The sequence below is a fragment of the Phocoena sinus genome, chromosome 16 (genome assembly GCF_008692025.1).
Source record: "Phocoena sinus isolate mPhoSin1 chromosome 16, mPhoSin1.pri, whole genome shotgun sequence".
Classification (NCBI taxonomy): Eukaryota; Metazoa; Chordata; class Mammalia; order Artiodactyla; family Phocoenidae; genus Phocoena; species Phocoena sinus.
This window is the reverse complement of record NC_045778.1, coordinates 2,684,746-2,756,834: the sequence shown is the minus strand read 5'-3', so window position 1 is coordinate 2,756,834 and position 72,089 is coordinate 2,684,746.

The window sequence follows — 72,089 nt, the reverse complement described above, 5'->3', positions numbered from 1 at the left end:
AACAACCTTGTGGTCAGGGGTCCCTAAGGCCACCCTCAAATGAGACAGAAGGACCACCCTCGGATAGAAAATTTGCCAGTGATTCACTAGAAAGACGTAGAGAACTCAGAAAAGCTGTTATACTCACAGTTACAGTTTATTACAGTGAAGGGATGCGGATGACAACCAGCAAAGGGAAAAGGAGTGAGGGGATGGAATCCAGGAGAAACCAGGCTCAAGGTCCAGGTGTCCTCTCCCCCTGAAGTTGTGTAGATACCACTTACTTCTCCCAGCAAAGACGTGTGACAACGTGTGTAGGTCACTGACAACTAGGGAAGCTCCCCCAGCCTTGGGGTACAGGGTTCTTATTGGGGTTTTGGCACATAAGGATGGAATGCCCACAGGGCTGAACTTAGTTCTCAGTCTCCAGCTACTTCAGGGCTCAAACGGTGATGGCACGGCCCAAGGACCCCGCCAGAAATCACACTGTTACCATAAACTATATGGCAGGGCCCAAAGCTTCAGGTACACAGTAACGGTCTTATCAGGCAGCCTATTCCAAGGAATTGAAGCTCATCTCCCAGGAGCCGGTCAGGAGCTGGTTTCTTTGGAAGGTGCAGGGTTTGAACAGCCCCAGAGCTGCTGAGTTAGCCCTGTGCTGCACATAAATGGTCAGTATCAAAAAACTGAAGAGGAATGTCCATCGCAAAGGGAGGAAATATGTCCTGGATAATTATCACTAATTCCCAAATTTTGTCTTGTCTCACCCTTGAATACGGGCTCCTTCCGGCCTGCAAAATGCCAATCACAGCTGCCACGTGACCTCTGCCAAGTCCCCTCACCCTCACACCCTCATCTGGCCTGGAACTGGGCTGAGTTGAGGAGGGGCAGGGAGGCATCAAATCAGCTATGATCACACATTTGATCCCCTACTTTGAAGTCACTATGAAACTAGGCTGACTCTGTAATGATGCACATGGAAATCTGTGGGTTGCTTTCAGGGTTCATCCCAGCATTTGCTGTACACAACACACAGATGGTGTGTGCGAGATATTTTATCCCCCGCTTTGTAATCACTGTCTCACCTCCTCTCCCAGCATACACTCCAATCTCCCCTACCACCAAATCATGCTTATTTTAGCATTGAGAAAAATTTCTTTATTAAGTTACGGGCCTCACATTTTACCAAACTGCTTCTACTTGCAACTTCTTTAAGGCAGCTAACCTTAAGAGACCAGTTAAATTTTCCAAAATTTGGTTAATTTTCCAGTTATTAACCAAAGAGACCAGTTATTTTCCCTGCGAATGTTTTAAATATATTTGAACAAAACAAAATGAGTTTTAAATAGAATAAAAAGTAATTTTCACCAACTCTACTTTACTCTTCCTTTCAACCAAATTTTCCATCATGTACCTCATTATTACAGGAAGCCACTTTGCAGTGAGATAATTTTTTGTAACAAAAATGCCTATGACTTTGCCACTTACTTTATCCTTTCTCTTAGGCAAAGCTTTCTAGAAATGCAACACTGTAATTCACGTGCACAACTGCAGTTATAGGAGTTTCTGGGTGAAGGCCTTTTGATATCTGTGAAATCATTTTACCTTTTGAGCCTGAAAGTGAGGCGAGAGGTTAACATTAAGTGGCAGTGACATTTAGCTGGTGCGTACCGGCACGGCGTGCTGGTCCGTGTCTGTATGCTTGGTTACTACTCGCGCCTGCTGATGGTTAACTACTTGGAATGTCACGCTGAGCTCCACGTGGGAAGTGTGAGTTTGGGAGGCCCTGAGTCATACCCTATTCAAGTGAAGCGCATTATAAGTGGATAACAAGATTTTCTTAACCAAAAGTTAGCAGAACGAAAGGCTTCACTCTGGGTGCCATCAGCAGATTCCAGGAGAGTAACAACTCCAGGGAGCTTCATAAAATTAATCTTAGTATTTATGATGGCTTACTTATTTCAGAGTTTTATTTTAGAAACTTTGTTCATCACTCACAAAAATGTGCATATCCACAGCCTATATTGTGTTGATGAGGATGAAACTCTTCTCCAAGGCACATTGCTAATCGGGGCTTTAAGTTGTTAAGGAAAAAAGGCTATGGCTATCTCTCCATCTGTCAAGTGAATAATTTCCTATAGGAGCGTTTCTCTGCAGGATAGGTAGACTGAAAAGAAAATTCACGCTCAAAAGTGTTTGGAATACAGACCCTGGCACCACTGCCAGCTTCCACGTGCCCATGCCCTGGACCTCTGCAGCCACTTTGCACGTCTGTGCCCTAAATCCCAAGACCAAGAGGGGTAGCCTTGGCTGTGACTACCCCTCGTAGAAGAAAAGGGGAGCAGAAGGATGCCAGCAGCCTTCACCACCACTGCAGACACTCCCAGCCTTGGCCGCTGAGGACCCCTGCAGCCTTCACTAATGTGGCTTAGCTGACGGAGCTCCCCAAAGTCTATGCTACTGCAGTCCCCTGGAGCCAGAGCCACCACAGCACCTCCTTTAGCTGGAGCTGCTGCACCCCACCCAGCTGGTGCCCTCACAGCCACCCATGGGTGAAGGTCTTTCCCCCATGGAAGCCCGACCATAGAGTCTGGAAGACATAACCACTGTTTCAAATGTGCAGACAGCAATGCAAGACTACAGATTGAAAAATCAAAGGAACACGACACCACCGAAAGAACACAATAATTTTCCAGTAACCAACCACAGAGAAATGGAGATCTATAAATTGCCTGACAAAGAATTCGAAATAATTGTTTTAAAGAAGCTCAGCAAGCTACAAAGAGAACCCAGACACTCAGAAAAGTCAGGAAAACAGAACATGAGCAAAATGGGAAGTTGAAGAAAGAAATAGTAATCACGAAAAAAAGAACTGGGGGCTTCCCTGGTGGCGCAGTGGTTAAGGGTCCGCCTGCGGATGCAGGAGATGTGGGTTCGTGCCCCCGTCCGGGAAGATCTCACATGCCGCGGAGCGGCTGGGCCCATGAGCCATGACCGCTGAGCCTGCGTGTCCGGAGCCTGTGCTCCACAATGGGAGAGGTCACAACAGTGAGAGGCCCACGTACTGCAAAAAAAAGAGAACTGAACAGAAATTCTGGAGCTAAAGAATTCAGCGAATGAAATGGAAAATGCAGTAGAGGGCATCTGCAGCAGTCTCGGTCAGGCAGAAGAAACGATCGTCGAATTCAAAGAGAAACCATGGAAATTATCCAGTCGGGAGAAAACAAACAAACAAGAAGAGTGAGAAGAGTAAACACAGCCCATGAGATTTATTGGTACAAAAGAACCAAGTGATGCATTTGGGAGCCCCAGAAGGAGGAGAGAGACAGAAAGGGGGCAAGCTTATTTAAAGAAATAATAGCTAAAACTTCCCAAATCTTGGGAGGGAAATGAACATCCAGATTCGTGATGCTGAAAACGTCCCAAACAGCATCAGTCCAAAGGAGACTACACCAAGACACATTATAATCAAATTGTCAAAAGTCAAGGGTGGAGAGAGAAATTTGAAAGCAATATGAGAAAGGTGACTTGTCACAGATAAGGGAACCACCAGAAGACTATCAGCAGATTTCTCAGCCAAAACCTTGCAGGACAGGAGAGAGTAAGATGATATATTCAAGGTACTGAAAGAAAAAAACTGCCCAACAAGAATACTATACGTGGCAAAATTATCCTTCAAAAATGAAGAAGAGATAACAACACGGCAACAGTTAGTCTTCATCTATCAGCAATTACTTTATATGTAAGTCAATTAAACTCCCCAATCAAAAGTGGCTGAACAGATTGAAACAGATTAAAAATAAAAACAAACAAACAAGCAGAGAAACCCAAGATCCAGTGATATGCTGTTTACTATAGACTCGCTTTAAATTTAAAGACACTCGTAGCCTGAAAGACACTCATAGGCTAAATATATAAAACAAATATAGATAGATCCAAAGGCAGAAACTGACAGCAATACAATAATAACAAGGGACTTCGATACTCTATTTACAATACTGGATAGAACACCCAGATAGAAAATCAGTAAAGAAACAGCCGACTTGAGCAACACTATAAACCAGAGGGTCCTAACAGACATATACAAAACTTTCCAAAGAACACACATTCTTCTCAAGCACACATGAAACATTCTCCAGGACAGATCACACGTTAGGTCACCAAACAAATCCTGACAAATTTAGGAAGCTCTGTATCATTCAAAGTACGTTTTCTGACCGCAACAGAATGAAGCTAGAAATCAATAACAGCAAGAACAGGAGAAAATTCACAAATAGGGGAACTAAACAACACACTCTTGAACAATTGCTGAGTCAAAGGGGAAATCAAAAGGGAATTTTAAAAGTATCTCAAAACAAATGAAAGGGAAAAAACATGTCCCCAGAAGTATGAGATGCAACAAAAGCGTTCTCACCACACGCGCGCACACACGCAAAATCACCGCAATCAAGATAAATAAACACTCCTAAGTTTTCTAGTGCTTCTTTGTAATCTCTCCCCTACTCCCCGCTCTGGTCTTCCTCCCCATCCCCAGGCAACTACTGGTCTGCTTTGTATCACTATAGTTCAGTTTGCATTTCATATAATTTTATATAAATGAAATAATACGATATGTAATGTTTATGGCTTCTTGGGAAATCACATCTTCATTATCTCTTTATTCCTAGGGCTAAGCACAGACACCCAATCAGTGAGTCGACAAATATTTTAAAGTGCCTACTATGTGCTAGGTCTTGGCCACACTACTCTAGGAACATAACATGTGTTCAAAAAATGTTTGATGAATGATTCTGCGAATTCAGGTAGCAAAGACTCGTTTTTTTCACTGAGATACAGTCATATACCATAAAATTAATCTTTTTAAAGTGTACAGGTCAATGGGCTTTAGTTTGTTTACAGAGTTGCGCAACCATCCCCACGATCTGATTTGAGAACATTTCCCTCACCCCATACTCATTTGTAGTCATTCCCCATTTCTCCCATTCCCCAGCCCCTGGCGACGACTAATCTACTTTCTCTATACATAGATGTGCTTATTCTGGACACCTCTTGTAAATGGTATTATCACACTATGTAGTCCTTTGCGACTGGCTTCTTTTGCTCAGCAAAATGTTTGCGAGATTCATTCATGTTGCAGCGTATGTCAGGGTTTCCTTCCTTTTTGTGGCTGACTAATGTACCACTTCGTTTATCTAAGGAACAGCTGACAGACATTTGGGTCATTTCCACTTTGGGGCAATTATGAATCATGATCTCATGAACATTCAAGAATACGTTTGTGTGTGAACATATGTTTTCAATTCTTGGGTATATACCTAGGAGTGGAATTCCTGGGCCGTATGTTAACTCTGTGTTTAATTTTTTGAGGAAATTCCAGACCATTTCCCAAAGTGGCTGCATCAGTTTACCTTCTTAGCAGCAATGTTTGAGGGTTCTAATTTCTCCACAACCTTGTCAACACTTGTTATTGTCTGTGTTTTTTATTCCAGCCATCCTAGTGGGTGTGAGGTGGTATCTCATTGTGGTTTTTATCTGCATCTCCCTAATGACTAAGGATGTTGAGCATCTTTTCACTTGCTTATTGGCAGCACAGACTCCTATTAATTCATTAATTTATTCATATATTTGAGCCCCAGCTTTGTCAGTTCTGTGTGATCTTCAAAAAGTTACTTAGCTTCTCTGGACTCGGTTTTCTCATCTATAAAGTGGGAATAGTAATCTCTGTCTGATGGGATTGTTGAGAGGAATTAATATGTGTAAATCTCTTGGCACAAAGTAAGAACTCCATGAAAACAGAACAGATGTGAATCAATATGATGAGTAAGTCAGATGACGTTTGAGTATTTGACTAGGTAGAGATGGCAAGAAAGGAGATTCCAACCAGAAAAATGAGTGTGAGCAAAGGGAAATAGCCAATGGGATGTGTGTGAGGAATTCAAGCGATGCATCCACCTGACTAGGGCAGCAGAGGTCTCGTTCAGGAGGAGAAATGGCAGAGAAAGAAGCAGAAGGATGGATGGGTCCGGACTCTGAGGGCGACAGGGTCAGGGCGAGGAGGGTGCCTCGTTTGATCCCATGACGTGCTGCGCCGCGGCTGTCTGGGCACACTGGGTGAAAGTCAATATTGCCCCGTGCTTGGGACCACGGAGACCTTGTCAGCATCATCCTCGCTTGGATAGCCCTGCAGAGCTTTACCCCCGGTGTCTCACGCTGTCTCGTCTAGGGCAGCACTTCGTAAGCTGGGCTTAGCTGACTCCTCTGAGATGACAGAGCTTCCTCCGGGGCCATGGGCAGGGGGTCCTCACGGGTAGTCCTTCAGGTCTGAGGATGTTTGCAGGAGCCTACTCTGACCCACCTGGTTGGAGGCCAGTGGGGAACAGCAACTTTAGAATTTGACCAAAGGTACCCCTTGGGTCAATCTGCTGGCCGGCCCTGGCTGGACATGGGTTGGGCAGATACAGTCAGGCCCCTTCTGTGTCCTTTGTCTGTTTCCCTCCTAACAGGGACCTGACCAGACAAACCCTGCGGGAAGACCTGGTATCACACCTCAGTATGGGTCTAAGCCAGAGAGCTGTTATTTCTCTAGGGGTACCTTCACCCCAAACAACCCTTCCCATTACAGCTAGTTAGAGAACTCACAGGCCTCGTAGCTTTCCCAGACCCTGTGAAGATGGCTCCAGGAAGACGTCGACCATAAACAGGGCCAGAGACGGGTTTCTCTTCTCCCCACGTGTTTATAAACAGCCTACAACACAAGCACCAATTACTGGCGTGGGTCCGTGTGGACGAGGGGGTCAGGTTAGGGGGCAGGGGCAGCAGATCCCCCCATGACCTCTAACTGTCACCATGGGTGCTCCCCAAGCTTCATTTCAGAAACCACCCAGGACCCACTACTCTCACGTCACAGCAGCAAAGGGCAAGTTCGTGCCCGAGCTTGTCCCTGTGCCCACCTACATTTTTCTGGTTTTAAAACCTGGAGTCCAGACCTGGAATCATACATGTGGCTGCTCTGTTGAAGGGGCTTTTACGGAGTCCACGTCTTCAGAAAATCAAACGTCTTTTTCCACACGGGTGGTAGAAAGTCCAGGACAGGAGATCTGTGGAAACGGAGGACAAAAATGCTCATCTGTCCTGGGCAATGCTGTTGTCAGTGCCAGCTCTATCACGTTTCCCCTGCGGGCCTGGGGGGACTGGGAGACTGTGCCACAGCTCTGGCCCCTGGGGCTGGCTGTCCCCGGGCTCCCCCAAGAAGCAGGCGGGAGGTTGGCATGGACGTGATTGAACGGGACTGACTTCCCTGAGGGCTCGGCCCAACCTCGGGACACGACGTTCCTCTGTCTCCTGGGCTGAGGTCACCTTGGGTTGGAAGCGAGTTCTCCAAAACAAGTTGTTAGCTTCTCACATCATGCAAGAGAGCCCAGGGAGTCCAGAACATGCATGTCCTGATGGTAACAGAAACAGGTGCTCACGCATAGGGGAGAAGCAGGGGCTGCGGAAGTGTTGACATTCCAAGTCAGGATCCCTGGTCATCGAGCCTCAGATAGTCCTATGTTTATCTTTGCCAGGAAGGGGCTCGCCCCTACGGCTCAGAACACTCAGAATCACAACCCCTGATGAAGCCACTGGATGCATGAGGGCACCTTTCCAAGGCGGCCACCGCGCACGCCCAGCCCGGAGGGAGAGAGCCGACACACGTATCCACTGCACGCCGACCCCTCGGGTCAGAGGCGCCGACAGCAGCTCCGGCAGCTGTCACACCCAGGCTGAGTATAGCTACAGCGCCGTCCCTCCACCTGGCGCTTCTCACTCCGGCAGAGGCATCAGAGTCCCAGGCTCCCGTTTGACGTTCCCCCGGGGGGCCCCCTTGGGTTTGGGGAGCTGGGCCTGGGGCGCCCTCTCCTCTCCCCAGGCCCTGTTCACCCCCAGCTACAGTCAGGCTGCCCAGCGCACCTGGCCCTCTCCACGCTCATTCTGCTGCATTATTTATTCAAACTGGGGAGGCCTATTTATAGCTCCTCTGAAAGGCAGCAGCTGCTCAGTTCCAGGGAAACTGGAACACTGAGACATTCGAGAGTGTTTTCATTCATCTGTCCATGGACACTTAGGTTGCGCCCATGTCCTGGCTATTGTAAATAGAGCTGCAGTGAACATCGTGGTACATGACTCTTTACGAATTATGGTTTTCTCAGGGTATATGCCCAGTAAAGAAGATGTAGTACATGCACACAATGGAATATTAGCCATAAAAAGAAACGAAGTTGTTATTTGTAGTGAGGTGAACGGACCTAGAGACTGTCATACAGAGTGAAGTAAGTCAGAAAGAGAAAAACAAATACCGTATGCTAACACATATATGGAATCTAAAAAAAAAAAAAAAAGGTTCTGAAGAACCTAGGGGCAGGACGGGAATAAAGGCGCAGACATAGAGAATGGACTTGAGGACACGGGGAGGGGGAAGGGTAAACTGGGACAAAGTGAGAGAGTGGCATGGACATATATACACTACCAAACGTAAAACAGATAGCTAGTGGGAAGCAGCTGCATAGCACAGGGAGATCAGCTCGGTGCTTTGTGACCACCTAGAGGGGTGGGATAGGGAGGGTGGGAGGGAGGGAGATGCAAGAGGGAGGAGATATGGGAACATATGTATAACTGATTCACTTTGATATAAAGCAGAAACTAACACACCATTGTAAAGCAATTATACCCCAATAAAGATGTAAAAGAAAAAAACCAAAAAGAGTGTTTTCAAAAGAAAAAAAAACATCCTCTCACCTACTCAGGATGTTGCTGTCCGGATGCATCTTCCAAAACTAAGCCTCCCTGGCTGCGCTCCCCAGCCCCTGCTGCTGAGTGAGAAAGCTCAGCCCTTCCCAGCACCTGCCGCCACCCAGAACCCCGCTGGCACTCCCTGAACATGCATCCACCCGCTTGAAATGGATGGGGCAGAGAGAAACGACTACATAACAAATAGCAAATCAATGACAGTGATTCTGGACGCTCTGTAGCTCTGTTCTCCACAGCATCTCCAAAAACCATTTTATTTTGCTCATTTTTTTCTCAACCATCTTTATTACATGTGTTGTTTTGTTTTTCGTTTTTTGTTTTTTTTCTGCGGTACACGGGCCTCTCACTGTTGTGGCCTCTCCCGTTGCGGAGCGCAGGCTCCGGACGCGCAGGCTCAGTGGCCATGGCTCACGGGCCCAGCCGCTCCGCGGCACGTGGGATCTTCCCGGACCGGGGCACGAACCCGTGTCCCCTGCATAGGCAGGCGGACTCTCAACCACTGTGCCACCAGGGAAGCCCCTATTACATGTGTTTTTAAACAGTCCTCCTCAGGCAGCAAAAAGTGGCAATCAGATCCATTCCCTGAAATAACACTCTCCTCAACGGAGCAAGCAAGTAGCCAAACCCATTTTATTTTATTTATTTATTTTTTAAAATATCTATCTATTTGGCTATCTATCTATTGTGTCTCCGTTGTGGCATGCGGGATCTTTTGTTGCAGCACGTGAGATCTAGTTTCCCGATCAGGGATGGAACCCGGGCCCCCTCCATTGGGAACGCAGAGTCTTAGCCACTAGACCACCAGGAAGTCCCCAAACCCATTTTAAATATCGCCTCTTTAATGTTTTAAGTCTCCTGCGAGGAAGTCCAGACACAGTGATTTGCCTGAAATCTCACAAATTTGTCTGATGCTTAATGAGAATGTCGTGACTCCAGACAGGTTCTCAGGCAATCAGGGCATTTGGGAGCTGGGTGGCAGAAACCGTGTGCAGAGTTTGGAGACAGGGCAGCTGAGTGAGTCCAGCTGGAGAACGTAGGACAGTAGAGCTGTCAGTAGACAGTGTGGGCTCGAGGGGCAGGCCATCCAAAACCTCGCCGCAGACTTCGGAGTTACTGGCATGTGATTTCAGGCAAGTTGCATACGTCTCGTAAGCCCAGGCGTCCTCACGACTTCATATCACATTGCTGTGTTACACGAGACAGTCCGGGCCCCGTGCCCGACACATGGGAAGCGTGGATCACATGTTCGTGGTTACTAGTAGTGCTGCAGATGGGGAAACCAAGGTATTGAGGACCCAAGAGACTTGTCCAAGGCCACACAGCCCCAGGACCAGAACCAGGACCCCCGATTCCCAATCCAGGCTTTATTTTTTACAATTGATTGATTGTGGTACCAGGCTGGTAAGAGGGCTAAACAAGGCAGGTGGCCCAAAGTCCCAGACATCTGTGAGCGCTCAGGAACTGACGATAAGAAGATACATGAAAGGGCAAGAACCGTGGAGGGCCTTGGTGACTCAGGCAGCATTTTGGGTCAGCTCAGAATCTCACATCTCTACTGTTGTGAGTAAAGCCCGTCCCCAGCTGGCTAATCTGAGGCCTTCGGGGAGGTGGAAGGGGACACTTCTGACTGCAGGGAAAGGAAGGAGGCAACTCCAGGCCCAGGGGCCCTGAGAAAAGTGGGCCATCGGGCCAGGCCTTGCCCTCAGAGAGCTAACCAGCTAGAGAGGCCAGGCAAGACAAAACATGAAATTGTGAAAGAACAACGCAAGGCAGACCCTAGTGCCAAGGGGTGTGAGCTCACTGCCCTGAGCAACCAGGGAGGGGAATAAATCTTCATTCACGGCTTCATAAAGACAGGAAGACTTAAGCTAGGCTTTTGTATCAGACAGGACCTAATAGTTGACTGCAGCTATCAGAACTTCAGCTCAAACCGGCTGGAGCACCAAAGGGGAATGGTTGTATTTTGGGGGATTTTTTTTTTTTTTTGGTGTGGACCATTTTTAAAGTCTTTATTGAATTCGTTACAGTACTGCTTCTGTTTTAGCTTTTTGGCCACAAGGCATGTGGGATCTTAGCTCCCCAACCAGGGATCAGACCTGCACCCCCTGCATTGGAAGGCAAAGTCTTAACCCCTGGACCCCCAGGAAGTCCCAGGGGTATGTTTTTAAAAGGATAGATAGGACCGTACAGACTTGTTCCATACGTGAGCCAAGGATGCCCTGTGTGTTGGGCCCTAGGCTGTTTATTTCTTCACTGCAGGCTGAGACCTGTTAGCTCAAAGTCCATCGACACCAAACTCAAATTTTTATACATCTGATTATTCAAAAACAGTCCAAAGGAGCACATTTTTAGCTATTTAGAGATGGCCTGCTTTGCATCCCCCGTGGAATCTCATCCCACATCACTGGCCATTGGTCCGATAGAACCTGTCGTTATAAGACAAGCTGCTGGGGGCCTTCATGCTCGCTGAGCCAGAGACACCCCGTTGGGCTGCTGAGCGACATCACCTAGATATGTGAGCCCCCTCTTCCAACCTGCTCTTTCCCAAAATTTCCCTGCCCCACTTCCCTTCTGGGTGGTCCCATGCTTCCTGTCCCACACAACCCCGTCTGTCCAAGCACCACCCAATAAAGCTTGTGCATTACTGCCTCTCCTAATCATACTTTTTCCCTTGATCAACCCCAAAGCCCTCAAGCCCCCTACAAGACTCAGAGAAAACGAAACAAATATATCTAAGGAAGGAAGGAACTAGAGCACTATGGGATACCCCCCAAAGTGACTAAATCAAGACTCTTTTTCTTTTTTTTCTTTTTTTTGCGGTACGCAGGCCTCTCCCATTGCGGAGTACAGGCTCTGGACGCGCAGGCTCAGCGGCCATGGCTCATGGGCCCAGCCGCTCCGCGGCATGTGGGATCCTCCCGGACCGGGGCACGAACCCGCGTCCCCTGCATCGGCAGGCGGACTCTCAACCACTGCGCCACCAGGGAAACCCAAGACTCTTTTTCTTTAATTTTTGCTTCATTTATCGTAGACTGTCTTTCCCCACAAGTGGGAGGGAACGACCTTGCCCTGGGCCAGCAGGGTCAGGGTGCTCTGGCGGCTGGCTCCAGTGAGAGCCATGACTGCAGCTGGCGGGGAGGTCCCTCCCAAGGTCTGGAAACAGACGCTGTGAGGGGAAACTGCATGCAAAGGCTTATTGGACAGCTCCTGGGACACACCTGTAAGGACGAAACAAGGCAGGATTGGGCAGTGGTTCCACCTGAGGCTCAGCTGGTCCTCCGGGCAGCTCTGGAGCTGAGGGTGTAACCAAGCAGGACCCTATGGGGCCTTCCTGGACAGAGCACACTGCCCCCACCATGTCCTCCACCTGCCTCTTGTTTGTAGAAAAACTTTAGCTTCTAAGGCCTTCCCTGAGTCCCAAAGAATAGATTTAATCAGAAAAATGAGAAAATGCAAAAATAAAGGGAAATAGTCAAGCAAGACAAAATAATAATAATAGTTATTTAACAAAGCCAAGAACCTTTAGTTCCTCCTGAGCCATGTCCTTTGAGCTGTTTTGCAGACATTGAAACTCCCACCAGGTGGAAGAAGTTAGTTAACTGCTACCCATGAGCACGTTGGAACCAGAGGGCGATGATGTTGATTCCCTATTTCCTCACCACCAATCAGTCAGTTTAAGATCTCTGCCTGTCTGCACCACGATGGTTCAACCTGCTTCCAACCCAGATGCCAAAGCACCATAAAAGGGCAGAAAAGAGGTGGCACTCCAGTTCCAAGAACCCTGCCTATTCCCAGAAAACCAAGGCATATGCCTCCCCCTCATTAATTTTGCCCTTAAAATCTTGTCTTCATCGTTCCCCAGGTGAGAAGTTGATTTGTGAGCTGAGTTCCCACTGGCCATTGAATAAAGCTCGCACTGCATCAGCTTTGCTTTTTGCTTTTGGTTGCACGAACCGGAAGGGTAAAAGAACCTTCCCCACCGAGGCAGGGGACCTCAACCAGGCTAGGACCCAAGTGGGGGTCCGTATGACCTAATTCGATTACAAGAGTTGTCCCAAGCTGAGACAAGGGGGCCAGGCCCCCGTGTCCCCATTGTTCTGGGCCTTTTCTCTAGGAGAGGGTGTAACCTTCAGATCTCTGAAGCTGAGGGTCATGCCCAGTGAAGGACACAGCCTCTGATATTCCTAGACATCAGGGAAGGGGTTCACTGTCTCTACAGAGGGTACTGGGGCAGGGAACCACAGCACACGGGACTGTCCACCCCTTGCACGGCTCAGACCTACTTGCTTCTTAGGATGAATTTGTCCCTTATGGGAACAGCTGCTCCAGAATTTTCCCAGGTCTTGTTTTGACAGAAATTTACAAGAGAAGGTTGTAGGTTGCTCTTGAGGTTGTAACTGATACTTACATCGTCTCTTTCTTTACCCATTCTAGATTTAACCCACCCTTGCCCGGGGCCTGTCATGATGACCCAGACCCTTATCCTTGAGGGGTTGAGACCCTGGTTACCATAATCTCCTCAGGCCATGTTGCTGATGGCCCTTTACCATTGAAACCAGACGTAGAAGCACCGACAGATTCCTGTTGATCACGCGAATGCCAAACGTGTTCTTCCCTGCTCTCTGGTGCAACATCAGTCCTACCTCTTCCTGACAACTGGGATCAACAATCCCTGCCAGGATGGTGACTATTTCCCTTGCCCTCAGACCCTAAAGTAATGGAGAGGGGAAGCCCAAACTCCCAAAGTGGTCATTGAGAGTATTGGTAAGTGTGGCTACTCCTATTCAGTCCCAAAGGAACACAACACCATACGGTCATCGATTTAGGTTGTATATGCATCCTGGAGGATGATCCCACCCTCACAGGGTGTCATCTACAAGCTGCATCTTTGAGATGCATTCTCTCCCAGGCTGGCGGCTTCTGGGTGATGATGTAACAGGACCAGTGGATTCTTTGTGCCCATGGCCACACTTTCTTTTCTGTAGAGTAAGTCCCTCGGCCTGCAATAACATTTACAGGATCCTTTTGTAAATGGATGAAATAATGGCCAAGGTCCCATGGACAGGAAAGGCAAACCCGGAAGAATGTACGTCCTTCCACTCAAATCAATTGTACCAAGTGGAGAGTTGGTCTCCTCAAGGGATGGTGCTGTGTCAGGGCTCAGTGTTGGCGCCCCCTGCTGGTAGGGCGGACATTTGACAGTAGCGGTATCTAGATGAGACTTGGTGAGTGGAAGCTCCTGCGGTTGAGCCCGTGTATAAACTCCATCTGTGCCGCGGAGCTACTCTGTTCACTTGGCCCTTGTGCCAGCTCTGGAGTGGCTGACTTACACTTGCTGAGTCATTCTGCCTAGCTTGTTGGTTGGAGCCTTTCCCAAGGTGGATACTCTTTAGTGGGCATTAATGGGCGATGTTCTCTTATGGTTCCATCCAGACGTCCCTGTTCTCAACTTTCCAATCCTTCTCTTTCCAGGCCCTGACCAACCAGCCGGGCCACTCACAATTGCCCATGAGTCTCAGTCTATGCTTATTTTGAGCCTCTTTTTTTCCCACAGTTGGGTGACCAGGTATTGCTGCCTGGATCCCTAGCCCTTCAGAAATTCAGTGGCTACTTCAGAGCCACCTCCAAACGGTGCAGCTGCGATCTATTTTTGACAAGCAGACCCGTCCACAACCCAAGCTCAACATTTTCCTTTCCACAGGTCACAAAGGAACCTCCCATCCAGCCATCACTGAGCTGGAGGCAAGGCCAGTGCAAAAGTGATGGATGCCATGGAGGTTGGGGCTCCCTGTGCACACAATTTACATGCACCTTCTGACACTCCCTCTGCTTCGTCTCAGATGTACCATTTCCACATTGTGATGCATTGTTGCTGAGCCACCTGACCTTACGATTGGGTGTGTCTACAGAATCCAGTTCAGGATGGGCGGGTCTGGCCATGTGGCCCCCTTGATGCTCCATTTATCAAGACCTAATAGAGTGCCTACAGCTGTTTTTTCAAATGGTATACCGTTTTCTGTATAGGTGGCATGGCCTTGCTCCAGAATCTTAGAGGTCTGCCTTGTGATTCTCCTACTGGGGTTACCATCAACTCTACAAGGCATCCTTTCCCACCACAGATAGCTTTGGTATCTGGGTCTTTTGAAGCAGCAGAGCTGCATGTATTTCTGCCTGGGCCTGCTGCAGCGCCCTTTTCTGCCCTGGACCCCACTCAGCTCTAGTAACCTTCCATATTACCCAGTAAATTGGTCAGAGCGTCTTTCAAAGTATGGACTATGCTGCCTCCAGCTCAAGAGGCCTACCAGGCATTGTACTTACTTAACAGTGGGAGGTATGAGGTGTAATCACCTGTCTCTCACTTTGGAGGGCACTGCAATGTGGGAGGGGACGGAATCCCCACACAATTTTTCTCCCACTTTTTGGAGTGAATGACTCATCTCGTCTTCCAATGCCACTTTTTGCTCATCTGGTCTATTTTACATTATGCCATTGATATAGTGGACCAGTGTGATACTCTGTAGAATGTCCAGATGGTCCAGATCTGTCTGGACTACGTTCTGACAGACAGCAGGAAAGTTAGGATAGTTCTGGGGCGAGACCATACATGGACGCTATTGCCTGTGCGACATGAGCATGAACTGTTTCTGATCCTTTCCGGATAGATCGGACAAGAACTCACTCAGCAGGTCAGTGGCCACATACCGCATGCTGGAGGTTAATCTAGCAAAGACGTCACATCCAACACAGCAGCTGCAGGTAGCACTGCTACTTGGTTAGGTTTCTGATTACCCACTGTCATTGGCCATGATCCACTGATTTTTGCAGAGGCCAGACTGGTGAGGTTCGTTGGGTTATCACAGAACCATCACTCCTGCGTTCATTATGTTTTTGAACTTAGCTCTGATCCATGGAATGTGGCATTCTTTTTTTACTTATTGCCTTACCATTTGCCAGGGGAGGAGTGGTTTAGAGCTTCTCCTTGGCCTTTCCTACTTTAATACCTTACGGCTTATAGGCCAAAGAACAAATCTGAGGGTGCTGCCACCTACCAAGAATGTCCATTCCAGTTTTTCATTTAGGAACCAAGAAGATGACCTCCCTGATGGACCCCCTGTAAATCATACCAGGGCCAGGACCCCAAATATCAATGGCAATCCAGACCTTTGAAAGGGCTGGGAATTCCCTTTGCCCTCAATGTACAGTATCCAAGTAAATGGCAGTAGATCACACTGGGGGAAGGTCTGGTGTGATGGTTAATCTCATATGTCAGCTTGACCATGCAATGGTGCCCAAATCTTTGGTCAAACACCAGTCCAGATGTTACTGTGAAGGTATTTTTTAGACGTGATTATCATCGAAATCAGTAGACTCTGGGTAAAGCAGATGGCCCTCCGTAATGTGGGTGGGCCTCAGCCAATCAACTGAAGGTCCTAAGAGTAACGACCGAGGTTGCGTGAAGAAGAAGAAATTCTCCTCAAGACTGCAACGTCAACTCTTTCCCGAATTTTCAGGCTGCTGGCCTGCCGTATGGATTTCAGACTTGCCAGCCACCGCAACTGCACGAGTGAAATCCATGCAAATGAATTCAGATCTCTCTCTCCCTCTCCCCGCTATATTACATTGTATTGTATTCTGTTGTATTATTGATGTATTATATTGTACCGTATTATATTATAGGCTCTGTTTTGTTTCAGCACCTTGATGGATACATCTGGGTAATTACTATCCAACACATTTGCTACATAGTTGAAGTGCCCTTCCTCAAAGAGACTTTGTCTCTCCTTCAGTCACTGGGTTCCAGATCTGAGAACTGGCTCAGGCCCCAAAACTGGGCAAAGGATTTTGACTTTCTATCGCAACCGCTGCCTTGGCCTTTCTGATCATCCACGTTGCTTTCTTTCCATTCCGTAAGCTAAGCCACACCCTTGTCAGGTGCCTGTTTATCTCACCTCTGACAAGCCCGTGTTTTATGAACGAGCTCCTTAGTTTGCTGCACGTCAGCTCCCTTGCTGTCATTCAGCCTCGCCTTTCATTGTGATAAGTGTGCCCATCTTGCTTCTGATGGATCATTACTACCCTCTGGCCTCTATTATTTCAGGATCCTATCATTCCTTTTGCTACCATCAACCCTGGCAGACAGAGGATGCCTTCTCTGAGCTTCTCAGCAGTGCTGGAGCCCCTTCCCAAGGACACCCTTGCGGTCTTGATAAACAGGTGTCCTCCGGGCCTCTCACAGGACAGAGTCAGCTCTGGGTTCTCAGCCTTACGTAGTCTGTCCATCTTAGCACGCCCACGTCTCTGAGCCTTTTGATGCCTTCCTCTACGATCTGTCAAAGAAGTCTTGGCATTTGTTTCGATTCATTTGAGCCATCCCTTTTTCCAAACTTTCAAAAATCTAATAGCAACATATTAGCACAGTTTCCCAGGACCTTTTCCAGGGCGCTTAATCCTCTATCACGGGAGAAACTCCCATGCTAATAAACAATCTTTCACTCAACTTTATCTTCTGTCTCCCCTTGACTGAGCACCTTCAAGACACCAGGCCATGCATCCACTCTCCCGCTTCTGCAGGAACACGTCAGCCAGATCCTGCTGCTTCTCTGTCCCCCTCTTCCCTTAACAGGCCCAGCACCCCATCAAGAGGGCCGAGTTGGGATTTGACTCCTGTAATCTGTCTGGCTCCCAGGATGGGAGGTGGAGTAGACCTTAAGGGAGATAAGCAGTGTCTTAGAAGATACCAACTCACTTGAGGGCCCTGCACAACCTCTGAACAAGAGGTAGAGTCATCTTCTGAGAAGGGGAAATGAACCGATTCTACAGGACCAGCTGGCTCAGGGGGGCCTAGGGATTCAAGGCTCTCAAATGTATCTACCCAGAAACCCTCATTCCAAGATTCAGAGGTCTATTCCTTCCCCATTAAGGCCTTGATCTTGGTATAGAAGACCTCCTGGGGGTGGGAACTCAAATGTCTCCGAAGCTCCTCTACTTTTAGGATTCAGTTCTGAGCCCGGCCCTCCACTCCGTCTGCCCTCCCGCTGTAAGAGATTAAGGTTTCCTTAAATGCTGCAAAGAAACTTTTTGACTTTCACGTTTTGACCTGAATTGATGGTTAATCACCCTGGCTGTCATTACCTTTCATCAATGACTCAAGGGCACTTAGCAACAGCCATCCAATTTCGTAGTCCTTATTGCTACCATTGTTTCATCCTGGTGGATCCCGGCCCACTTTGCCACTGGTGAAACTTATAACAGCTGCACCTCTACAGCATGCAGTCCTATCCACATTTCTCCTACCACTGGTGACGGTATCTTTGTGCCAACTCTGCACTCTGAATGATCCAAGTCTACAGTCCCACTGAAATGACTCTAAAGAGTTGACTTCCCAACGACCACTGCTGGTACCAATGGCCATAGATGGGCTTCTCTGGAAACAGACTCAGAACCAGACCCTGTGCTGAAGATTTTCTGTAGGTGCTCTCAGCAAAGATACCTGGGGGGTGAAGAGGGAAGGGTTGGCAGAGGGAGAGACCACCGCCCTGCAGCTGCAACTGAGGCCTCAGGTGACCCTTCGGGGAATTCTGTATCAGTAGGTTATTGCTGCAGGGCAGCCCTGGGAGGGGACACGACCCTGGGCAAAGCTGTTCCCTGTGACTGGGAAGGATGCAGCTGTGAGCTGTCAGCAGCTGACATTCCAGACTCTAAGATATAGATACATGGGCCCTGCAATGGGAGTCTGGAGTGGAAACTACAGTGTCCCCCATACCACTTCCATAGAAAGGTGCTTTGCAGGAAAAACAAATAGATGTCCACTATAACCTTAGAGTGGCCAGGATCTGGACAGGTGTAGTGAATGGTGAGCTCACCTCAGATGGGGAAAGTGCACTGACAAAGGCCTAGAAATGGGAATGAGCATGGAATATTCTAGTAAGCAGATAACCCAGAGGATAAAAAGGACGGGGGACGGGGAGGATCAAAATCTGTTCAGAGTATTTGTAGCAAGAAAAAAGGCATCATCTGGTCAAGGCCTAGGTGGGAAATGTTTCCTCATGCTCTGGATTGTCTTGAAAATCCTGTGAAATTGTAGCTTATGAAACAGTAGGAGTAAAAGAAATAAACCAAGGATTGCCAATTCAGATGTCTACAGGAGCTGACCAGGCAACGTAGGCAAAGCAGGCTGAATCTGACCCTTTCAACACAGGTATACATTGTATATAATATATGCCCTGCCTCAGCTAGCCTATGTGAAGTCTTTGAGCAAATTAGAAAATGATCCCCCTTGGGGTGGGTGCAGCCCAGTGCCCAGGGCACGGTGTGGCAGGCCAAGTGAGGGCCCTTTATCAGCCTGATTCCTGCCCTCTGTGCACGGCACAGACTCCCCAGCCACTAGGCAGCCCTGCTAATATATTCTTCCCCATTCTTCTTCACACAAATGGTTCTTTCCACCTTTAATTCAGAAACAACAGGAGCGACAGGTGAACACCAGCTGACACCAGCCTCAGTGCAGGGTGATAACAGAGAGCACTGAGGACTGAGGCAAACTGGCGACGACATGCCCCTCCATGGGCTTTGTGTTTGTCATGATGTCAAAAATCTAGATTTTTAAAATGTGCTTTTAGTTGTTTGCTAACTTAAAAAAAAAAAACCAAAACACATGGTTCAGTCCAAACGTAGCATCACTGCTGGCTGTCATGTTCTGTCTGCAGACCATCCTTCTGCAACCTGTCAATTAAACAGTCACCCACCCTCCGCCCCTGCCCACCCCAGGCTGCACTCAGGGACCAAGCTCACCCAGGAGCCTGGGTTGCGTGTCCCTGCTCAGTAGAACCACCTTTTTGGTTTGAAACTGGAGCTGACAGTTTTTTCTTCAGTTCAAAATAAATGTGTGTGCGTGTGTGTGTGTGTGTGTGTGTGTGTGTGTGGCAGGGGGGAATCAAATAAGATGAAGATGCTATAGAACGAAGTGTTCATAGCTCAGACATGGAGAGCAGAGTGCCTGAGAGTTAGAGGGAAACTCTTCTCTAGTGATAGGTAAATGGGTCCAGGCATTTTGCTGAGTGTGTTGAACCAAAGCAGAACCTCCTGGGAATAAAAGGATAGGACTTTTTAATTTTTTTTAATCTAAGAAGAGTTCTCCAGTTAGAGGGCCCCACTGACTACCCCTTCAATTTTCTGATATCAGACTGAGAAGAATGGGAAATCAGCACATTCTCTTTTCTGGATGGCAGCGGGCGGGGCTGTGTGTATCTATCAGCTTAGGAATCAAAGGCCAGACTTCTAGAAATGCGTTAATCAGAGTTTTTTATTGCAACCAAGAGATGACAAGTCTGGCTACCTTAAGCAAAAATGGGATTATTGGAAATACAATAGGGGCGCACGGAATCCACAAGACGGCAGAGGACAAGATTTGGGAAACGGTCAGGAAAAAGAGAGCCCTGGAGGGCCGGGTAGCAGAGCCATGGCTCAGCTGACCAGCAAAGGCCTCTAGCCTGCTCTTTAAAGTGATTCCTTATAAGCAGCATATAGTTTTTTCCTAAACCTAACTTGCCAATCTTTTTTTTTTTTTAAAGGTGTTGTTTCTTTTTTTTTTTTTTTTTAATTTATTTATTTATTTGGGGCTGTGTTGGGTCTTCGTTTCTGTGCGAGGGCTTTCTCTAGTTGCGGCGAGCAGGGGCCACTCTTCATCGCGGTGCGCGGGCCTCTCTTGTTGCGGAGCACAGGCTCCAGACGCGCAGGCTCAGTAGTTGTGGCTCACGGGCCTAGTCGCTCCGCGGCATGTGGGATCTTCCCAGACCAGGGCTCGAACCCGTGTCCCCTGCATTGGCAGGCAGATACTCAACTACTGCGCCACCAGGGAAGCCCGCCAAAATCTTCTTTTTTTAATTGAAGTGTCTAGTGTCTAATTGCTGATATGTGTGGGATTAAATTTATTACGTTACAATTTTTGTTACACTTTTTAATATTTCTTTCTCTCTACTTTCTTACCTTCCTTTTCCCCCCCTACCTTTCTAATTTGTATTAATGTGCTGAGTGTAAAGTGAGATCTTACGGTTGTTTCAATTAACATTTCTCTAATTACTATGGTTTACCATCTCTTTACATGTTTCTTTACCTTTCATGTTTCCTTCAGTTAATTGCCGGTTCATATTCTGTGCTGATTCTTCAACCAGGGTTCTCTCTTTTTCCTTCTGATTTGCCAGTCTCTTGTTTAATCTAGGTATCTTCCCTTGTTGGCTTTAGATACTGCATGTATCTTCTCTTAATCTGTTGATTTTTGTCCATGGCATCCCACCTACATTGACTAGGAATCCTTTCTTTTGGTGCAATCAAACCCACCAATCTATTTTGCTTTATGGTTTGTACTTTTGAGCTTTTCCCCTCTTAGGCCACTAACATTGTCTCATATTAATTTTATTTGTAGTTATAATATCAGGTAGCGTTCAGTTTTATTTTCTTCATGTCGCTAGTGAGTTAGTCTGTCCTTTTCCCACTGATTTGTGACAGCGTTTCTGAAATGTATTACGTTCTCAAGAGTCTGTTTCTGAGCGCTCCTTTCTGCTTCATCGATGCCTTTTGTTTGTTCTTGGGCCAGTAACAGACGATTTCTATTACCATAACCTGTGCCTCGATATCTAGCAGGGCAAGTCACCCCTCTCTTCTTTTTCAAAGTCAACTATATTATTCATGGCCCTTTATTCCTCCACGTAAATTTTAGAATAAGTTTATCAAGTATATGAAAAGCGTCAGCTTAAATTTTGATTAGGGTTGCAATGAATTTACTGATTTTGGGGGTAGAATTTATCCTTCGCTTACTCACAAGAGCATAGCAGTTCTGTCTATCTGTGTAGGTTTTGTGAGTTCTTTGTTAAGTGAATCCCCAGACAGTTTATACTTGCTGTGCATGGTCCTTGATTTTTATTATATTCCTTAGCTTCATTTGTTTAAGCATTTTTGTAACTCCATGGATCCTCATCTAGTAGTTTTGGGGTATACATTCTTTTACTATTCCTTTAATGAGTATCTTAAATTAATATGCACCCTTCATCATCAGAAAATCTACAAACAACAAATACTGGAGAGGGTGTGGAGAAAAGGGAACCCTCCTGCACTGTTGGTGGGAATGTAAATTGATACAGCCACTATGAAGAACAGTATGGAGGTTCCTTAAAAAACTAAAAATAGAACTACCATACGACCCAGCAATCCCACTACTGGGCATATTCCCAGAGAAAACCAGAATTCAAAAAGACACATGCACCCCAGTGTTCATTGCAGCACTATTTACAATAGCCAGGTCATGGAAGCAACCTAAATGCCCATCGATAGATGAAAGGATAAGGAAGATGTGGTACATATACACAAGGGAATATTACTCAGCCATAAAAAGGAATGAAATTGGGTCATTTGTAGACACATGGACGGACCTAGAGACTGTCATACAGAGTGAAATAAATCAGAAAGAGAAAAACAAATATCATATATTAACACATATATGTGGAATCTAGAAAAATGGTACAGATGAACTGGTTTGCAAGGCAGAAATAGAGTCACAGATGTAGAGAACAAATGTACGGACACCAAAGGAGCAAAGCAGGGGGGTGGGGGGTGGGATGAATTGGGAGACTGGGATTGACATATATACACTAATATGTATAAAATAGATAACTAATAAGAACCTGCTGTATAAAAATAAAATTAAATTTAAAAAAAAGAAAGAAGACAAAAAAAGTATACGCCCTTGACTCATTAAAATATAAGTCATTAATTTTGTCACTTCCTGGATAATGCAAAGACCTTAAAACACTTTAGCTACATTTATCCCTCTTCTGCTTTTCATGCTATTGTTATTGAGTCTTTTATTTCTATCTCTATATATTGAAATCCTACCAGACATTATTATCGTTAGAGTAGTAGTTCATTTTTCTTTATCTACATTCTTTTTCCATTGTTAGCTTCTACCCGAGATCACTTGCTTTTGGCCTGAAGACTCCCTTTAATATATCCTTTAGTGTAGGACGACAGTTGGTGACAAATTCTTTCAGTATGTGTCTATGTGTGTGTGTCTTAAAATATCTTTATCTTACTTTTATTTTTAAAAGTCAATTTCACCAAGCTTAGAATTTTAGCTTGGCAGTATTTTCTTTCAGCAATTTGACTAATGACACTGTCTTCTAGTTCCATTATTTTGGGGGAAAAATCAACTGTCAGTCTTACTATTGCCTCTTTCAAGGAAACATATCTTGATTCTTCTATGTGCTTTGAAGACTTTGTCTTTTGTTTTCAGTAGTTTGAGTATGATTTGCCTATGTGTGTCTTTCTTTGTATTTATCCTGCTTGGGTTACACAGAGCTTTTTACCTTAGTGGTTTGATGTTATTCTTCAGCTTGAAAAATCCTTGGCTATTATATCTTAAAACATTTTTTATAGGTCCATTTCCCCTTCTTCTCCTTCTTCCTCTTCCTCTCCCCCTCCCCCTTCCCCTTCTCCTCTCCCTCCCACTCTCCTTCTTCTTCCCATTCTTCTTCCTCTTTCTCTTCTTCTTCTTTTTCTAATTCTTCAACTGAATTTACATATATATTATAAACCATATGACTTTTGTTTCCTTTTCTGTATTTCTAAAATCCACTTGTCTTTTCTTACTCCTACCCAGTTATTTTTCTTCCGGTTTGTCTTCCAATTCACTATTTCTCTCTTCAGGTGTGTCTAATCTGCTGTTAAACCTATTCCTTGAATCTTTAATTTTAGTTATTAGAATTTTTAGTTATAAAATTTCCAGTTTATCCTTTGTAGTTTGCATTTCTCTGGACTAAATTTTCCATACTGTTTTTAACTTCTTGAACATATATATCATAGTTATATTAAAGTCTTATTTTAATGTATCTCCTATGTGACTGTTTCTATTGTGTGATTTTTTTTTCTCTTGGCTTTTGGTCTATTCTTATATCTTTTCACGTCAGGTAGTTTTTAACTGAATGTTCACATATTGTATGAAAAATATTTTGAGGTGCACTATGCCAGCTTCCATTTACTTGTGCTTGGAACAAGCAATTGGGCAAGGGGTGGATGATTTTAAAATAATTTTGGACTGAGCTGATTTGAACTTTAGCATTTATGAGAGCTGGTCTATTTCTGATTCACTCTCACTTCTAGTGTCTCACCTGAAAATCTGGGGTGTTCACCATGGTCCCTCTTCCTTGGTGTTGTTAACATCAGATTTTGCCCCAGCCTCAGTCAAAGGCTCTGCTCAGCCTTTCAGTCTCTGAGCGGCAGTTTTACTTGGAGATAATTAATTGCCTCAATGCAAGGTGCAGCACCAAACATAGGGCTCATCTTTCTGGGTTTCCCTTCTCTCTGGGATCTTGACCCCTCAAGTCCTCACTGCTTTGATATCTCTTATTCTGGCAATCAAATCTCTTACAAATATTTTTTCCAGCTTTTCTGCTCTTTCTCAATGAGAAGATTGGTCTGAAACAAGCTCTCTTCTTTTGCCAGAAGTGGAAGTACCCAGCATATTTTTAACATTAAAAAGAATTACCCCCAAATCAGAAAATATTAGAATATATAATGTGTAGAAGTGTTAACATTGCTTCATAAAACTTTTGTTTCAGTTATGTATTTATTTATGTATCGTGTATCAGGCTGAGAAGTAAAATGTAATTCTTAGCATGAGTCATCATCAAAACAAACTGAAAAATTCTGTGTTAAGCCATATCAAAACTTGGGTTCTGTGCTTTATAGTCAGTATAATACAAGCAAATGCAGTAGCTGGCCTTGGAATAAAAGATTTACATCCTGACTCAATGGTGACCGAGTTATGTTAAAACAAACAAGACACTTAAGCTCTCTGACCTGTTGGTTTATCTACAAATTGAAGAATTTGGACAAAATGCTCTGTGATATCTATCTTTCTGTCACCTTCCTTAATTCAAAAGTTGCTTAGACTCTGTTTCTCAATTTTCTCACCTGTAAATGAAAGTAATGGAAATAATAATAACGCATAAAGATGCACATTTCTCACACTTTAATGTCTCTGTAGTGAGATGTGCCTTGCAGCTGACAGCAACTCATAAACACGGCCAGCCAGTTGTGACATTGTTGTCATGACCTGTGCATGTGCAAACTTGGTCACAGCTGTTCATAGTCATCACTGTGGTTGATAATATCTGTATTGGAACTACCCGTGTTGAATTAAATTGCCATTTAAAAAAAATCTTCAGAAAGAGAAAACACTTTCTTTTACCACTGAAACCAAAAGTCATCATGCATGGAGAAAAGCCTAGAAAAGAGCAGTGGAGTGTACATTTGATATTCGTGTATGAGCAGTGGGCTGTATCAAGTTAAGCTGGAAGTATGTTTCTTAGAATCTCTAAACCTGTGAGGTTTCAGGTTAGAAATTACCAAAAGAGGACTCTGCATGACATTTAAAACACAGAAACAAAGAAGCTGCCATCACTGTCAGGCGGCCCTTGTGGTCAGGTGTAGTGAGAGGCAGATGCCGAGGGGGCTGCAGATTCCAGCCCGCTCTTTGCTTTCCCAGCTCCATTCCTGTCTTTTTCTCCCTGCTGCTGACAAGCTGTCCAGTCCAACAGCAGCCCCAGTCCACCACCAGACACTTAGCTCAGCCCTGCAGAAGCATGAGTACACTCAGAGGTGACAGCTTTCCCAGATTCTGCAGCAGCTCCCTTCCGTAGCCAGCCGACAGCTTCAACCTGTCCTCCTGCACCAGTGTTCAGGTGGGCTGTTTAGTGAATCTTCTCTGATTCCTGTTCCCTCTCTGGGCCCTGGCTTCTTCAGTGTCTCCCAGATCCATGCAGGGTCTTATTCCCTGCTCTTTGGTGGTTTTGCTTCCCTGATTGACCCTTGACTGGTACCATGTAGCGATCCCATCCCTGCAGTTATGTTATTCCCTGCTCTTTGGTGGTTTTGCTTCCCTGATTGACCCTTGACTGGTACCATGTAGCAATCCCATCCCTGCAGTTATGTTCACAATTCTATGGCTTCTTGCAAAGCAACAACCAAGTGCTTCACAGATCCTAAGAAATGAAGATGCCCACAGTCAAGAAAGCTGTGCTACATTCTGTGCTGAGATCCATGCGAAAGTCTTGCCTTTCACTCACCAAGCAGTACAATGAGAAGTGGGAGAAATTACCAAATCCCTTCAAGGAGATGAATGATATCTCAGAGCACTGAGAGGCTTGTATGACCCATGTGTGTATCTCCTGAGTCAACCTTTAAGGTAGTGACCATGGCAGCCAGAGAGGGCCAAGCCCTTCGTCCCCGTGTGTGCCTGCTGTTCCCCACATCAGAATGAAGATCTAACTCCTCTTCTTGTCAGTCTGGGGCCCAGCAGCAGGCAGCCAAAGTGTTGTCCTGGGACTTCTGAGGTCACAAGGTAAGAAGCCTCGGACTTCGCCCTGGGTGTTTTCACTCACTCTTGGGATGCCCTCTCTGGGAGCACAGCCGCCATGCTGTGAAGCAGCCCCCTGTGGAGCCATACACAGTGCTCCATTCAAGAGCCCCAGCTGAGTTCCTCACCCACAGTTCACATCAGCTTCCAGGCATGTGAGGGAACCATCTCAAACGCCTTAAGCCCCAGTTGACATCTGAGGGTACCACACGGGACCCCCCGAGGGATAGTCATCCAGGTGAGTGGAGTCAACCCACAGAACTGGGAGAAACCACCAAATGGTGATTGTAGTAAGCCACTAAGTCTTGGGGTAGTTCTCTTGTTTGCTTCGCAGCAATGGATAAGCAGAACAGTGTCACAGTGTAATTGGCAAGCTTTTGTCTTTCTTTATAACACCAAAAATAATGTGCTTTTTCAATAATCGACATCTTACATGTGATGAAATGTCGTAATAGTCTTTTCGCTTCACAAGATTGCTTGGATAATTAAATCTCTTTACTAATATAATCTATCCTTCTTTTCAGAACTTCTAAAAGTAGGACTACAGACCTAAAATCGGTCTCCCGCGTGTTACTCTCTGCCTTTCCCCCCACTCTTTTCCTGCACCTCCCTTCTCTGCTCTCCAGTATGGTTCTAAGGACCCAGTCCCATTCAAGTTTCTGTTCCCCTAATCTCCTCGTCCCTTCACTGTCTCCCTTTTCCGTCTGTAACTTCAGAGGAAAGTCATGGTTCCTTCAAAGAACCAGATTTGCCAGGCTTAGGCACTCCTTGCTCACACAGCATCTTGGACCCCTTCACGAGACCCCAGGGGGTTTCATTCACTCAGGGGTGGGTGCCCCGTGTTCTCCCTTTATGGTTTCTTGTCAAACCACATTAACATCGTCTCTACGGCCAGGGACCTATCTTGCTACTGCCCCCTGCCACTGCCACCAGATCACAACAGTTTTGCCTGTTCCCCAGTTCAATTAAAATTAGGCTGTAATTTCTGTCTATAGGTATGGTTTCTCCTGTCACTTTCTTTTAATTTTATTTATTTATACAGACTATTTCTTACAACAGTTTTAGGTTCACAGTAAAATTGAGCAGAAAGCACAGAGAGTTCCCATAGAACCCCTACCCCCCACCAGCCCCCCAGTACCAACATCTCCCACCAGGGTGGTGCATGTGCTACGGTCAATGAGCTGCAATGACACATCTTCATCACCTATGTTGTATATTCTGCGGGTCTTATAAACGTGTAATGACGTGTGTCCATCATTATAGCATCATACAGAACAGATTCACTGCCCTAAAAGTCCTCTGTGCTATGCATATTCATCCCTCCCTCCCCCCAACACCTGACAACCCCTGATCTTTCTACTGTCTCCATAGTTTTGCCTTTTTCAGAGTGTCATTATAGTTGAAATCATACAGTATGTAGCCTTTTAAGATTGGCTTCTTTCACTCGGTCATACGCATCTAAGCTTTTCCATGTCTTTTCACGGCTTGATGGTTTATTTCTTTTTAGTGCTAAACAGATTCTATTGCCTGGGTATACCAACAGTTTATTAATCCATTCACCTACGGAAGGACATTTGGTTGCTTCCAGGTTTGGGCAATTGTAAATAAAGCTGCTATAAACATGTGTGTGCAGGTTTTTCTGTGGACATAAGTTTTCAACTCATTCAAATAGCAAGGCGCGCGTGACTGCTGGATCATAGCACAGATGTATGTTTGGTTTTGTAGGGTTCCTGTTGTTGCACATCCTCACCACCATCTGGTGTCATCAGTGTTTTGCACTGGGCACAAGCACACAGCTCTTTTTTAAAATTTATTTATTTTATTTATTTATTTTTGGCTGCGTTTGTTCTTCGTTGCTGCGTGCGGGCTTTCTCTAGTTGTGGCGAGCGGGGGCTACTCTTCGCTGCGGTGCACAGGCTTCTCATTGCAGTGGTTTCTCTTGTTGTGGAGCACGGGCTGTAGGTGCGCAGGCTTCAGGCGCCCGGGCTTCAGTAGTTGCTGCACGTGGGCTCGTTAGTTGTGTCTCGCGGGCTCTAGAGCGCAGGCTCAGTAGTTGTGGCGCACAGGCTTAGTTGCTCCGCGGCACACGGGATCTTCCCAGACCAGGGATCGAACCCGTGTTCCCTGTATTGGCAGGCGGATTCTTAACCACTGTGCCACCAGGGAAGTCCCAACACACAACTACTTTTAAAAGACCTTTCTACTCCTTGAGCCCTTACAGAATGCACACACAGGCAGTACAAACATTTTCCTGATGGTCGTATGTGGAGGTATAGATGATTCTGAGTTGTGGGAGTACAGAGGAGAGTGGCATGCTTCACAAGGATCAACTGCGATGCAGAAATTCCCGGTTTTGCAGGGATTTTTACCCTGCCAAAGCCCACCCTAAGTGGGAAGCAAAGGTGATGATGCAGTGCTTCCCAATCACAAGTGGCTGAGCCCAGCAGCAGCCGCTGTGGCTTACTGAGGGGGCAGTGCTGGTGGAGTGACCCCGGGGCAGCATCAGCAGAGGGCGCGGACTGTTTCACAAACCCTCCTGCAGAACTGCAAATTCAGTCTCAAGCACTGGGGTCGTTCATCACCACGTAGGGAACTAAGGCATCAGAGGGAAGATAAGCTTCCCACTTGCTCCTGGCCTCTCTCTCCTTACGAGTCAGGCTCCTTGATGCTCAGCACCTCCAGTGGGAGGGAGTCTGCTTGCCCTTCTCCTCACTGCCTTTTTTTGGGGGGAGGGGGTGCACCCTGCAGCATGTGGGATCTTAATTCTCTGACAAGGGATGGAACCCCTGCCCCTTGCATTGGGAGCACAGAGTTTTAACCACTGGACTGCCAGGGAAGTCCCTGGCTATGCTTAAAGGACTCAAAATTAGGATAAAAATTATATTCGTTGATGCAATTTCTCAAAGGATCTGATGGTGAGGAAAATGCATGCGTTTTGTTTCTTTTTCTTGAATGGAGTTGCATGAAGCATCTTTTGTTTCCTTTAAGCCTAGTTTTTAATCTCCCCACCCACACCTGCTCCGAGCTGCAGGGAGAAGGTTTTCCTACCATTTCACGGCTGTCCTCCCTCTCAGATCCACCCAGAGAGGCTGCCCGGCCTCGCGTCAGTTAGAGCTGCCACTCAGATGAGCACAGCTGGGCCAGCCTGGTCCAGGTAGCAGAGGAAGGAAGAGGTAAGGTGGGGTCGTCGGGGGGGCCTCCAACCAAATGGGGCAGAGGTGGGTGTGGGAGTATGGTCACCCTGCTGCTGCCTATTCCTACACACACACACACACACACACACACACACACACACACACACACGGTGTTGGTGTGCTCCAGCTGCCCTAACAAAGTACCACAGATGCGGGAGCTTAAACAGCACACATTTACCTTCTCACGGTTCTGGAAGCCAGAGTCCCAGATCAAGGCGTGGGCAGGGATGGCTTTTCCTGAGGTCTTTGTCTTTGGCTGGCAGATGGCCTTCTTCTTGTTGTGTCTCTTCACACCGTCCTGCCTCTGTGCTTGTCTGTGTCCTAATCTCCTCATCTTATAAGGGCACCAGTCACATTGGATTAGGGCCACGCTGATGACCTCACTTTAACTTTACTACCTGTTTAAGGACCCTGTTTCCAAATACAGTCAGTCACATTCTGGGGGACGGCAGGTTAGGGCTTCAGCATATGAATGTGGGGAGGACATAATTCACCCATACCACACTCATGCAAGAAACACACATGTTTCTTTCCTCAGGGATTTTGATATTGCTGACTCCATGGGAGAAAAAGTAGTTTGGGGGGAATCCTCTGGCAGTTAAGACTTCACCTTCCAATACAGGGGGGACAGGTTCGATCCTTGGACAGTGAGCTGAGATCTCACATGCCTCGTGGCCAAAAACCAAAACATAGGGACGTCCCTGGTGGTGCAGTGGTTAAGAATCTGCCTGCCAATGCAGGGGACACGGGTTCGAGCCCTGGTCCAGGAAGATCCCACACGCTATGGAGCAACTAAGCCCTCAAGCCACAACTACTGAACCCCGGGAGCCTAGAGCCCGTGATCCGCAGCAAGAGAAGCCACTGCAATGAGAAGCCTGTGCACCGCAAAAAAGAGTAGCCCCCACTCACTGCAGCTGGAGAAAGCCCGCACACAGCAACGAAGACCCAACGCAGTCAAAAAATTTTTTAAATAAATAAAAATAAAACAGAAGCAATATTGTAACAAATTCAATAAAGACTTTAAAAATGGTCCACATCAGAAAAAAATTGTTTTAAAAAAGAAAGAGAAAGTAGTTTTTGAACTGCAGTCTGTCCATGGCACTACTTCAGATGCTATACTCAGGGGGGTCACAAAATTGCTCTTGACCTCAATTAACTTAAAATCTGCACTGGCTCTGGTTTTTGCAGGACTATTTTTGATTTTTCCTGTACTTGTTCCCCTCACTAAAAGTGAGGGGAATGGAATAGGGCCGCTGTGTACCTATGTTGACGGGGTCTGGGGCAGTATTTCTCACAATGAGGCTGGGCACTGCCTGCCTTGCGATCACCAAGGACGCTTGTTTAAAATACACTCTTGGGCTTCCCTGGTGGCGCAGTGGTTGAGAGTCCGCCTGCCGATGCAGGGGACACGGGTTCGTGCCCCGGTCCGGGAGGATCCCACATGCTGCGGAGCGGCTGGGCCCGTGAGCCGTGGCCGCTGAGCCTGCGCTTCCGGAGCCTGTGCTCCGCAACGGGAGAGGCCACAACAGTGAGAGGCCCGTGTACCACAAAATAAATAAATAAATAAAATAAAATATATTAAAATACACTCTTATTCCAGCAATAAATGTGAACAAAATATGGCCACACTTAACAATATGGATGAATCTCACCAGCATAACATTGAGCCAAAAAAAAAAAAAAACCCAGTCACACAAGAATATATTCTGTATGATCCAATTCTTAATTTATAATTTTAAAACAAGGCAAAATTAATCTATGATATTGAAGGATATGGACGGGACTGCAGGGCACGTGAGGGGCTCACGGTGGTAATAGTCAATTTAGGTGGTGGTTACATGAAAATTTCTCAAGACATAGTTGTGACTTGTACACTTTACTGTGTGCACGTTATCCTTGAGCTTTTAAAGGTTTATGTAAGAAAATATCTCCAACATTTTCCCTTTGATTTTTCAAGCCACCATTTCTCTTTGAACCCTATTATCATCAAGCCATGGGTCAATCACTTCTCTTTTCCTTTAGTAAGGTGAAACCTCCTGAAATTTCAAAAAGAATTTTACCATAGACTGTGATATGCCAAACAAATAACAGCAAAAAATATTTTAATAAAAAAAAAAAAAAAACAGGCTTACTTAGAACGATGTTGTTTTAGCACGGTTTGAGGCTCTCCTGCCCCCATTCATTTAGCCAGTTAGGGGAATGGGGGAGCAGAAGGGGGAAGAAAAAGAGGAAAGGGGGGCGGGAGGGGAGAGAAAAGCCAGCCTTCTGTAAAGTGGAAGACACTTCTGTCATGATACATCAGCTTCCCTTTCTAAGTTAGGTTTCTTCACCCAAAGCATGCTTGTGGGACAGCTCTCCAAGTTCATGCCGGATTCCAGGTGATGAGTCACTTCAGGGGTCACCCGTCTTTCTTGTTAGTCTCTGAAATGCCTGGCTTCCCTTAAACTTGATGAAATCTTGCATTTTTGCGGGTCCCTCATGCAGCACCGTTTGCCAAGCGTGAGGCTCCGAAGGGCGTTTCCCAGCCCTGGGGAGGGCCGGCGGGGCAGGAGCGCAGCCACGCAGCCCCCTCCTCTCCCCAGCTGGGCTTCTGCATCCTGGGGCCACAGGGGTGAGAAGGTCAAACGTGACAGCTCTTGTCTCTCCTGAATAACCTGTACTTATCACCCCAAAGCAGCCAGTCTCCTTCAGAAGACATTCCGTGTAACTGCACTGAATGAACTACTAAAGAAAGTCTCCACAGGAGCAAGACGACCATCCTACCCTGAGCTGGATGATACTGGTGGTGAAACCAAGCAGGACACTGCGAGGTCCTCCCAGGTACAAAGGCCCCTCCTTGTCCCCCGTTTCTTGTTCCCAGGAAAAGGCTTTAGTCTCCTAGGCCTCCCCTATAAACCTGGCTCAAGCATTAAGGATTGACAGGATGTAAACATGGAGTGACAGAGGCACGGTTAGGCCTGGAGAACTGGTAACAATTTAAACAGTGAATTGGCCATAGAACAGTCACAGAATCTTTAGTTCCTCCCTGAAGGACATAGATAACAGTGTCTGATGCACGTTCCTGTGTTGTTTTGCAGATACTAAAACCACCACCAGAGGGAAAAAGCTAACTGCATGATGACCAGACTGTAGCCATGGCATAAGCTGCTCCATCTTGGGCAGTGCTGAACCTGGGGCCTGCACAATGCCAGGAACTGGCCTTAAGAAAATGGGAAAAAATTGACCCTGGAATTGAAGATTAAGTGCGTTTAAAACAATCGAGATGGCGCTGACCAGACCCTCACGTGACCAGTTTCCGGATGACGGGCGGAGCTGACGAGCTGCTCTGCACGCAGCACCCCGGCACAGCCTGCAAGCTTTCCTTTAAAAGCTCTTGCCCTCTGATCTGTGACTCAGATGGTAGTCTGCCATCTCCCCAGATTGCCAGCTTCCTGAATAAAACGTCTTTCTTGTCCACCAACTCTTGCCTCTCGAACACTGACTTTTGTTTTTTTTTTTTGCGGTACGCGGGCCTCTCACTGCTGTGGCCTCTCCCGTTGCGGAGCACAGGCTCCGGACACGCAGGCTCAGCGGCCATGGCTCACGGGCCCAGCCGCTCCGCGGCATGTGGGATCTTCCCGGACCGGGGCACGAACCCGTGTCCCCTGCATCGGCAGGTGGACTCTCAACCACTGCGCCACCAGGGAAGCCCTCGAACATTGACTTTTGAGTGATGAGCAGCTGAACCTGAGTTCAGTTCAGGCTCCAACCAGTAACAATAGAGATAATAATAATAACTAAATGATTGTTTAAAACTTTTAAACCATGCTTTCCTTTTAAAAACTTTTTTATTGACTTACAATTGCAATATATATAGAAACGTGCATATATCACACTCGTACAGCTTGATACGTTTTACAACAGAGCCGCCTGCGTAACTGGCACGCACATCGAGAAACAGAAGCCCGTGTGGGCTCGCCCCCTCTCTAGCACCTCTGCCAGCGTGGGTGGCCTCTCATCGTGAGGCCTTCGAACACCTGGCCCACCTCACCCACTTTTGTATGTGATGTGACCGTTAGTGTCTGGCTCCTTCACTCAGACTGTGTTTGTAAAAGTCACCATGTTCTCTGTGGGTGTGGTTTGTTCATCCTGGACACTGTGGGGATTCCGTTATGGGAATAAACCACAAATAATTTATCCGTTCTCTTGCTGATGGGCATTTAAGTTGTTTTCAGGTCTGGGCCATTATGAATCACGCTGCTTAGAACATTCTTATATGGTGCACATTCGTATGTATTTCTGTTAGGTCTGCACCTGTAAATGCGATTTCTGGGTCATGGGGTTGCATCAGTTCGGCTTCAGTAAATGTTATCAGTCTTCCAAGGTGGCTATGCCAGCTGACACTCCACCCAGCAGCACATGGGCGTTTCATACTCCAAATCCTGGCCAATGCTTTGTATTTCCGCTTCTCTCAGTTTAGCCCAGGACAGCTCCCTTGTATTAATCACCTACATGCCAGAAGCCATACTAAGTGTATATTGTCTCATTTGACTTTGCAATAATCCTGTGAAGTCCTCCTCGTTTTCACAGATGCACAAGGGGAGTTCCTCACACGTGTAACCCATGTGGCCAGCGTTTGACCGGTGCCGGCCCACCTCTGGCCTCTGCTCCCATCTGCTGCAATGCTCTGTCTTGGGTGCACAGAAGGCTACTGCTGATGCCCACGGCCGGCAGCAGGCTTTCCAGGAGCGCATCCAGAGTTGTACCTGCATCGCTGGGCTCGTTCAGGTTTTCTCTCCGAGGGCCTCAGCTCTTCATGTAACCTGTGTTCAAGCAGTTTAACCACATGAAGAAATGGGCACTGAGGGGACGAGCCAAGGGTGTAAAGGGGACCAGTGACCAGTCCTGCGGCTCAGTGACGCCTCCTCCAGATGGGCAGGGCAGAGGACTGGAGCCCCTGCGTTGGCTAGGAGGGACCAGGGCACTCTGCTGCTGCAGTTGGAGCGTAAGGAAACTCTGACCACTTTAATAAGCTAAGAATGAACTTCTGTGCTTCACCCAGATGAAAACAGATTTAGAGATAAAATACCTGCAAACTGTACATTTTGAGAACAAAACGAAAAAAAGGAATAAAGAAGGTGAAGAAGCGGGACTTCCCTGGTGGTACAGCGGTTGGGAGTCGGCCTGCCAATGCAGAGGACACGGGTTCAAGCCCTAATCTGGGAAGATCCCACATGCCGCGGAGCAACAAAGCCCATGTGCCAAAACTACTGAGCCTGCGCTCTAGAGCCCACAAGCCACAACTACTGAACCTGCATGCCACAACTACTGAAGCCCACACACCACAACTACTGAAGCCCGCGAGCCGCAAGTACTGAGCCCACACGCCTAGAGCCCATGCTCCACAACAAGAGAAGTCACCGCAGTGAGAAGCCTGCGCACCGCAACGAAGAGCAGCCCCCACTCGCCGCAACTAGAGAAAGCCCGTGTGCAACAATGAAGACCCAACGCAGCCAAAAATAAATAAATAAATAAATTTATTAAAAAAGAAGGTGAAGAAGCATTTATAATGCTACCCTCCCAAAGTGATAGCTTCTTTAACAGATATATTTGGTATACTCTTCCAGATTTTTTTCTGTTTTTCTAAATGTGTATGTATGTGTGTGTATATATATATATATATATGTATATGTACATATATACATACAGCTCTTGACTTACAATGGGGTTACAAGGGTTAGAGTTATGTATATACATACGTGTGTGTGTGTGTATGTGTGTGTGTTTTTTTTAAAAAAGTAATATTATACTATGCACACTGGTTTATGGATGTGATACTTCGCATTTTGCTCCTTATGCCATGAGCTGGGTTCTCCCTGGAGATGACCAGGGGTTCCCAACATTTTTGATGGGAGCTGTCCCTGCCGGTGGCTTCTGTGTGAGGCCCTGAGTGTGGAGGGTAAGGGGCTGAGGCTACAAAGAAAAGGTCCCCTCATAAGGCACTGAATGCTCTTCCAGTTGGGAGCATCTTGACCTCAGAAGTCGGTGAGCTTCTTCAGGCAAGTTCCACCTAAGGTCAATCCAGTTGCACGGGGAACCAGCCAAGGGGAGGCCCAGACCCCCCGCATGATGGGAGAATCAGGTCATATAAGGCTGGCTCTATTGTAAGGACAGTCGTCTTTGCACCACTCATTTAAGCAGCCCCAGGGGAAGCATTCAAGGAGGAGGAGGGGTGAGTCTGGGGGATGCGTCCACACCAGGTTCCCAAAGCATGCGGAAAAGGATGAGATTCACTTTGGTTCCCACAGCGGAAGCCAGAGCCTCCTACTGAGGCACCCACAACAAGGGATTCCCTCGAGACAAGGGGCTTTGGATGGGGGCACCTAAAAACGTGACAAATCCCTACTGCCAGTGGGCAAATCTCTGTCTTCATATATATGGCCTTTTTTGCTAACCTATGGTGGCATACTTAGCCTGTTTTCCTCACCTTAATTTTTTCTATAATTCATCTATATGAATCGTTATACAATGTTTTGTGTGTGAGAGTGCTCATTTATTTTTTTTTAGTTTATTTCTTTTTATTGGAGTATGTTGCTTTACAACGTTGTGTTAGTTTCTGCTGTACCAGGAAGTGAATCAGCTACATGTACACACACATCCCCATATCCCCTCCCTCTGGAGCCTCCCTCCCACACCCCCATCCCACCCATCTAGGTCATCACATAGCACCGAGCTGAGCTCCCCAAACTACACAGCAGGTTCCCACTAGCTATTTTACAATTTTCAAAAGCACTCCTCTTCCAGGTTTATTTTTATTAAATAATGGGAAGAGCAGTTATCTTTACTCATTCCCTGACGATCCCCTCCCCACAACCCTGTAAGGTTTGTCGGATGAGATGGAGCTGGAAGGGGTGTAAGCATCAAGGTTATCTGTTGCAATTGTTAGTAAAAAAAATGTAGTGCATTCCACATGGTATCTCTGAGCCTTAGTTTCCTCATGTAAAAAAGATGGGCTTGGATGATGCAACGAGTAAGGTATTTCTAGCTTTAAAATTTCATGAATTATATTCAGATTCTAGGTTTTAAAAATGTAGAAGTCTTTGCAGCCACACAACCTTAATTCACTTGCACACAAAATATGCCTTAGCCCGAGTTTGAAATCTTACTAACAGCAACCACAAAAATGTGTTTATCTTCTGTTAGGGCCATTTAATCAAAATGGCTACACGAAATGTCCTGCTTCTGCCCATTCTGCTTCCAAACAGCAGTCCCGGACAAACGACAGCCAGCCGGGCTGGATGCTGCACGGAGGGTGCCCAGGCCTTGACACCAGGAGCAGATACAGTGGCTGGGCGGTGATTGCATCCTGGATACACTCCCTCTGTCATTTCCTCTCTGCCTGCTGTCTCCAGGATTTCTCCTTATCCTCCCTAAAAAAAAGTTAGACTCCCACTCTGTTAACATTTTCTTTTATTTTCTGTTTTCTGATGTCTTGTACACCAGGGTCTTGCTGACTCTGTGGGGAACCGACCTTTCCAGGGTCACGCAATTCCAAGCGATGGAAAATGACTAGCCTGTGAACACGCCCTACATACGCAAACCAACCAATCCAGAGGTCACATCCCACCACCTCCTGTATGGGGCTCTCACCTGGGACCACTGTCCCTCTGTCGTAATCACCCAGGCCAGGTACCAGACAACCAGGGGCAGCTCCTATGCCCAGAGCCCTGAAACGATTCAAACTAGCTAATCCTAGCCTGCTGACCCTTCTCACCTGTTCCTTCCCCCAGAAACCACAGTAAAGGCTCTTGCCCACGTTTACCCTCTCCCTCTGCCTCCTGGCCACCCTGGAGCTTCCCCATGTATTCTTCTCTCATGGCATGGTGCGTCCTCTCCTCTCAGGAACCATCAACAACTAACTTTTCAGTGGCAATCGTCTCCTGCTCTGTTGGCCTTACTATCCCTAAATCATAATAAAACCTATATTAAAACGCCCACAGGGCTTCCCTGGTGGCGCAGTGGTTGAGAGTCCGCCTGCCGATGCAGGGGACAGGGGTTCGTGCCCCAGTCCGGGAAGATCCCACATGCCGCGGAGCGGCTGGGCCCGTGAGCCGTGCCCGCTGAACCTGCGCGTCCGGAGCCTGTGCTCCGCAGCGGGAGAGGCCACAACAGTGAGAGGCCTGCGTACCGCAAAAACAAACAAACAAAACAAAACCGCCCACAGTGCATTAATGCCCTGAACGCTCCAGCCAACTTTGGCCTCAGCCCTTCAGACCATCGGTCACAGCATTATGGACCGCTTTTGCGCTCCACTTCCCTGACTGGCCTACACAAGACGGATGCCTAAGGCTTGCTCTGTTCCCACAATCCTAAAGAGCTTTTGACGCTGACCTCTACGCTTGTCATCACGCAGGCAGGCTTGGCCAAAGCAGTGAACTCAGACTGGCTACAGCTTTGCAGCCGTCGTCTGGAGTGGCGGCCATCATCCACAGCACGTCAGTCTCTTCCTGGCATTGAATTCTATCATTTCTGCTTCTGCAATGAGGCCAAAGCCCCTTTTCAAGTCTTGGGTAGAATCGTGCCTCCATATCAGTTTTTGCTTGGAATGATGAGGTGACACTGTCACCCCCCCTTCCTACTTCTGCACTTGGCCCCTTAGGTTTGCAGATCTGGACCCTCCATCAGAGCTGCAAATCCTTACACAGCCCTTCTATTGGGCCCACATTGTTCGTCTTCAAAGGTCCTGAGATCTGCTCAGACAGCACCCAGCATGGTAAAGCAGGGAGTCGCCCCAGGTGGGGTCAGCTCCCTCACACATCTCAAGACCTTCAGGTTGTCAGCAGGACTGAGGACTTACCTTGTTAGGCCATCAATTTGTCCATATCCCTCACAGAAACTCGAAGCACCAGGCACAGACCCTACACACCCAACAATCAGAGGACTTGCTGTCCATTTCTACAGCCAAAGGATTTACACCTACCCTGAGACCTGGGTGATGCCACACTGCAGTGAAGCAGCTTTCTCCTCAGTTTCTGGGCGTCAGTGCACTGAGCCACTAAAATTCCACTTTAATGTGTACAGCCGTATGCAGTTTGCAGACTTCTCCTATATACTGTCTCATTTCATCCATGATTCTACTATCAAAGGTAAGTTTTCTGGCTGAGTTGGGCCAAAAAATGAGAAAGGAAAGGGGGTTTTGATTATTTTTTGAAAAATCAATTAATTCATAATATGAAGGCAGGTTTCTTCATATGTACCCCCGGTTTTTCTCAAGATCAAAAGTAGTGAATTCGGGCTTCCCTGGTGGCGCAGTGGTTGAGAGTCCGCCTGCCGATGCAGGGGACGAGGGTTCGTGCCCCGGTCCGGGAAGATCCCACGTGCCGCGGAGCGGCTGGGCCCGTGAGCCATGGCCGCTGAGCCTGCGCGTCCGGAGCCTGTGCTCCGCAACGGGAGAGGCCGCAACGGTGAGAGGCCCGCGTACCGCAAAAAAACAAAAACAAAAACAAAAGTAGTGAATTCTTTATATAAAATAATTATTAGTATTATTATTTCTACCTGCGTAAGGCTCTAGAGTTTACAAAGTCATTCCCAGCACATTCTCTTATTCTCACCACAAAACTGATGCAAGGTTGGCTCCTTTTTGTGAATGAGGAAACTGAAGCTCCGAGAATTAAAGTAGTTAGCTTTCTCAGTGGAGCATTTATTATCAGATTAATTAAAGTAGCCATTCCATTATAAATCGCTGAAATGAGAAACAAGCTCATTTATGGCTTGACTGCGAAGTTCCAACCTGGCCTCCTTTTCTTTCATTACTCCTCTGACTCTGGTAAGTTCTGCCCCTAGGCCCCCTTCCCCACCGCCGTGGACCACACGCAGTCTGAGACACGACCCCAGATGGGAGGGGAGTGAAGGGGTGCACAGAGAAATACATCTTGGGGGCCGGAGACTGGGGGCGTGGTGCAGGCGGTATCGTTTACAGAGTGTGTTCATTCCTTGAAACACAGAGCTCTGGGGAAAACCACAAAACAAGCTCCAGCTCAGCAGTGAAGCTGGGTGGGAAGGCAAGTCTAGGCTCCCTCCCTGTGGCATCCTTGGAGTGGGCAGGGTGTCACAGGGGTCAGGGCTGTGTGCAGAGGGGCACCATGGTGTGTGCACTCACCCGTTGGCCCGTTCCTCCACTGGTCACCGCTGCCAGTGTCGTGCTGGGGAGACGTGTGGATACGTCACAGTCCCCCTGCCCCAGGCCCTGGAATGCAGGTGGTAAGGGCCCACAGTGGTGCTCGGGAGGGAAAACGCGCTGCCAGGTGACCTTGCCTCCTGAGCCCACCAGGATGGGAGCAGAGGGAAAGGGTCAGGCTGCAGTCATTTCCCGGAGGCCCACTTTTCCTCCCCAGAATCACTCCAATGTCATTTTTGGAAAGATTTGGTGTTTTGGCTTATTTTAATGGAAAATTCCATTTCACGTTGAGACCATTTCGATAGGTAGGTGGACTTTAAGATGTTTTCGCATTAATATTTGTTCTCTCCCCACCATAGGGCCAAGTCCAGTGCCCTCTGCACCTGTGGCCATGCAGGAACCTGGGTGCTCAGAGGGATTGAGGCCAGATTGGAGAGAGGGTAAAACTCAGTGCAAAATTCACATTCCCCCTGGGAGAAGGGGACGTATAACCGGCCAATTTCACACATCACCCACAGCCTGAGGCCGTGGGGAAGGTGATTAGAAGAGGCGGCTGGTGCATTTCCTGCCCCCTCTCCCTGCACTCCACCAGCTAAAGGAGAGCAGCTGAGCCTTTGGAAGGCAGCAACTCCCTAAATAGGGAGGAAATTTCACACATATGCTCTGCAGATTTTCAAAAGAAGAAATAATAAAGGACTTGTGATAGCAGGTAGCCTTCCTTGCATTATTTTTCAAAGCCCGCTAGATTTAACCCCTGTGGCTTCTGGGCTGCTCAGATCAACTCATAAACAATAACGTTATTCAAATGTCTGAAGAGGCATGGACCATCCTTTGCGGTGAGGTCACAAAAAATGCTTTTCACTGAAGCTAAGAGGCTTAGCGATTCCTGGTTCAATTTGAATTTAAACAATTAAAGCCATTCTACAATACTAGCTTTACTAGGGCTGCCATAACAGCACCACAGACCAGGTGGCTTCAGCAATAAAAGAAGGCTGGAATGTAGATGGCTGTCTTCTCCCTCTATCCTCACATGGTCCTCCCTCTGTAGGTCTGTATGTCCTAATCTCTTCTTATAAGGACACTGGTCGTATTGGATAAGGGTCCACGCTAAGGAACCCATTTAACTTAATTACCTCTTTAAAGACCTTATCTCCAAATACAGTCACATTCTGAGGTACTGGGGCCGAGAACTTCAACATACGTATTTCGGGAGACGCATTCCAGCCCATATCACCATACACAGGCCTATCTAGAATTCTGTGTTTCACTGTTTTCATCAACACTCTTTTGTATTATTATTATCATTGTCATTATTAATTATTATTATTGCATCTGCAAGGACTTCAAATTATCTTTGGCAACTTAGCTGTATTTTTTTTTTAAGGAAGTGGTATACCATAACACACTCTTGCACTTTGGGGTTGTTTCCAATTTCTGAAACATAAATATGAGACAAAGCCAACACAGAGCCCACCAAAGACCGGCAGTGTGGCAGCGGGAACGTTGATCACCGCACTGCCAGGCCCGAGGCGAGCCTGGACTCTGCCAGTTGTCACCGTGCAACCCTGGGCAACTAGGACTTGATCTCAGAGTTGGTTTCCCCCTCTGTAAAATCATCCTTTCCTGAGGCCATTAGGAAGACCAGATGAGACATTTGTAAAGCAGTTAAAGCACTCAGGGCAAGGGCTGAAAGTACCTTCCCTCTCGTCTTGCCTACTAACATCTTTGTATGTAGAATTTATCTGTGATTCTTCAACTTGTCAAAATTCCCTCCAGAACTGCTGAGCCAGACTACTCTACTAACTACCCTGCCTAAGGACACTCTAGATCATCCCAACGCACAGCTCCCAGCACTGCTGATGCTGCAGGTCGAGGACACTAACAGAGCCCTCTGGGTGGCTTGTCTCTGCTCTCCAAGGACCAGCCTCAGCAGCGGGGTGGGGGGAGGCTTCAGTAGCTGGGACTGGAATGTGCATAAGTGTCTTCTCTTCCTGAAGGTTTCCCTGCTGGGAACCTACCTCGGCTGGGTAGCCAGGGAAGCTCTCAGCTCAGGGAGTGCTGTTGACAGGGGCACCCGGACAGGGAGTCCCCAAGGGGCCCAGGTTTCCCAGAGCAGAGCAGCCCCTGGGCTCCAAAAGCAAGTCAAAACAGCGAAGTGGAAGCAGCATCGCCTTTCATGATCCGGCCACTCCTGCCATTCTGTAGATGGAAAGTCACAGGCTCGCTCAAATTCACGGGGAGGGGACAGAGACCCCAACTCACATGGGGGGAGAGCCCAAGAATTTGCAGCCATTTTTCATAAACCACCACAGAGCCCTTGGGCAGATGGAGGGAGACTTGGACCGGGACCCGGAGAAAGAAGGGCTGCCGCCATCTTTGCCTTGGGGACTGAGGGGAGGACACTCAGATGTTCATGAGTTCTGACCCCCTTTACTGGGAACTAAATGCATTATTTTATTCCTTCCAAATATATGCAGGATCCTCCACTATTTGGGGCCTTAGTTTCACCATCTGTAAAATGAAGGGGTTGAAATGGACGATCTTTAAAATCCTCTTTGACTTCAGGGCTTCCCTGGTGGCGCAGTGGTTGACAGTCCACCTGCCGATGCTGGGGACACGGGTTCGAGTCCCGGTCCGGGAAGATCCCACGTGCCACGGAGCAGCTGCGGCCCACGTACCGAAAAAAAAAAAAAATCCTCTTTGACTTTAAAAATCTAAGATTGTGTCAAGACCCACCCCTGTGATTTGCCCAGTGAAAATCTCTTCCGGATTATTCTAGCTGAACTGGTGTAGCAGCATGGGGACCGCCACTCACAGCTCTTCTCATCTCTGAAATTCTTTTCGGTGCCACAGAGATCTCCTTCTACAACCCCTCTCCTTACCACCCCCTCATCAAGTCAATCAGACTTAGACCTCCAGGGTCCCCTTCTGAGGTTCTCCATGCAACTACCCAGCTCTGCTAAAAGGCTCTCCATTCTCTGGTCTTCTGGGGCCAGCCCTCCTGGAAGCACAGGGCGGAGAGATGCTGAAGCACCTCCCCGTCCCCCAGGGCAGGTGCGCTACCTGGTGTCCGAAACTCTGGTCCACAGGACCCTGCCCCGCCCCATCTGTTTTTTCTGAGTTTCCCTGGTACCGCTGACCCCGAGGGGGCATACCCAGGAGAGTGGAAGTCTTTGATGTTTTAAAAGCACCCGGAAAAATACACCTATTCCGTAGGTGACATAAAATGCTTAATAATAGCTCATTTCGTTATTAGATTTGAACATTGTATTTTATCCATTGGCGTCATACTGTCAAACACAAGATTCTGAAATGCCATTCTGGCTTACTTTTTCTGAGAAAGAAATTCCAGAAAATGGTTCAGGCATGTTTTCCCTCTGAAATAGCGCTGCCTGCGAGCACTTACTGTCCACGTCGCTAACGTGACAAGTACACAAATCTGCCGAGCGCTGTAAGTGCTGTCATATACAGACCAGTTCCTCCCATACTGGGCGGCGGGGCGTGGTGGCGGTGGGGCATCAAGCACTGTGACTTGTATAGCTTCTCACTCCGGCTTTCTTCCCTCTCGGGGACCCTCCTCTCCCTCCCCATCCCACCATTAGATGTCACGCACAGAAGGAGACAGACAAATACATGCCGGACGATGCTGCAGTGCCTTGCTGCTCTTGGGGGCCTGTGTCCCTGTCACTCTGCTCTTCCTCTCCTTCTCCCTTGAGGCTTTTCCAGCCCCACCTCTGTCTGCTCTCCTGGGCCTCTGGATGCAAAGGCAGGCAGTCCAGTTCCAGGACCTGGAGTCTCACCAACAGTGTGAGGCAGCCAGGACGTGTGTTTATTTCCTCCTCCACCACCCTCAGCATCCCTCAGCCTGTCTCCAGGCTTCCTTCACTCCGCTGGCCACTTCTGTCTGCACAAGATAACACAGTCAAACGTCGTTTGGGCATGATCCCAACACAATCACCACAATTCCCCCAGCTCCCAATACGAAACAACGCTGCCTGGTTAAACTCAGCCGTTGAAAGTAAAAGCCTCATTAATATCCAGGGTTGGAAGCCCATTTCACTTGGATAACTGCTTGCCTTATTCTTTTATTTGATTTATTCCTCTGCCCAGCTCCCATTATAAGGTTTCCTCTCCGCTTCATTTAGCATCCAAACCAAATGTGTCTGTCTCATTGGACCCGTGCAGCCTGGAGGAGAACCAAGCCTGGAGGCTCCTCCAAATCTCATTCCTTCCATCCTTTGAACTTTCTCCATTTCTCTCCTGGGAGGAGGGCACCCAGGATATTTTAACCCTGGAGAGAGGAGGAAAACAAAACAAAAGAACAAATAAAGTCTTGTTTTCTACATGGACCTTGAGGGAAATTGTCCAAGACGCATCAAACTCAAGTTTAATTCTTCTCTGGGCCCAGCCCTCTTCCAGGGAACTTCGCTGACACTCATGGGACAGTTGGGACAATTTTCCCAGGGACAGATGCTGACGCTGCCTCTCATACTCTAGCCGGATCCACACTGTTGAAATCGTCTCTGCAAGGTCACGGCTGACACGGGTCATCCTGGGCCGAGTACGGAGTTCTTCCCACCTCCCCCTGGATGTCAGGTGGTCTTGAACTTCTTTGGAGAACAGCCCTGCACTGGGCACTACCCTGCATGATGTCTCCCACATAATCCTGGGTTTCCCAGTTTTCCAGATACAAACACAGTAAAAAATTTAAAGTCACACTCACACTGCCCCTCTGCTGGTTTGAGAGAGTTATGACTCTCAAAATTATGAGGTGGAGAGGGCAGAGCGCTGCCTCCAATTAAATATGAAGCCCTGGCCCGCCTTCCTTCTAGAAGGTTCTGGTTCTCCTCCCCTGGGGCACCTCCCTCCCCAAATCTCCTTAGAAAATGACTGCTTCTGGCCACTGTTCCAGGGAGGACCCGCATGTCCTTCGGCGTGGTGGGACACAGGAGGACTCTGCAGGTGGTCAGGGATGCATGTGGTGGGGACTTGCTTTTGCCCTCAGCCTCTTACTCTAGGATGCACTGGGGAAAATGTGTAGGCAATCGAAGTCCACACCTCTCGACTCTTCTGATGCAGATGTTGAGATGGGCACCAAAACTCCACCTTCTACGGGAAGGGGTGGGGCAGAAGACTAAACCTCTCTCTCCCTGCAAATCAATGCCCTGCACATCTAGGCAGGTGGGGTGCCTCTCCTCCACGTCTTTGAACAGTGAGAAGCTTACGTGGAGAGAAAGGAGGACAGAGCCGCAAAGTGAAGGATGGCAGGAACGACAAATGGGTCTCAGGGGGTGGCAGCAGCTGACAGTTCAGTGACTCTCAGTTCACTGTAAGATTGTGGATGCTTTAACGTGTTGCAAAAGGAAGTAGAGTTGATTTCAGATTACCGCAAGAGAAATGCACACTGACTCCCCGCATTCAAAATACATCGAGAGTGGGAGGGATGGGGTGGAGGGGCGGAGGGCACCCTGCAGTCCCAGCCCAGAGTCAAGGCGACTGTCCTTTCCAGCGGTACCCAGAACGGCGCTCTTTACTGTGCATCATTGCAGGGCCTTTTTCGTCCATTTTCTTGCTGTTCCATCAAAATCCAAGTGCATCCGTTGAATCCTGTCAAGCATGTGGACTTCATCCATCACGTGTGACGTTGGCAGGGGGGAAAAATGGTGAGACTTGTTGGTCTGGATGATTTCTGAAGGCTCTCTGCTGACCTGCAGTGGGGAGAGGAGGGCCGGCCTGGGAGCAGGGTGGAGACAGAGATGGTGGTGTGCCACCCACTCGCCTTGCACAAACACGTGGAAGGCCAGAAGAAAGGGAAGCCCCTGTATCCCATCACAGAATGGCCCCTGGAAGACACTGACAAGCTGCCTAACATGGCTCTCCAGTGGCGAAGCAGAAAGAACACTGCATTTGGGATTGAAATGGGTCGGGGGTGCTGAGACACAGCCCTGGGCTCTGCCAGGGATGGTCCTGTGTATTTTCAGGGGCCAACTGCCCCGTGCAGCTAGGTGGAGATTATGGGGAAGTTAGAGCCCCAGCTGACGGCTCCAGAGCCTGGGGCAATTTGGGGTTCGTCTCTTACTGCCAGCACGATGTGCTTTTCATCTGACAAACGTGCATTTTCACTTTACTCTGTCCAGGAAACCACTCTAAGCTTTGGTCTAATGCCGAGGGGGTTGTAGGATTTTGCCTGGTAGTAATTACAGGCTGGCACAAATCCTATGTTCCTGTCAGATGACCCTCAGCCCACAACTTCACCCTGTGCCCTGGCACTTCTGTCAGCTATAGGGCACCCCATCTGTTCCAACACCTGCCTGCAGTCCTGAACCGGACTCCCTGGAATGCTTCATCACGCAGCCAGCAAGAGTCCTCCATTAATGACCCAGCGTTGTCCAGCATCGTTGTTGGTGACAACAACGATGGTGACAGTCACCCATGAGTACATTAAGAGAAGAATAGCTCCATTTTAACAGGGATACAGTCCTAGCATGACATACCAGTGCTGGCTTATAAAGCTTTCTACTTTCCCTAAGACTTTTCTTTCCCACAGGACTTTCAAAATTAGGAACCAATATGTAATTGCTAGGAACACAATTTTCCTAGCAACCAGAGAAATGCTACTCCCACCTGTTGAGGGGTTAAAAATAACATTGTATGTACCACTGGAACCAACTAGGATCTCCAGATTACCTTCTGTAACATCCCCCTGGTGGTTGCAGATGCCAAACTCCCTAAATCCCCTCTATCATCAAAGGAACCTTTCTAAGGCACAAAGGGAATTCACCTGTGTAGCATCACTCAGGCTTCCTCTTTGACTACATGAAAAAGAATTCACAGTCAGCTTGGTCCTCACGAGCAGGACCCGGACTCCTCTCCTATCCCTTTCCTTCACAGGACCATTGTTCCAGGCATATGCAGCTACTCAAGATTCTCTGCCCAGACCGCCTGCCAGCCTGCCTGTTTCCCTCCCACCCTCCCTTTCTTCCTTTTGATATATTAGCATACGATAAAATTTAAAAGTCTTAAGTGATCAGTTCAACGAGTTTTAGCAATTATATATGCAAGGCAAGATACAGAACATTTCCATCACTCTGGAAAGCTCTCTTGTGCATCTCTCCAGTCAATCTACTATTCCCCAACCCAAGGCAACCATTTTCTGATGTTACCACAAATGAATTTTGTCTGTTCTGAAACTTCATAAGTGAGATCATACAGGATGCGTTCTTTTGTGCATTCCATTGTGTGAACATGCCACAATTTGAAAGTCTATTTTTCTATTGATGGACAATCTGAGCTGTTTTCAGTTTGAGATTATCATCATGAATAAGTCTATTTTTCTATTGATGGACAATTTGAGCTGTTTTCAGTTTGAGATTATCATGAATAAGTCTATTTTTCTATTGATGGACAATTTGAGCTGTTTTCAGTTTGAGATTATCATGAATAAGCCTCTTAAGAATATTTTTGTGAAGAGATTTTTTAAAAATTTCTTTTGGGCTAATACCTAGGAGTGGAATTGCTGGGTGACGGAGTAGTTATATGTCTAACTTTACTAGGAACTGCTGGACAGTTCTCCAAACTGATTGCACCATTGCACTCTTCCATCATCATATCTGAGAGTTCCTCACTAACATTCGCTATTGTCAGTATTTTTTATTTTACCATTCTAGTGGATATCAGCATCTCATTGTGGTTTTAACTTGCGTTTTTCTGACAACTAATGATGTGAGCATCTTTTCATGTGCTTTTGGCCACTTGCATAGCTTCTTTTGTGAAGTACCTGTACAAGTTTTTTGTTCATTTAAGAATTGGATGGTCTATCTTCCTATTCATGTATTAATTAATAATTTATTCTGAATACAAGTATTTTGTCAGATATATGTTCTACAAATAAAACATAGTTTTTCCCTATCTGTGGTTTGTCTATTCATTTTATTTATTTATGTATTTATTTTTAACATATCTATTGGCGTATAATTGCTTTACAATGGTGTGTTAGTTTCTGCTGTATAACAAAGTGAATCAGTTATATGTATACGTATATCCCCATATCCCCTCCCTCCCACCCTCCCTATCCCATCCCTCTAGGTGGTCACAAAGCACCAAGCTGGTCTCCCTGTGCGATGCAGCTGCTTCCCACTAGCTCTCTATTTTACATTTGGCTGTGTATATATGTCAATGTTACTCTCACTTCGTCCCAGCTTACCCTTCCCCCTCCCCATGTCCACAAGTCTATTCCCTATGTCTGCGTCTTTATTCCCATCCTGCCCCTAGGTTCATCAGAACCTTTTTTTTTTTTTTTAGATTCCATATATATGTGTTAGCATACGGTATTTGTTTTTCCCTTTCTGACTTACTTCACTCTGTATGACAGACTCTAGGTCCACCCACCTCATTACAAATAACTAAGTTTCATTCCTTTTTATGGCTGAGTAATATTCCATTGTATATATGTGCCACATCTTCTTTATCCATTCATCTGTCGATGGATACTCAGGTTGCTTCCATGTCCTGGCTATTGTAAATAGTGCTGCTATGAACATTGTGGTACATGTCTCTTTTTAAAAATATTTATTTATTTTTGGCTGCGTTGGGTCTTTGTTGCTACATGCAGGCTTTCTCTGGTTGCAGCAAGCGGGGGCTATTCTTCATTGTGGAGCACGGGCTCTAGGTGCACGGGCTTCAGTAGTTGTGGTTCGCAGGCACTAGAGTGCAGGCTCAGTAGTTGTGGTGCACGGGCATAGTTGCTCCAGGGCATGTTGGATCTTCCCAGACCAGGGTTCGAGCCCATGTCCCCTGCAGTGGCAGGCAGATTCTTAACATCTGCACCACCAGGGAAGTTCCACGTGTCTCTTTCTGAATTATGGTTTTCTCAGGGTATATGCCCAATATTGGGATTGCTGGGTCATATGGTAGTTCTATTTTTAGTTTTTTAAGGAACCTCTATACTGTTTTCCATAGTGGCTGTATCAGTTTACATTCCAACCAACAGTGCAAGAGGCTTCCCTTTTCTCCACCCTCTCCAGCGTTTATTGTTTCTAGATTTTTTGATGATGGCCATTCTGACCAGTGTGAGGTGATATCTCATTGTAGTTTTGATTTGCATTTCTCTAATGATTAGTGATGTTGAGCATCCTTTCATGTGTTTGTTGGCAGTCTGCATATCTTCTTTGGAGAAATGTCTATTTAGGTCTTCTGACCATTTTTGGATTGGTTTGTTTGTTTTTTTGATATTGAGCTGCATGAGCTGTTTGTATATTTTGGAGATTCATCCTTTGTCAGATGCTTCATCTGCAAATATTTTCTCCCATCCTGAGTGTTGTCTTTTCGTCTTGTTTATGGTTTCCTTTGCTGTGCAAAAGCTTTTAAGTTTCGTTAGGTCCCATTTGTTTATTTTTGTTTTTATTTCCATTTGTCTAGGAGGTGGGTCAAAAAGGATCTTGCTGTGATTTATGTCATAGAGTGTTCTGCCTATGTTTTCCTCTAAGAGTTTTATAGTCCAGCCTTACATTTAGGTCTTTAATCCATTTTGAGTTTAGTTTTGTGTATGGTGTTAGGGAGTGTTCTAATTTCATTCTTTTACATGTAGCTGCCCAGTTTTCCCAGCACCACTTATAGAAGAGACTATCTTTTCTCCATTGTATATCCTCGCCTCCTTTGTCATACATTAGTTAACCATAGGTGCATGGGTTTATCTCTGGGCTTTCTATCCTGTTCCATTGATCTATATTTTTGGTTTTGTGTCAGTACCATATTGTTTTGATTACTGTAGCTTTGTAGTATAGTCTGAAGTCAGGGAGCCTGATTCCTCCAGCTCCGTTTTTCTTTCTCAATATAGCTTTCACTATTCAGGGTCTTTTGGGACTCCATAAAAATTTTAAGACTTTTTGTTCTAGTTCTGTGAAAAATGCCATTGATAATTTGATAGGGATTGCATTGAATCTGTAGATCGCTTTGGGTAGTATAGTCATTTTCACAATGTTGATTCTTCCAATCCAGAAACAAGGTATATCTCTCCATCTGTTTATATTATCTTTAATTTATTTCATCAGTGTCTTATAGTTTTCTGCATACAGGTTTTTTGTCTCCTTAGGAAGGTTTATTTGTAGGTATTCTACTCTTTTTGTTGCAGTGGTAAATAGGATTGTTTCCTTAATTTCTCTTTCAGATTTTTCATCATTAGTGTATAGGAATGCAAGAGATTTCTATGCATTAAGTCTGTATCCTGCTACTTTACCAAATTCATTGATTAGCTCTAGTAGTTTTCTGGTAGCATCTTTAGGATTCTCTATGTATTGTATCATGTCATCTGCAAACAGTGACAGTTTTACTTCTTTTGTGATTTGGATTCCTTTTATTTCTTTTTCTTCTCTAATTGCTGTGGCTAAAACTTCCAAAACTACGTTGAATAATAGTGGTCAGAGTGGGCAACCTTGTCTTTTTCCTGATCTTAGTGGAAATGGTTTCAGTTTTTCACCATTGAGGATGATGTTGGCTGTGGGCTGTGGGCTCTTTCTAACCCCTGAATATGGTATAACTCTTCACTTATTTATATCTTCTTTAATTCCTCTCAACAATGTTTGTAGTTTTCAGGGTAAAACTCTTGCACATTTTTATTAGATTTACTCCTAGATATTTGATTTTTTAATGCTATTGTAAAGAGTACTGTTTTACCATTCAATAAGATAAAATCATTTATTACTTCACCTGTGTACTCTTGCACGTGCAGTTCCAGACACATGGAAGCCTTTCTGTGTGTCTGCATATCTGCCTGCTACTCCTCCTTCCAAGCATCACCCTCTCCGGAAAGCCCCTGTCTTTTCCCAGCCTGAGTTAGTAATCTCATGTCTGTATTGCCATAAAGGTCTGTGTGGTTCTGTGTTAATGCAAAGGTCCTGCCATATTTAATAGTTTTTTTTTTCTCTGTCTCCTAACTAAGCCTTGAGCTCTTTGAGGGTAGTGGTGGTGCCTTCAACCTCTGTTCACAGTAAATGTTGAACTAAGGAGCTGGCGTATAGACTCACAAGCCAAACAAGGGCATCATAAAATTGTGAGGAATGTCAGATGTCCTCTTTTTCAATTCCCTGCATGAAACTCCACTACATTACTGCATGTCCAGTGTGCAATGAACCTGACTGCTTTTGGCCATGACCAGATGTGATGCCCTGGACGCTGCTGTCTGTGTCCATTATCACTAGAGCTTTGAAGGGGCTGCCATCAGAACATTCTGCTTCCTTACTTGAGCAGTAAAGGCCTAGAGTCAAACCCTCGTGGCTAATATTTCCTCCCTTTGTTCTTTAGTTTTAGGCACAATTAAAACACTCTACTTCCTTATTTAGTAAATATGTTGAATGTTTTAGAATGTTTTATCTTTTCAATTAATATATAAGATTTATATGATTTTTGGTATCCACACCCATTATAGGCATTGAATAATTTCATTACACTACTATTAGTAGACCAATATGTGCTAAAAAGCATGCTCCATGGGGAGAGGGGCCTTGTCTATTTTGTTTATCCCAGCATCTCTAGCACTAGAACTGTGCCTGGCACATTACAGGTGAAGAATAAATATTTGTTGAGTGAATGGCAGGCATTGAGATACAGTGATGAGCAAAAGCAGTATTGTTTCTGCCCTCATGGAGCTGACTTTGGAAGGGAGACAAACATCAATTTTAAAAATACAAATAAATATAAAATTGCACTTATTTTTAAGTACAAATGCGCATGGTTCTATGAAAGTCTATAACAGGGAGATTTGAACTGGTTATAGACATCAGAAAAAACTTCCTTGAGCAAGTGATCGCTGAAGCAAGATGAGGAGGAATTAACTAGATAAAAAGAGGAAAATGGTTCCAGACAGGAAATATAGCATGTGCAAAGTCCCTGGGGCAGATGAGAGCTTGGCAAATACAAGAGACTAAAAGAAGGCCAGTTTGCTGGGCCTCAGGGAATGAGGGCACCCAGCTGGGCAGTGAGGCTGGAGCAGGTGGTGGGGCCAGACCATGCAAGTCTTCATCAACCACATCAAGGAACCTGTCTTTATCTTCTGAGCAATGGAAAGTCAATGAAGGGTTTTCAGAGGAGAGACACAAAATCAGATATTCATTTTTAGAAGATCCTTCAGGCATCAGTTTGGAGCCCATCGGAGGTTCCCAGAGTGGATAGTGGAAGGTTAGAGGATGCTGCCACAGGACAGTTCAGAGATCACTGTAGCCGGTGCTGGGCTGGTAGTGGTGAGATGGACAGAAGTGGGTGGATAGTAAATATTGGCTGAAATTATTACCATTTCTTAGCCATTGATATGGGACGAGGGGCAAATCTATTCAATATGGTTGATTCCTAGATGTCAAGAAAAATCTGAATCTATATGGAATAATTTTCTTGCTCATGGGAGGGACTTACGGGTCATAAGATGCCCAAGCCTCACAATGAAATAAAATTTCTGAACAAACTGGGGGAAAGGCCACTCCTCCCATCTCTCCTGATACTATCCCACCACTTGACAACAGGAAGGACTGGAGCTTTAGAAATGTCTTGGTCCACACCTATCCCTTTGACCTAGACGGTGATGGCCCTGGCTTTGTTCATATGCAAATTCATGACATCCATCAACTAACTTTGGGGTCTGGTGCTGCCCGCAGGCCCTGTGGCACCACAGCCTCCGCCTGCCCATCACCAGGGCTTTCTTGCCCGTAGCAGTCCATGTCCACCTGCCAGGAGGAGGGAGAGCACATGCTCTGCAATCCGTCTGTCAGCCACCGCAGAGCCAGGCCAAGGAGCACTCCAAGTCCACTGAGCCCCACACTCCCACAGACATCCCAGCCGGCCCTTCCACACCTACTCCGAGCTGACCTCGGGAGCAAAGCCCAGCTCCACGCTCTCTCAAAGATCAGCTTTGGTGCATCAGCCTGTGTTCTCAGTTTTCCTTAAAGGGTAGCTCACCCTCACCTCCCAAAATTGTACCCAGTGATGAAAGCTATCACTGTGAACCAAGCCAGCGCCCCTCACCAAGCCCCGTAAGTGCTATATAGTTCCTTCTTCTTTTCCTGCAGGGAGACCCTCATCACATGACGCCTCGGTACCACTTCTCACGGAAGCCAACTTAGGATCCCTTCAGACACTTGGAATCAAAATACATATCACATCTCATTCTTTAAAAGACGTTCCAGTGAATGCTGGTAGCAAATAAAAAGTATCAATAATTGGGGGAAGGGTCAGCTGAGTGCTGAATTGTCCATCAGATATTTCCTTTTCTTCTCCTGGCCGTCAGCTGTGGGGTCCAGTATGGAATCCACCTTGCACGTCCACGCATTGACCCCTCCAGGTGGGTCATTTTCCGTAGTCAGTGAATACACCAGCTGTTCAGTCAATCACTTCACAGATTTTCCTAAGCACCTACCGTGCACAAAGCCCCTCCGTGGACACAGAGTTTCTGTGGGCAGGAAAGGATATGCCAGAAAGCAGAAGGATTATCTGTACTTTATGCTCTTTCTGCACCACCTCTACAAATGCAGAGGGAAACACATTCCTACACGTGCAGGATGAGTGCCAGTGAGGCTGACCTTCCGCCCACTCTCCCGGAAGGCCGAGGGGATGCAACAAATGCTCCCTCAGCCATGCAGTCAGGAAGCACCGTCTCCTCCAAGCCAATCGTTGATGTGCTCTGACCCGAGAAGCCCTCTCTCTACACAGAGATGTAACCAGCTCCTGTCCCACTGACATCCACATATACTCCTGTATTTCTCTCCCCTTTATCCTACATTTGTCAATTTAAAAATGTTTAAGGGTCATGGTAGCACTATTCACAATAGCCAAAAGGCAGAAACGATCCAAATGTCCATCAACAGATGAATAGACAAACAAAAATAACAATGGAATATTATTCAGTCTTAAGAAGGAAGAAAACTGTGGCTCATGCAATAACATGGATGAACCTTGAAGGTGTGAAGAAGTGAAATAAGCCCGTCACGAAAGAATAAATGTTGTATGATTCCACCTATATGAGGTACGTAGTGGAATCAAATTCACAAAGACAGAAAGTAGAATGGTGGTTGCCAGGGGCTAAGGGAGGAGGACAGAGGAGTTAGTGTTTAATGGGGACAGAGTTTCAGTTTGGGGAGATGAAAAGTTTCTGTGGATGGATGGCGGTGATGGAGGTCCAACAGTGTGAATATACTTCACGTCACTGAACTGTACACTTACAAATGGTTAAATGCTATGTCTATTTAACCTTTTTTTTTTTTTTTTTTTTTTTTGCGGTACGCGGGCTTCTCACTGTTGTGTCCTCTCCCGTTGCGGAGCACAGGCTCCGGACGTGCAGGCTCAGCGGCCATGGCTCACGGGCCCCGCCGCTCCGCGGCATGTGGGATCCTCCCGGACCGGGGCACGAACCCGTGTCCCCTGCATCGGCAGGCGGACTCTCAACCACTGTGCCACCAGGGAAGCCCACAAAGGGAAGAAAATTTTAGATGAGATCAATAGGAGTTATTATGTTTACTGATCAAAACAAAGTTGGTCACACCGTGGGAGAGCATCTAACTGGCTGACCCAAGTCAGCCTCTGCAAGACGCAGCGTGTGTGGCGGGAACCACTGTCCCACCGGTGATGCAGATGATCTGGTATTGGAAGCATAAGTGGAAACTATAGGATGAACAACTGCTTGGTTATTGAAGCCAGGTCAGGGACAACACTGGATGGAAGGATACCTGGAGATAAGACTTGTCGGAAAGACCAAGGACTGTGGTAGAAGTTTGGTAGTTTTCCAGTAAGAAAGAGGGTAGAAAGGAACTGAGATACTGACCACTCATCAGTAAATACCCGACAGGACACAAATACCAGGCTACTTGCTAGAGAAACCTTGGGAGCCTTTAAGCCCAGCGTTCTCATTAGACAGATGACGCAGCTGAGATACAGGTTAAGGAATTTTCTCAAAGCTCCACAGGGGGCCCCTGACCTCCTGACTCTGTCTACCGTTCTTTCTACTCTTTCATGAAATAAACCCACTCTGAGGGAGGCTGGTCCACTCTGAAATCCTCCTCATGGTGGATAGACGCCTCCAATCTTCACCCCAGAGCCCCCGCAGTTTATCTTTCCTTTCCAGCCTCCCTCTAATTCCAGTTCTTTCTGGCCATGAAGGTTTCCAGCTGCCCCTGCCCAAGTATATCTCAGCCCTGGACAGTGAACTCCTTGTGTGTCACCTGTGTCCCTCTGCTGAGTGGTTGGGCTCTGCGGGAAGACGTCAGGGAGCCGCAGACCAGGGCCACTGAAGAGTGCATGCTCAGTGGGCCCCTTAACTTGTGCTCAGTCCATCTGCCCTCAGCTCCCTTCGGTGACAGCTCCAACCTTCCCCCTCTCCTTAAGCTCCCTGAGAAGCTCTACTTACACGTTCAAACTCTGCCGCCAGCTTGCCCCGGACTTCATCCAGAAAGTTGAGGCCATTGGGTCTAACTTTCCTCTTCGCCCCGCTTCCTGGTGGACAGGATGTGCTCTTCTCTGCCTGTCCTCCCCTGCAGGTCAGCGCACAGGTGTCCTTCCCCCTGCCCAAGACCCTTCTTCCCCCTGAGTTCTGGGTTCCCTTTGGCCTACTTCTAGTGGGCTCTCCAGCCATAAACTCTGCCCCGTCTGCACCTTCAGTCACATCTTCACCAGGTTCTTGTTCTCAAATTAAAGCTTCCTCCAGAGACCTGCCAGATTGATCCTCCAAACCCTTGCCTCCCATTCACAGCTCTAGTCCCTCTGTGGCCAGCATATTCCCCAGTGCAGTGGAAGTGCATGGCTGTGTTTATTCTTTGAATTGTTTCATTTTTCTGCAGAATTAGACTCTCCTGCCCTCTCCATTCTTATGGAAATCCTTTCCTTCTTGCTTCCCCCTACTTACTTTTCTGACTGTCCCTTCTAGGTTTCCTTCAGAACTAGCTTTCTCTCCACCTGCCTCGTAAACACTTGTGTTTAAAGAGAGGTGGCTTGGTCCACCATCTTCATTCTCCCTGGGCTTTGGTACCCATTCACTTGGTCTTGACCCCTCACCTCCTAAGTGTGACCCCAGCTCTGACCTCTCCCTCGAGCTTTAGACCAGCCTACACAGCTGCCTTCTAGACCTCTCCACCTGGGAGTCCCAAACCACCTCCCACGAAGCCTGTCCAAAATGGCACTCATCACCTGCCCCACCCCAAGACACTCTTCCTTCTACATTTCTTGCTTGTGTGTTTTTTAAATTTTTATTGGAGTATAGCTGCTTTACAAGGTTGTGTTAGTTTCTACTGTACAGCAAAATATGTGGAAGCCACTCGGAAAGTTGACCTGAATATGCAACATCAGAGACATTTCAAACTGCCCAAGATGCTTCGACCCAGACAGGCAGCACCCGGTACTCAGAACCCGGGTTTATCATGTGCTCCACCCATGAACCTTAGTTTTCCTTTACCGAGAGACTGGTTTCCTGAGATGGAACCATCTACTGATTCAGCTTCTGGACCGTGAAACTTCATACTAGAATTTTTACAGGCAGGACTGCAGGGGAACCCAATTTTCCTCCCAAAGCGTCTCTTGAGCACGCGGACTCTCTCGAGCTGAAAACAATCAAGGCCCAGCAAGAACTCCGCAAGGACCTTAGCTGCCTGAATTAGAATTTAGATCGGGGTGGGGTAGGATGGGGTGGGGTGTGGTGTTTGACGACAGAAATAGAGCGATCGCCAGAGATGTGGGCAAAGAATACAGGGCTGGCTGTGGTGGGGGAAACTCCTGGAGATCTGAGGCCACACCGCTGGGTTCCATCCATCGGCCCTAGGTGGCACAGCACACACTGGTTGGCTGAACCTTTGCTTTTCCATTGGTAAAGGTGACTCCCTGCCAAGACCTGGAAGAGGAGCCTGACCCACCAGTCCCTGTTCTCTAGAAAATCTTACCAAGGAAGACGATGGACATTGACGGGGTGGAGAGGAGAAGGCAGGGACTTGAACCTGCATCACAGTCACCCTTGTCTACTGTGTTTTTCCTGGTCACCTCCCCAAACGGGCTCTCTCCACCCTGGCTGGACATCCCCTTTTGCCTTTAGGTGAGGATGGTATTGAAGAGGAAGGCTTCACCCATTTTGGTGAGTCAGTCAGTTTTCCTGGGTCTCTCCCCCGTATATGTGTTATTCAACTTTGTTTGATTTTCTCCAGTTCGTCTGTTGTCTCCCATCAATTTAATTCTTAGAGCAGCCAGAAGAACGTAGAAAGGCTGAATATAATCTCTTCCTCCCCAACAATACTCTCACGAGTATGTATGAGATACACTTGACAAAACCCAGAGAAGGTACAGTGCCAGGAGTGAAACTGTCCGTAAACTCTGGACTGCGGACGATCGTGCCCATGTAGATTCCTTGATGGCGACCAGCGCACTGCTCTGTGGCAGGACGCTCATAGGAGAGGGGGTGTTCACGGGAGAGGGGGTGTTCCATATAGCCCCTCCTTTTTGGATTTCCTTCCCATTTAGGTCACCGCAGAGCACTGAGTAGAGTTCCCTGTGCTCTACAGTAGGTTCTCATTAGTTATCTATTTGATACCTAGCATCAATAATTTATATATGTCAACCCCCATCTCCCATTTCATCCCACCCTTCCCCCCTTGGTATCCATACGTTTGTTCTCTATCTCTGCCTTCTGCATTTCCAATGTAAATTCCACCTGCTCACAGAACTCAGAGACCTGGTGCTCACTGGACCTTTCCGACCCATCAGTCATCAGCTCCCGCTAAGCAGTTCTCACCTCGTATGCACAGCTGCTCATATTCAACTCCTGTCATCTCTCACCTGGACATTGATGGTGGTTTTTTACCCGGTTGTCCTGCCTCCAGTCTGGTCCCATCAGGTTCACCTCCGTGAAGCTGACACTGAATATGCCCCTGTCACTGCCTGGATTCAAACTTCTTTTTAATAACATTTTATCACATACATAATGAGAGCCAAGCCCTGAAGCTTAGCGTTATAAAGGCTTTCATGAACAAACTTTATGTTTTAGTTATATTAAACCAATTGTTTGTATATTATACTTGTATATTATAGGATTGTTAAAGGGTCCATTTTTTAAGTATAATATCGTGACTTCATACTAATATAAAGTGAACACATGTCTAAGAGTTAATTTTACTCACTCCCTAGACACAGTAATTGGTTTCAACTGATTAAAAGGAAAATCCCAAGAGCAGATACATATAGAGGCAATAAGAATGTTAACATGAATTGGCTTAATAGATGCAACACTGGCTTCTCTCGTGGTAGAAAGGGAACCAATTATACTTCCGTTGGGAAAAAAAATGTTTTAATGTCTGTGGTCAAGAGTCATTTGCGTCAATATCCACTAATTGCTTACAATGTATGAAACAGCACCCCACAGTTTCCCCTAATGTTAACATCTGACGTCAATGTGGTACATCTGCTACAATTAACACCCTAAACCCCTGACGACGGCTGCTCTTTTTACTATCTCCGCAGCTTTGCCTTTTCCAGAACGTCAAATAGTTGGAATCATGCAGTTTGTAGCCTTTTCAGATTGGCTTCTTTCACTTAGTAAATTTGTCTCCTCTGTGTCTTTTCATGACTCGATAGCTCATTTCTTTTTATCTTTGAATAATATTCCATTTTAGGGTGTAACACAGTTTGTTCATACATTTGTCTTGAAAGACATCTTGGTTGCTTCCAGTTTTTAATGATTATGGATAAAGATGTTATAAACATTCATGTACAGGTTTTGGTATGACATAAATTTTCAACTCACTTGGGTAAATTGGGAGTGACATGGCTGAACTGTATGATAAAACCAGGTTAAGCTTTATAGGAAACTACCAAACCGTCTTCCAAAGGCTGTACCATTTTGCATTCCCACCAGCAATGGATGAGAGTCGCCCCGCATTCTTCTCAGTCTTGTCAATTTTCTGGACTTTCAGTCCTTCTAATAGGCGTGAAGTAGTATCTCATTGTTGTTGTTTTTAATTTGCAGTACCCTAATAACAAATAGTGTTGAGAATCATTCCACATGCTTATGTGCCATCTGTATGTATTCTTTGGTGAAGTGTCTGTTCAGATCTTTTCCCTTTCATAATCAAGATTTTATCGGTTGTTTTGAGGATCAGTACACAGACTTTATGGAAAATTTGACAGCAATTCTTTTTTTTTTTTTTTTTTTTTTTTTTTTTTGCGGTACGTGGGCCTCTCACTGTTGTGGCCTCTCCCATTGCGGAGCACAGGCTCCGGACACGCAGGCTCAGCGGCCATGGCTCACGGGCCCAGCCGTTCCGCGGCATGTGGGATCTTCCCGGACCGGGGCACGAACCCGTGTCCCCTGCATCGGCAGGCGGACTCTCAACCACTGCGCCACCAGGGAAGCCCTGACAGCAATTCTTAATGCACATACCAAAAAAAATAAGAAGACATGTGATTTTATTTTATTTCTAAACAGTTTTCTAGTGACTTTCCAGCTTAAGATTCAGAGACAAGTTTTCCCTAAGAAGATATCAAATAACAATATCTCCAAGGATTGATAAGCTGTTACATTGCAAGTCTCAGTAATTCACGTTGTAAGACCATATATCCTCCATACTCACATTTTCCATTTTTCACAGCACAGTAACAACGTGATTAGGAAAACTGGACGACCACGACCAGATGTGCTAAGACATGCATATGGTCTGAGAGGCAAGGGAGAGCCAAGATTAGGGAGCAGTCTTCTTGAAGAAACAACTCTACTAAAAAAACCAATGGTGGGGGGATTCCCTGGTGGCGCAGTGGTTGAGAGTCCGCCTGCCGATGCAGGGGACACGGGTTCGTGCCCCGGTCCGGGAAGATCCCACATGCCGCGGAGCGGCGGCTGGGCCCGTGAGCCATGGCCACTGAGCCTGCGCATCCGGAGCCTGTGCTCCGCAATGGGAGAGGCCACAACAGTGAGAGGCCTGTGTACTGCAAAAAAAAAAAAAATAAACAATGGTGGGCTTCCCTGGTGGCGCAGTGGTTGAGAGTCTGCTTGCCGATGCAGGGGACACGGGTTCGTGCCCTGGTCTGGGAAGATCCCACATGCCGCGGAGCGGCTGGGCCCGTGAGCCATGGCCGCTGAGCCTGCGCGTCCGCAATGGGAGAGGCCACAGAGGTGAGAGGCCCACGTACCGCAAAAAAACCCACAACAACAACAATGGAGTAGAAGTAATTTCAAATGTTCAAGACTGAGGCACCATTCCAGATCACGGTGGCTTTCACAGACTGCCAGTGGCCCTGGGGACACCCCAGATCTCCACTATTCCCTCTTCCCGTAGAGGAAGCTGTGGCTCACTTCCTCTGCTACACTGTTTCCACTGCTCCCGCTGCTGCCTGTAAGAGGGCTCTTCTGGGGTCTAGCTCACGTTCAGAAGCTCTGAAAAAAAGCTACGATTGGTTCAGTTAGTTCCCATCATCCAAGATGCACCGAGTTGTCTGCGATACCTGATCTCACAGGTTACAGGCCAGCCCATAGCCGGCTTTGGGAAAGGCAACCGCCACGATCCACTTACCTGTGACCAGGTGCTGGAGCCACATGTATCAGACACGGACCAACAGGATAGGGGTTCCCTGACTCTGAGAAGGGGACACATTGCTTAAACAGGCTAGTTCAGGAATTGGGGGTCAAAGCTGGTCATAAGTTTTTGCCAGTGGCAACCTCTCCCCATCACCATCCCTGTTAACAAATACTCGCCCCGGGACTTCCCTGTTTGTCCAGTGGTTAAGAATCCACCTTTCAACGCAGGGGATGCAGGTTTGATCCCTGGTCAGAGAACTAAGATCCCACGTGCCACGGGGCAACTAAGCCTGTGTGCCACGACTAGAGAAGCCTGCATGCCACAACTAGAAAGAAGCCTGCAGTGAAGCGCCCGCATGCCACAATGAAGACCCACTACAGCCAAAAAAAAATACTGCCCCCAAAACACGAACATTTGAATAGAGGAACCCCTACAGGAGAGGGCCATCTGAATCTGTGTGAGTTTCTGGTTTGAGGGCCTGTCCCTGCCCATCCCAGGGTCCATTACTCCAACAGAGCAAAGACATTTAAGCTGCTGTCCTCCCACTCTCTGTCGTGATGGCGTGTGGACACTGTAACTTGAAAAGGAGCTGTCAGCAGGATCAAAGGAGGAGTGAGTATACTTTGGGTCTATTCATTCCGGACGTGGGATTCCTGCTATTCTACATTCCATTTCTAAAATTCACGTAGCCATGCTTTTGTATATATACATGCTTTATCTGAACCAACATTTGCACAGGCTTTATCTTCACGTGCATTTAGCCTCACGACCTCTTTTGATGTAGGCATCATTATGAACAGGAGCAAACTGACAAGAAAAGATTAGTCCAACATGTCACAAAATTTGAACCACTGTGAGGCGGAAGGCCTCAGGGTAAAGTGGTGCTGTCGTGGCCTCCTTGAGTTATTTCTGACAGTGGGTGCAGATATTATTTTGGGTTTTCTGTTGGTTTTCTCGGGTGTGTGTGGCTCAGGAATGATCTCTGACAAGCATGCGATGTGAGCCGCGGTCTGGGTGTGAGTATCAAGGGTGAGCTGGATGCAATCACATCCTTGGTATCTCATTTAAATAGGTCATGTTTCCCAAAAACGAGATGCGGCCTTGTCTCTAAAGGAAATGATATTTTCCATGAATTGGAGCTAGTTTGGGGCCTCTAAGAAGCCTTTAGAAATATTCACCAGCTTCTTCTAGTTTCTTGAAGGAGATACTGTCCATGGAATAATGAACACACCCCCTTCCTTCTTCTACCCGAGGTCATGAGGACCATCCCTCCATGGGGTCTGAAGCAAGATACTTATCAAAGGGGAGAAAAAAATTTGATGTCAGCCAAGTTTGTTCTGGGCCTGTTTCCCCCTTTTCTTGGTGTGTGTTTTAAAACTCACTTCAATCTTAGGCCACAATATTTCATTGCTGCTGTAACCCAGATCTGTCTAATCTCTATCTGTGGGCTTGTGCTTCACAATAAAAATCACAGGGGCGATTGTAATTAAAGTGCAGTGACATCTGCATTTTAAATGAGCTCAGTCCATTTTGGTTCTCATAGTATTGGGGGATAAATAAATCATGGTCTTCAAGTTGTGAACGGCTACAACACTGAGTCTCAGGAGAGACGGTAACTGTAGGATTCAAAATGCTCTGAGCTATTCTTGGCAGCTGAAGTGTTGCTTTAAGGACTCATTATAAACCTGGATATCATTCTCTTTGGAACATTTTGAAATGGTCCTGAAACGTTCATCTTAGAGCTGGAGGAGTTTTATCAGATTTCTTTAACCTTCACACAAGAGCAATCCACTCTCTCCTCAAGAGAATCGCTTAGAAAAATGTATCCTTCATCTGTGACAGGTAGCATGCCAGGAACGTCATCATTCGTAATTTATTATAAATTGGTGATTCATTGTTCTGACTTTCATCTAAGGGACCCATCATGGAGGAGAGGTGGAGTGTGAATAGTTTTCTATGGGCCATTTGCGTTTAGTCCCCGAGTCACCAAAGAGTTTCCATCAAAACCAAAAGTAGGGCTTCCCTGGTGCCCTACTTTTCTAACCATTTCTATTTTTTAAGAGTGGTTTCTAGTCTTATGATAGCTACCCTAGATCTTCAAATACATGTGCATAGCTTATAAAGCTATGCGTGCCCCGGTCCGGGAAGATCCCACATTGCCGCGGAGCGGCTGGGCCCGTGAGCCATGGCCGCTGAACCTGTGCGTCCGGAGACTGTGCTCACCAACGGGAGAGGCCGCAACAGTGAGTAGGCCCGCGTACCGCAAAAAAAAAAAAAAAAACAAAAAAAAACAAAAGTAAAGTTGTGTTTCTGGCAGTTCAGGCAGTTTGGGCTGAAATGACTACATTGTTTTATAAATATTACATTTTTCCTTTTAAATGCATTGATGGATGGAACCAAAGTAAGAAATCCACAGAGACTCAAGACAAAGCAAAATCACAAACTTTAGGAGTGAAGCACGTACAAAGCTAGCTTTCACTTTGAGGGTTTCTGTTGAAAACAGGATTGGGCCTCTGCTTTGATGAGTGCATAGATGCGAGTCCAGGTGAAAATCCTGGCAACCACCCCTAGTAAGGAATCTGACGCAAAAGACTTACATAAGACTGGGCCCCCAAAGGCCTGTGATTGTAAGCTTTAGGATGAACCAGAAATAAACCCTAATGTGCAGAAGGTAAAGCAAGGAAACTTACTTGTCCAGACACAGAGCTGGGAAAAGAGAGACACTCCCCTGCAATATATAACCCTAAATAAGATATTATACAAGTTTTCAGACTAAATTCAAATAAGCTCTGTAGCTGCCCAAAATCACAAGTGGATAATTTTATTTAAGGTGGTCCCAGGTTGGTAGCCCCTTCAGGCTACTGTAAAAACTAAATGTAAATCCTCTTCGATGAGCTTAACATCAACCCGGAACTCAAAGAACTTCCAGAGATAGCGGTCCAAGGAAATGAGCTGCTCAGAGCACAAATCACAAAAATCTACAAGAAACAAGGTCGTATGTGTGAGAACCAGCAGAATAAAGAAAAACAAGAAACAAATCCTCTAAGAGAACTTGAAACTATGAGCTAGGAACAACAGATCACACAAAATGACTATGAAGATTGTTTTGAAAAGAAGAACAATCAAAATTAAAAAGCAATAAATGAAATGAAAACTCAATGGATGGATTAACCAGCAGATTAGATATGGCTAAAGAGAAATTTAGTGAACTTGAAGACAGGTCAAAGACGCTTTCCAGAATGCAGCGTAGAGAGGCAAAGGAAACAAAATGTGAAAGAGGAGATGGGAAACAGAGAGGCTAACATGATAGGGTGTGACATGTCTTAACAAAGAATCAGCATGAGAGACAGAAAATTCAGCCATATTTTAAAAGACTGTGGATGAAAATGTTTCCAGTATTGTGGAAGGACAGCAACTTTCAGATCCAAGGAGCCTCGTGATTTCTAAAATGGAATGGAAGCAGATGGAAGACCTGTTATACAAGGAAAAATGGTAAACAAAGAAAATGATGAATATGTAGGTAAATCTAATGTACATTTACAGTATAAAATAATTTAATAAGATTTGATTTATAGTAAAAAAAACAGTGAAGTATGAAAATTCTGAGCAACGTGAAATGTTAAGTTGGAAGAGCGTTGGTCATTATCAAAGTTTTTGAAAGTCCTTGTATTATTCAAGAGGAGGTTAAAGATGTTATTTAATTTTAGTCTTTATAAGCTATGCACATGTATTTGAAGATCTAGGGTAGCTATCATAAGACTAGAAACCACTCTTAAAAAATAGAAATGGTTAGAGACTATTTATTGCAGTGCTATGTATAAAAGCAAAAGACTGAAAACAACCCATATGTTCATCAGTAGGTGACTGGTTGAATAAACTATGATACAGCCATGCAGTGGAGTTCTATAAAAAAATAATAATTTCCAAACTAAGTAGACTGAAAAACATGGAATGAGGGGGTAAAAAACCCTCCATCATTCCAAAAGAAGGCAAAAAAGGAGGAAAATATAAATAGGAAAAAGCAGACTAATAAAAGCACATAAAAGATTATAGTAATGACTCCAAATATAGTATATCAGTAACTATAATAAATGTAAAATGACTAAACTCTGCAGTGAGAAGCCGAGCGTATGAGACTGAGTTAAAAGAATTCTATGCATATGCTGATTACAAGAGGTATACCTAAAACACAAGAATCTTAAATGATTGCAAGTCAGTGACTGGGAAAACATGTACCAGGTAAGTATTAACCCCCCAAAAGCTGACAAATAAACTTATTTAAAAAAAAAAAAAAAGTTTTGCTACAGATTTACTAGTGTTAAAGATGATAAAAGTTTCAATGCATAAGAATGAATTTGTAGGAAATTCATATTTAACTTCAAAATACCTAAATCGAAACTTGACTTACCTGAAAGAACAAAAATAAAAATTCATCTTAATGATGGGAGATTTTAATATTTCTCTCTGCAGATAATTGTAGTTGACAAACTATAATTGATAAATCAAGCAAACCAAATAGTAATGAGTATGTAGATAATATATAACATTATACCTAAATATTATAGAATATACAACCTTTTCAAGCACATATGGAAGGCCTGCCAAAACTGACCATTTTTCTAGGTTATAAAGGATTGGCATCAGACGTTATGCTAGAGAACATTAACAACAAGAGCAACAACAGAAACCTATAGAAAATCATACACTTAGACATTAAAAATTGACTTCTAATGACCCATTGGTCCAAGAAGAATTGTAATGGAAATGAGAAAATATTTAGACATAAAAAATAATGAGAATACTCCATACCAAATTTGTGGGACGGCCAAAATAGTACTCTATAAGGTAAGCATCCAACTTAACTTCAAGAACACAGGAGAATTAATCCAGAGAAAGTAGAAGGAAGGAAAGATAAAGTAGATGGTAATGATAAAGTAAACAAACTTGCCTTAGAAAGGATCAACCAAAACACAGGTTAGTTCTTTGAAAAGATTAAATGCATAGAAAACATTTGTTGAGATTTATTAAGAAAAAGAGAGGGACTTCCCTGGCAGTCCAGTGGTTAAGACTCTGTGCTTCAACTGCAGGGTGCAAGGATTCGATCCCTAGTAGGGGAACTAAGATCCCGCATGCTGCACGGCACGCCAAAAAAACAAACAAAAAAGAAAGCTGAGAGAAAAAAAGAGAGAGAGAGAGAGAGAGAGGGATTTATACAGGAAAAGAAAAGGAGACACGTGCTGCTGAAATAAAATAGATAAGAAAATATGATTAACACCTTTATGCCAATACATTTTAAAAATTAATGGATTGAAAAAAAAATTAATGGATTGGGGCTTCCCTCGTGGCGCAGTGGTTGAGAGTCTGCCTGCCGATGCAGGGGACACGGGTTCGTGCCCCGGTCCGGGAAGATCCCACATGCTGTGGAGCGGCTGGGCCCGTGAGCCATGGCCGCTGAGCCTGCGCATCCGGAGCCTGTGCTCCGCAACGAGAGAGGCCACGACAGTGAGAGGCCCGCATACCGCAAAAAAAAAAAAAAAAGGAATGAGGTATGCCTTTATACCCTGCTGTGAAATATGTCCCCATACCCTGCTAAATGCAAGGTGAAAAAGTGTGTATATTATATTACCATTGGGTGAATATGAGTATATAAATATGTCCCTTTATATTAAAATAAAACATGAAAGGATGAATTAAAAGACAAAATAGAATGGTTATTTCTAAGGGATAGAAAGAAACAGGATGGAAAAGAAAGAGATAAAAGCTGGACCTCTCTGAATACAACTTGTTCTATAGAGTTAATTTTGCAACTATGTAAATGTTTTATAAAACAAAGTTACATATTAATCCCTAAAAATCTAAAGCAAAATGAAACAAATCTAACTGTATATTGAGTTGTTTGGCATAACCACATAGAGAAAATTATTCTAATTGACTTTAAAACAGAGTAATTTGATTTTGCATTTCTAAAGAAATATATCCTAAGAACTCTAAAATGTGTAATCACATGGTTAGTAATAATACTGCTATTGGTAATCTGAAACCAAGGTAGGTGGATGAGAGCAAAAGCAAGTCAATAATTATGTCAACGTGGTTAGGAAGTAAGATTTCAGTGTCAAATATAAAACCAAGGAAGTTCACAAACTCACAATGTACTTAATATTCAACCTTTTTAAAATGCATGTGTCTTAGCTCTGTCCACTGAAAAAGTCTTGAACAATGACCAGCCCACTAGTAATAAGTACCACAAGTACCAGATTAAGGTTCTTAGTACCTTTTCCTACTAACAGGAACCAGGGCTCCTTGGAGAAATGTCTGATTCCAGGAGATACACAAGATGGGACTGTAGCATCTTGTGAGACCAGGCATCAAGGAAGCTGTCAAAACTGCTGGGGGAGGGGCTTCCCTGGTGGCACAGTGGTTGAGAGTCCGCCTGACGATGCAGGGGACGCGGGTTCGTGCCCCGGTCCGGGAAGATCCCACATGCCGCAGAGCGGCTGGGCCCGTGAGCCATGGCCGCTGAGCATGTGTGTCCGGAGCCTGTGCTCCGCAACAGGAGAGGCCACAACAGTGAGAGGCTCGCATACCGCAAAAAAAAAAAAAAAAAAAAACTGCTGGGGTTGCATAACATGGACCCAGAAGCCACCTGAAGAGATTCACTGGGGCCAAAGGTAGGATGGTTTGAGCATTACTAAAAATAGTAACAGCTACGGGTTTAAACACTCACATGTATTTTAGTCCAGGAGTAATTCATGATCACACAAACACACAAACGAGCGTATTAAAAACCTCTTCATTAGTGGTCTTTGAGGATACTGGGAAACTAACCCATTATTTTGGAAAGTGGTGAATAAAGGGAAAGAATCAAGAGTTTATATTATCTTTTCCGTATGAACTGTTCCTCAAAGCAGCCAAACAGTTGGTGAGGAAAAGTCTCCCTTTATCAACTGCCTAGAAATGAAAGAATACGAAAATGATAGATTATCATATATCTGGAGCCCCTCAAGATCATCAGTGGTTGCTAACATCACAGAAAGACAGATAAGTACATTGTGTGTCTCATGATGGAAGCATCTGTGAGGTTATTTCCTCCCATTCTCCCAAAGACTCCAGCTTGAATCAGAGCAGGACCTGAGAGCTACCAGTTTACGGGAGACGGGGTGAAAGCATGTGCTGATAGCACACAGATGCCATTTAGCAACATCCCAACTGTGGCAAATCATAAAGGCCAAATGACCTAGTTTCTTTAACAAATAAAACCGCAAGAAACGGTGGGGGGCAGGGGGAAGAGAGAGAGAGAGGGAGAAGCAGCCCCATGGGTTTGCTCAGTGTCTCAGATTTCTTCTATCCGTTCCCCTTCCTGAGAGGGAGGCCTGCCTAGTCATGGTCAAGACTGGACTGCAAAACCTCCAGATACTGTATCCACACCCAGGAAGGAAGAGGAGGAAAGGGCCAGGTTCTTGAGAGCCCTTCTTTGGGACGCCCAACAGTGATTCAAGCAGAATTAGGTCTCCTGGAACCTAGGGAGATGGCTGTTCTTAACCGGGCACATTATCTTGGACAAAATCAGGGTTAAGTGTGTTAGGGGGAGGGGCGAGTGGCTACTGAACAGCAGGCAGCCACTTGTCTCTGGCACAGGTGGATCTGTACGCATTGTCCCAGAGACACTGCTTGATCTGATGAGACAGAGAGATGGCTGGGGTCCAGATCACAGCCCACGGCTTGGAACAGAGGTCAGTTCTGGCTCGTAAGGAAATCTGAGGCCGTGTCCTCATTAGCACCGTATTCCAGCCAAGGTGGCTAACCAGCCAGTTTACTAGGTAATCATATACACAATCACAAACTGTAGTTCTCTCCTCCCTCAATCCTAACTTCGTTGCCCCAATGCCATTGAATATAAGACATCATCTCTAAAACTATTCAAGTTTAATTTGCTGCTTTTTAGACATTGATATCCATTATAGCCTTTATTTGGAGGCATTTTAAAATTTTTTATGTATGTTATATAAAAAAAGGAGGGGATCATTTTTCTTTTGACTTAAATATTTTCCCTTTACTCTGACAGAATACTGAGGATGCTGTAAAATCATATTATTAATGCCATCAAGCCTTAGGATTTATAGCTCTTACTTGTCAAATATCTATGCCAGGGAATTAAGCCAAAGTTGGGAAAGTTATTTCATCACATGTCTACCTATCTTCCTTCTTTTCTTTAATTTACAATGTTGTGTTAGTTTTAGGTGTATAGCAGAGTGATTCAGTTATACATGTATTTTTTTCAGATTCTTTTCCCATTATAGGTTATTACAAGATATTAAATATAGTACCCTGTGCTACACAGTAGGTCCTTGTTGTTTATCTAGTTTACATATAATAGTGTGTATATGTTAATCCCAAACTCCTAATTTATCCCCCCCCTTTCCCTTTTGGCAACCATAAGTTTGTTCTCTATGTCTGTGAGCTTGTTTCGGTTTTGTAAATACATTCATTTGTATTATTTTTAAGATTCCACCTTCCCTATCTTCCTTCTATCCATAGGAGGAAAGAGGATTTTTTTTTTTAATTAACACACTTTATTTTCAGAGCATGTTATGGTTTGAACTGTATCCCCTAAAAAGATATGTGGAAGTCCCCACTACCTGTGGATGTGACCTTATTTGGAAATAGAGTCGTTGTTGATAATCAAGTTAAGATGAGGGCATTAGGATGGGCCCTAGTGCAATATGACTAGTGTCATTATAAAAGGGGGAAATTTGGACCCTCAGAGAGGGAAGACATTCAGAGAGGGAAGATGATGGGAAAACGGCCATGTGACAATGGATGCAGGGACTGGAGTGATACAGCTGTAAGCCAAGAGCACCAAGGACCATCAGCCACATCCCAGAAGCTGGAAGAGGCCAGGAAGGGTCCCATCCAGTGTCAGAGGGAGCGTGACCCTGCCAACACCTCCATTTCAGACTTCTAGCCTCCAGAACCATGAGACAATCCATTTCTACAGTTCTTCAACCACCCAATGTGTGATACTTGGTTACAACAGCCCTAGCAAACTAATATAGAGAGATTTTAGGTTCACAGAAAAATTGATCAGAAAGCAGAGGGTTCCTGTATATTCCCTCACACACATGCCCCACCACACACACAGTTTCCCCCGTTACCAACATCTTGTATGAGTGTGTGGTACATTTGTTACAACTGAGGAGCCTATATTGACGTATTATTAACTGAAGTCCATAGATTAGGTTTGGGTGTACTCCTTGTGTAGTACATTCTATAGTTTTTGTGTGGACGTAAGTTTTCAATTTAATTGAGTAAATACCAAGGAGCACGATTGCTGGATCATATGGTAAGAGTATGTTTAGTTTTGTAAGAAAGTGCCCAGCTATCTTTGAAAGTGGCTGTACCGCTTTGGATTCCTACCAGCAGTGAATGAAAGATTATGTTTGATCCACATCCTCGCCAGTATTTGGTATAGTGGGTATGTAGCGGTATCTCATTGCTGTTGAGATATGACAAAAGCCGTGGAGCATCTTTTCATATGCATATTTGCCGTCAGTATGTCTTCTTTGGTGCGATGTCTGTTCAGATCTTTTGCTTATTTTTAAATTGGGTTGTTTGTTTTCTTATTGAGTTTGTGTATTTTGGACACTATGCCTTTTCAGATATGTGTTTTGCAAATATTTTCTCCCAGTCAGTAGCTTGCCTGTCATTTGCTTAACAGTGTCTTTCACAGAGCAGGAGTTTTAATTATAATTTTAATGAAGTACAACTTTTTCTTTTACTGTGCTTTTTTATCTAAGAAGCCATTGCCAAGCCCAAGGAAGGTCAACTACATTTTCTCCTATGTTATCTCCTGTGAGTTTCATAGTTTTGCATTTTAAATTTCAGCCTATGATCCATTTTGAGTTAATTTTTATGAAAGTTTTAAGATCTGTGTCTAAATCCATTTACTTGCATGTACGTGTCCTGTTGTTCCAGCACCCTTAGTTGAAAAGAGGATCCTTTCCCCATTGAACTGTCTTTGTTCTTCTGTCAAAGATCAATTGACTATCCTTGTGTGGGTCTATTTCTGTACTCTTTACTCTGTTCCACTGATCTATTTGTCTATTCTTTTGCCAATACTACACTGTCTTGACTACTGTAGCTCACAGTAGGTTTTGGACTCTAATAGTGTCAGTCCTCCAACTTTGTTCTTCCCCTTCAATATTGTGTTGGCTATTCTGGGTCTTTGCCTTTCCATATAAACTTTAAACTTTAGAATTTGTTTGTTGATTTCCACAAAATAACTTGCTGGGATTTTGACTGGGATTGCACTGAGTCTATAGATCAACTTGGGAAGAACTGATACCTTTATACTATTGAGTTTTCCTATCATGTACATGTAGTATCTCTCCATTTATTTAGTTATTCTTTGATTTATTTTATCAGAGCTTTGTAGTTTCCCTCATATAGATCTTGTACATATTTTGTTAGATTTGTGCGTAAGTTTTTTGTTTTTGGTGCTAAGGAAAGAGAATTATTTAAAAGTATTTTTAAAAGAAAATAAAATTAGAAAGCTTGGCAATTACAGAGAAGTAAAGTAAAAGAAGAACAATTAAGCTGCAATCCAAGGCATAACTGCAATTACAAAATACCCAAAGAACAGAATACAGTTTGCTAAAAGGCATAAAAAACAAAAAAACATGAAGTTTTCCTTTGAAACAAACATGCAGGAAACGAGGTGATATTTTACAAGGGAAGCCCAGGAGCACAGTTCAGGGCTGGAGAGCTTTCTACAGAGCAGAGTACACAGCCAGCAGGGCCCTTACCACTCACCCTACACCATACCCTAAGGATGGCCCCAGGCCAGGCAAGCAGGAGATGGAGGGAAGAAAAGGCACAACCTGGGCCCAACAAACCGCAAATCTCTCTTCCACTGGTCAGAAAGCCAAATCAAGGATCTTCGACATCACCTCTTCTGAGAAAGCACAGGCTCTCAGACAGACAATGGGGAAATGTCAATCCCCGTCCAAAATTAGACATCTCATCTCACACATAAGGGTAACTAGGACAAAAGAGACAACGTTAAAGGCTTCCCTGGTGGCGCAGTGGTTGAAAATCCGCCTGCTAACGCACCGAACACGGCTTCGAGCCCTGGTCCGGGCAGATCCCACATGCCGCGGAGCAACCAAGCCCATGTATCACAACAACTGAGCCTGCGCTCTAGAGCCCGTGAGCCGCAAATATTGAGCCCGCGTGCAGCAACTACGACGCCCCCGCTCCTGGAGCCCGTGCTCCACAATGAGAAGCCCGTGCACCGCAATGAAGAGTAGCTGAAGAGTAGCCCTCCCCCGCTGAACCTAGAGAAAGCCCGCGCGCAGCAGACCCCACACAGCCAAAAATAAATAAAATAAATTTATTTTTTTTAAAAAAGAGAGATAACATTAGCCAAATGTCGTTTATCAAGTACAAATGCCATAAAAACTTTCTCTTGGAGGGAAAAGTTTGTGTTGAAAAGCCGCTCGGTGGTAGAGACTGGGTTTCAGAGAACAAGAAAACAAATGAGACAAACTTCTCTGGGGAGAGATGAACAGAGATTTTGGGTGGAAGGATGCTAAGAGCAGAGGGGAGGAGAGAAATAGAAAACAACGGCGGAAGACCGAGCAGATGGCATGGCATCAAAGGGACCAGGCTCTGGAACGGAATATCCGATTCCATGGGGTTTGGGCCATTTCAAGGCTGTTGGGTGCTGGCACATGCATTGACCCCCTTTTTCATCTTCCCTTCCCATCAGTTATGTCTGCTATACCTAACTGTTTTGTGTGAAATCAAGATTTGGGAGGGGAAATCCAGAAATGGAGGCTGAATTCCACATCTGGCTCAGCACAGAGAAGAGAAAGACACCATAGGAGGTAAAATGGAGGTGATCTCAAAGGGTCCTTACAGAGGCAGCGATTCACAGCTAGCCGTGACCACGGGAATGTAAATTTCAGGGAACACGCGGACATTTTGGAGAAAATACAGGATATGACGATCAAATGCTCAACTAGGTCACGTAAGAAACCAAAAAGGCT